This window comes from Macrotis lagotis, chromosome 1 (assembly GCF_037893015.1).
Source record: "Macrotis lagotis isolate mMagLag1 chromosome 1, bilby.v1.9.chrom.fasta, whole genome shotgun sequence".
Lineage (NCBI taxonomy): Eukaryota > Metazoa > Chordata > Mammalia > Peramelemorphia > Peramelidae > Macrotis > Macrotis lagotis.
The window spans coordinates 839,989,786-840,058,948 of NC_133658.1; the positions used below are offsets into that span (position 1 = coordinate 839,989,786).

The following is a 69,163-nucleotide window of genomic DNA, read 5'->3' on the forward strand; positions in this document are numbered from 1 at the left end:
TTCATGGTATTTTTGCATTATTATTGATATTATGTTTTATTCCCTTTTATCTCAAATGTCTTTTGCTCTGGGACAACATTTGGGTACCCAAATACACCTCTTAAAGCTTCAGCATAAGTCTGAGAAGGGGGATTTGTTAAGGGCCAGCTTCTATAGGAGTGAGGATATAGATGTTCCTGGAACTAAAGTAATCAAGGATAAGCATGTATTTTTACTCATTAATGGTCTGATTGGCTCACCAATGAACTCTGACCTAAACATCTGTGGAGCTAGAGCTACCTGGGAAGCTTTCTGATAAGGAATTCTATAGACATCAAGGATAAATATCATAAATTTAACCAGGTAAGGTATGCAGCTGGATTTCAACTGACTGGCCATGTCCAAAATAAGTTTTGTTATAGAAGTCTGGATATTCAACAATAAAGTCAAGAGACTGTTTTCGCAATCTTAAGTGTTAGTGTTTTCATGACATCCAAGTGTTTGTGAGATATCTCTTCAACCTGGCACTCAAATAAATGTTCAGATATATACCTGAGTTATCACAGATGATCCTCTCAAATGTAGGCAGCCACTGAGAAGAGGGTGAGTTTTTAAAAGGGCAGGAAGATGAATTAATCAGGGACATATAGATGAGAGAAGATAACACAAGACTTAATCCTTTCAAGGTAGGGCAGAGATTTATTGACTGGTTAATGGGGACTTTGTCTTGGGGTGGGGGGAGGTATTTTTCCTAGTCCTTGCCTTGTGGTAATCCTTCTCTGAGGTTCAATGACCTCATCAAAAGCATTAGTTCATATCACCATAGAGATGCCTAGATAAGCCCACAAAGTACAAATCTGGATAGGGTCATTAATTCAGAGTACAATAATTGACACAAGTTCTGGGGTAGAATTAGTCAAGAGTCAATACCAGTGAAAGAAATAGGAATAGTGTTCAGATAAAACTTTCCAAATAGCACAATGGCTTCTTTTATATCGATCAATTTTATAAGTAAGAAAGGAAGTTTAGTCAGTGTGAATCAGAGCATTTTTTTCTTTTTCTTCTCATTTTGTACAAAATTTTTTTAACATTAACAAAATATTCTTGTTTAAGAGTAAATATAGACTTGCTTGAGAGATAAAGTAAAGGGGAGAGAAAAAAATTAAAATTAAAAAAAAATAACAGTAATAATTGTAGGTATGGCCAGGTGGCGCAATGGACAAAGCACCAGCCCTGGAGCCACGAGCACCCAAGCCCACATCCAGCCCCATAGACCCAACAATAACTCAGCCATGTGACATGCAAGCCACCCGATCCCCCACTGCCCCTGTAAAAACCAAAAAAGAAGAAAAAAAGATGCAAAATAAAATAAAATAGTAATAATAGTAGGGGTGGCTGGGTGGCGGACAGAGCATTGGCCCTGGAGCCAGGAGCACCTGGGGCCAAATCTGGCCTCAGACAACCAATGATCACACTGCTTTGCATCTCCAGGCAGGCCACCCAGCCCCATTTTCCCTGCACCCTCCCGAAAATAATAATAAAAAATGTGCTTCAGTCTTTGTTCCAACACCAACAACTCTGTCATGTGTGGATCACATTCTTTATGATAAATCCATCACAAAAGTTACTTCCATATTTTTCTACCATTGCCATTGCTGATCACAACTCCCTCCTTTCATATTTCTCCACTACCATGTACTATATTTTCTCTCTCCTTTCACTCTGGCTCTGCTGTAGGGTCACTGAGTGGTGCAGCAGACAGATCCCTGGTCCTGGGGCCAAGAGGCCCTGAGCCCCCATACCACCCCCTTAGGCCCAGAATCCACCTGGCCCTATGGTCCTAGATAGGCCTTCCAACCCCATCCCCTTGAAAGAAGTAAAAAAGAAAATGTGTTTCATCTGACCACTGTCCCCCCATGGTCCCATCCTCTCCTCCTTTATTCACATCCCCACTCCTTCCCCCCTGCTCCCAGTCTTTCTTATTCCAGATGTCTATACCCCATTGAGTATATTTGCTGTTTCTTCTCCTAGCCACCTCTGATGAGAGCAAAGGTTCCCCTCATTCCCCCTTGCCTCCCCCCCTTCCATATCATTGCCATAGCTCATTGTAATAAAGAAAAATCTGATTATATGAAATATCTTGGCCTATTCCCCCTCTCCTTTTTCTTTCTCCCATTTCATTTCCCTTTTTTTTCTATTGACTCCATTTTTACACCATATTTTATCTTCAAATTCAGCTTTCTCCTGTGCTTCAACTATAAAAGCTCCCTCTACCTGCTCTATTAACTGAGAAGGCTCATATGAGTATTATCAGTGCCATTTTTCTATCCAGGAATGCATGCAGTTCATCATCATTAAGTCCCTCATATTTTCCCCCTCTCCTCCACTCTCTATGCTTCACCTGAGTCCTGTATCTGAAGATAAAACCTTCTGTTCAGCTCTGGCCATTCCAAAAGGAACATTTGAAATTCCCCTGGTTCATTGAAAGTCCATCATTTTCCCTGGAAGGGGACATTCAGCCTTGCTGGATAGTTGATTCTTGGTTGCATTCTAAGCTCTTTTTTCTTCTGGTATATTATATTCCAAGCCCTATGAGCTTCCAATGTAGTTGCTGCTAAGTCCTGTGTGATCCTGACTGCAGCTCCACGGTATTTGAACTATGTCCTTCTGGCTTCTTGTAATATTTTCTCTTTTACTTGGGAGTTCTGGAACTTGGCTATAATATTCCTAGGGGTTGGTTTTTTGGGATTTCTTTCTCAGGGGGATCGGTGGATTCTCTCCATTTCTATTTTGCCCTCTGGTTCTAGAATATCAGGGCAATTTTCCTGTAGTAATTCTTTGAAAATGATGTCAAGGCTGTTTTCCTGATCATGACTTTCAGGTATTCCAATAATTTTCAAATCATCTTTCCTAAGTCTGTTTTCCATATCAGGTGTTTTTTTCAATGAGATATTTCACATTTTCTTCTAATTTTTCACTTTTTTTGGTTTTGAAGTATTGATTCCTGATTTCTGGTAAATTCATCAATCTCCCTGAATTCTATTCTTTGTCTGAAGGAATTGTTCTCTTCAGAGAGTTTTCTTATCTCTTTTCCCATCTGGCCAATTTTGCTTTTTAAAGCATTCTTCTCCTAAATAAATTTTTGAACTGTTTTCTCCATTTGACCTAAGCTGGTTTTTAGCATCCTATTTTCTTCAGAATTTTTTTGGATTGCCTTGACTAAGCTGCTGACTTCATTTTCATGTTTTTCCTGCATCTCTCTCATTTCTTTTCCCAGTGTTTCATCCAATTCCCTCATTTGATTTTTAAAGTCTTTTTAAAGCTGTCATAGCCTGAGCCCAATTTTTATTTTTCTTGAAGTCTTTAGATGCAGGAGCTTGTGCTTCCTCATCTTCACACTGAGTGTTTTGATCCTCCTTGTGCTCATTTGCAAAATATTTCTCAATGGTGTTCCTCTTATTTCTCTGCTTGCTCATTTTCCCAGCCTGGGCCTGGTTTTGGGGTGCTTCCTGAGCTTTTGGGACACTCCCACAAGGGTCTCACTGTGGGAGGCTCTGTCCTCCCTCCTGGTCTATGAATGACCATATGCACCCCCCTCTGCCACGGGGCTGAGGTGGAGGGGGCTCTGCTGTTCTATGGGGGTGCCTAGACTGCGGTCAGGATCTGATGTGAATCAGAGCTTTTAAAAAATGTTTTCTGTCAATATAAGACAGTATATACAATATATAACTGTAGGTGTTTTCTCTCATAAATTTATTTTCTTGTACTTTCATTCATTTATTTTTTTTCTTGTTATCCTGTTATCTGCTCATGTACCATTAAATTCATTCGAAAATTGAACTTTTGCTTTATTTGGGGATTTTTTTGACTGGAGATGTTTCAGGATGCAAGGCAATCAGGATTAAGTGACTTGCCCTAGGTCACACACCTCGCTAGTGTGTGAGGGCAAATTTGAACTCAGGATTTCAGGGGTGGACTCTACCCACTGTGCCTTCTAACTGTTCGAGTGAGGTAATAAGTGAAGGAGTACAAAAAGCCTCTCTTAATAGTCTTATTAAGTGATAAGTGAAAGCAACATGGTATCATTACAAAGGATCTGGATTTGGATCAGAAATATTCGGTTGATTTAGTATACTATCTATTTGACCTTGGAAAAGTCACTTCAGCTCCATGGACCTTACTTTCTTCATATTTCTTCATCCATGACCACTTTAAGTCACTTTTAGCTCTTTTTTCTAGAAACCTATCATCAAATGATGAAGACCTCACAGTTTCAGGGGAAACCTATTTTGATTTTGAATTTTCTTGTTTCTTAAGATAGTTTTTGTTATACTTAGTTGAAATCTAGCTTTATGTCCCTTCTAAGTACCTTTTCCAATCTTTAAGAACTTGATTTACAAATTTCTTCCCTTTTCTTTTTTGACAATCTTTTAAATACCTCAAAACAGGAATTCTTTTTAAGCTCTGTTTCATTTTATCAAATTTTTTCTGCTTCAGGGAAAAAAATCCACTTAGGTCCTTCATTACCAATGTAATAACACATGTGAAAACTCTTAAAAAAAACTAAAATGCTCAGTAAAGGTATGATATGATGATTACTATTTTTCAGGGATTTTCTTTAATTTATATTCCAGTTACAATCATTCTTTTGCAAGCTTTTGAATTCTACATTTTTCTGTCATCATCTCTTTCCTCCTCCCTCCCCAGAGCAGTGAACAATCTGACAGGTATAGATGTACTATCATGTTTAACATATTCCCATATTAGTCATGTTGTAAAGCGGATTTAGAACTAAGAGGGGAAAAACATGAGAATAAAAGAAAAACATGAAAGAAGTTTCAAAAATTGAACATAATATGTTTTGTTCTTTATTCAGACTTCATAGTTATTTTTACCCCCTCTGGATAGGAATATAATTTTTGATAACAGGTTTGTAATCATTATTATTAAGAACAAAATAGAGGGGAAGGAGATTACTTTTAAAAGGGTGATGAGAAAAAAGAGGACAGATTTAGGGAGGGGGAAGTCAGAAACAAAATGCTTTTGAGTAGGGACAAGGTGAAAGGAGAGAGAATGGATAAACAGGTGGAGAAATAGGATAGTGAAGAAATAGTATTGTTAACTGCATTTATACTAATTGAAAAACATTTTGAAGTAAGTTTCTTTTATAAAGGCTTCATTTTTCAAATATAGAGAACTGAATCGAATTTGTAAAAATAAAAACCATTTCCCAAATGAAAAATGATCAAAAGATATGAAGTTTTCCCATGAAATTATCCATAGTTATCCACAATAATATGAAAAAACTTCTCCAACTTACAAATGATGGGAGAAATGAAAATTAAAACAATACTGAGGTGCTACTTCATACTAATTAGATTTAACAATAGGCCAGAAAACAAAAAGTGACAAATGCTGGAGAGGAGGATGGAAAAATGAGATATTATTGCATTGTTGGTGGAGTTGTGAACTGATTAAACCATTCAGTAGACCATTTTGGAACTATGCTTAAAAGACCACAAAATCATACCTTTTTGCCCCAAAATATCACTAATATCCTAAAGACATAAAAATAAAAAATGCAAATGACCTATATGTATAAAAATATTTATAGCAGTTTTTTTTTGTAGTGACAAAAGATTAGAAATTGAAGGGTTGCCCATCAGTTGGGGAATGGTTGAACAAATTGTGGTATGATTATGATGAAATACTCTTTTGCTATGAAAAGTGATGGTCAAGATGCTTTCAGAAAAACCTGGAACAACTTCAATGAGCTGATACATAGTGAAATGAGCTGAGTACAAAATAACAGCAATATGATAAAATGATCAGCTGTGAATGACTTAGCTATCTCAGCAATACAATGATCCAAGACAACTCTGAAGGATTTATGATGAAAAATGCTATCTATCTCCAGGGAAATAATTGATGATGTCTTAATACAGATTGAAGCATACTGTTTTACTTTTTTTTCTTCATGATTTTTTCCTATATTTTCTTTCACAATATGACAATAATGGAAACATTTTGCATAACTACACATGAATAAGCCATATTGAATTGTTTGCTTCCTCAATGAGGGAGGGGGTAAGCTTTACAGGATCTGGGGTTGAGAGGGAAGAAGAGAGAGAATTTGAAAGCTAAAACTTTAAAAATGAATATTAAATTTTTTTTACATGTATTTGGAGGAAAATAAAATACTATATCAAAAAAGAAAAGTGATGTTGAGGTCATTATCCTTTTTGCATCTTGAATTTCTTGAGGATACGCAGACGAATCTGCTTGGTCTTGACACTATACACTATAGGATTCATAAGTGGTGGGACAAGCAAGTACACATCAGCCATCAACACATGGACCATTGGGGAGGCATTTTGACCATAGCGACGGATCATTGACAACCCAATCATGGGTGTATAGAAAGTAAGTACAGCACAAATATGGGAGATACAGGTGTTGAGAGCTTTGAGACGCTCTGCTTTGGAGGCAACACTCAGTACTGTGACTAGGATGAGTATATAGGACAGCAGAAGCAATACTGAGTCTAGTCCCATGGAGGAAATGACCACCATAAGGCCATAGATACTGCTGATCCTCCGACTAGACACTGTGAGTTTGATGAGATCCTGGTGCAGACAGAAAGGGTAGGAGAGAGTATTGAAAGTATGAAATTGCAACCTTTTCAAGAGGAAAGGAACTGGGAAGACCAGTATAAGGGCTCTTCCGGCACTGGCTAGTCCAATCCTAATAATTACATTGTTAGTGAGGATGGCAGAATAGCGTAATGGCTCCCGAATAGCCACAACACGGTCAAATGCCATAGCCAGCAACACAGCTGACTCAATGATGGAAAACACATGGATGAAGTACATTTGGACTGAACAGGCAATGAAGGAGATGTTCCGGGCATGGAACCAAAAGACACTAAACATAGTGGGCAGGGTCACAATAGACAGACCCAGGTCTGTCAGGGCCAACATGGATAGAAAGTAGTACATGGGCTGGTGAAGTGAAGGCTCTGTCCGAATGATGAAGAGGATGGTGATGTTTCCTGCAATGGAAATGATGTATATCAGGCAGATGGGGAGGGAGATCAAACCATACTTGGCCTCCAATCCTTGGAAGCCTGTTAAAAGGAACTGAGGATAAAGGGCAGAGTTATTGAAGACAGACATCGTACTGGTTGAATAGATTTCTTTCCTAGAAAGAAAGAGGAAGAGTCACTAGGTCCCACTGTTCTGATCCACAAATGAGTATGATAGAAAAATACCATAATTTATCATATCAATATCATAACCAATATTTTCATTGTCATTAATTTATCATGTCTATAGGGAGGAATATGAATCCTATTTCCCTAATACTGAACTGCAGACATTAAAGAAGGAAATATTTTGAAAGACATTTTGGTATAGAATATGTTACAGGATTTCTAATCAGATAGCATCAAAGGTAATTTTTATTGAGAGTTTAATTGATGCAGGTTCTGATAGACTAGACTCTCAGTCCCTGAACAGATATATCTATTAAATATAGCTGCATTAGACAGTGGAAAGAGCAGTCAATTTGCAGTACAAACCTGGATCTTCAATTGTATTCCTATATACCTCAGACAAGTCACTCTATCTGAAATTTAGTTTTGTTATTTGTAAAATGCAGTAATTAATGTAGATGTATTTCTTGTTTATTATATGAATCTTCCTAAAAATATCTCCTATAGAATAATACTCATAGTCATTGCACACTGTGGTGTGTATCTGATAGGAAGAAGCCTTATTTAATCATGCAAAATGATAAAAGAGCCAAGGAAGACAAATAAGTTTAATAACTGTATGGATGAAAAATCTCTGACTTTAGGATGTAGTCTTAATTTGTTTTCTGTGATTTGTCCTTTAAACATGCTCCATTGATTTCTGAGTATACCAGGACACTACAATTAAATAAATACCAGCATCAGTGGAACTTAAAACATTCTTCGCTGATCTCCTTCCACATATTTGGTAACTACCTTGAGTCTATAAGAGCAGTCAATTGAAAAGCAAGATGAATTAGTCATTTAGAACAATCTAAGTTCAAATGTTATCTCAGACGCTGGGCATCTCAAACTCTCATACCTTCAGTTATCTCATTTATAAAATGGGATTATTAATAAAAAAATCCCTCAGAGTTGTGAGGATCAAACGAGATAAAATTTATAAAGTAATTTGTAAAATGTAAAATGAAATATAAATGATGAATATTATTATCTTGGTGCAAAGTGGATAGAGTCCTGGACCTGGAGTAATAAAGAACTGGCTTGTGTGCTATAGGGCAAGTCACTTATACCATGCCTTCTTCAATTTTCTCATCTATAAAATGGGGATGATAATAGAATTTGCATCCTAGCGTGTTTATGAATATAAAAAAGAGATATTATTACTAAAGTTCTTTGCTTTAATATTATTTTTTCATAGACTCACAACTCTGGTTAATCTGACATTTGCAACTTGAAATTCCCTGATGTCCACAACCTGAATTTCCCTGACATAGAATAGTAGAGGTTCCTATTTAAGAAAAAAAATCATAAAATCTTCAAATTGGATGTTTTATGTTGTTGATCTTTTCAGTTGCATTTGATCCTTCATGACAACTATGGAATTTTCTTATTAAAGGTACAGGGATGGTTTGCCATTTCAGAGCTGAGGAAACAAAAGCAAACAGCGGTTAAGTGTCTTGCTCATAGTCACAACTAGTGGCTAGTGGTCATATTCACAACTAAAGAGTCAACAGATATAAGTAAACTAGTAAGAGCATGTGAGGTCACATTTGAACTCAGGTCTTCCTGATTTCAGATCCAGTATTCTATCCACTGCATCACCTAGCTGCTTCAAATTGGATAGACCTAAAAAAAGATGTTTAGTTCAACTTGTTTATGAATAGGAATCTACTCTACAGTAATCTTAAATTAGATTCTATCTGAAGTATTCCTTTTGCTTCTGAGATGAAATAGAAATTCTTATCTGAACTTTACAGACATGTGTCTTCAAACTAGCCTTTCAAACAGGCTTCATGCTAATCCCCTTCATTTACTACATTGTAGTCAAACTGGACAATTGCTCTTCTTCATATAAGACACTATTATCCTTCCTTGATGCCTTTGCACAAGCTGTCCTCCATGTTTGAAATGTCACTTTTTATTACACTTGTCTTTTGGAGGGCTCCTCTGGATTAGAGAGAAAGAGAGACAGGTGTCCAAGGTTGTAAACTTGAGTGATTGAAAGGATGGAGAAAGAATCTCTTGGTCAGTAATAGGGAAGTGAAGGTAAGTAGGGAATTTGAAAAGGATAGAGTTTAGACATGTTGAGTCTGAGATGCCTGTGAGTGCATTTAGTTTGATATGTTCAATAAATAGTTTATGATGATAGAATGGAAGTCAGGAAAGATATTAGGACTGAAAAAATAGATCTGAAGATCATCTATAGGAGTCTATTATCTATTATCTATTATCATCTATTATCTAGATACTCACCAAACCTCCCCTCATCTCCCTGATTGGAAAAACCCAGATTACAGGGTATATTGATCACAAATATCTCCTCAAAATAATTTTTGGCCAAATTGTCTTCAGGCATTCAGTCCTCCCCTGTTACCCTCCTAAAAATGACCCAAGCAACCTGTCTATCCCTCTGCCTCCAGGTGTAATAATCTCTCCCAAAACTCAAAGTTCATCCTGAGGACCTCACACTTAATAAAACCTTCAAAAATTATCCTTGTCATTCAGTTAACAAGAATTTATTAAAGTATCTACCATGTGCCAGACATTGTGCTAAGCCCTGGGGTTACAGAGAAAGATTTAAAAAAAAATAAGAAAACATGATCCTGATCACAAAGAGCTCACATTCTAATGGGGAAGACAATATTCAAGTGGTTATGTACATATAACACACATCCAGTGTATCCAGTGTAGATGCAGGTAATCTTAATCACAAGAAACTAGCAGTGAGGGTGTCATGGGGCTAGGAAGACCATCCTGCAGATGTTGAGGTTTGAACTGAGTCTTTTAGCTAGGAGGCAGAGATGAGAAGAGAGTCATCTGAACATGAAGGAAAACCAATGAACAGACGCAAATCAGGGGACTAGCAAAGAGTTCTTCCTAAAATAGCTGGAGGCTCACTGATAAAGAATAGGGTCAAGAGTGAGAAAGATCTGAGTTCAAATTGAACCTCAGTTCTTTACTAGCTATGTGGCCCCAGGCAAGTGACAACCATTTTTCCCCCACTCAGCTTCCTCAAGAGAAATATAATCTGGAGGAAAAAGTAAGTCTGGTGATTTTAGCACACCACCCCCTCACTCATATCTAATTCATATGCATGTTTATGGCATCACCTCCCTGATGTCATGATCATCTTTGAGAACAAAGGAAAAACATCATGAGGATAATTATAGCATAAACCTTGCAGGATTGTTGTGAATATCAATTGAGATTAATATTTCTTAAAAGTTCTCAGCACAGTATCTGTTATTTAGTAAGTACTAAATCCCTCTTCAAAATATAACTCTTATTTCCTCCTCTAAATAAAAAGTGCTCTCCCTATGTGGACCCAATGGTTATATCAAGATAATAAATAAATTTCTGTAGGCATAGTTTAAGATTTGAGCCTTGCTCAGCTCACCTTCTTCCCTCAGACTTTTCTTCCTCTGTCAGTAATAGACCAATTGGACTGGCAGGTCTCCAGCTTCTCACTTTTATAAACATTGGTCCTGATGGGAAAAAGCAGCATGGGCAATGAATGACCTCCCTGAGTGGTAAATTGCTTTTAAAAGAAAAAGACCTTCCAAGAAGAACAAGAAAGAGAAAGAAATAGAATCTTGGATTTCTGAATATTTATACAACTTACCAGCTCGGTAAATCTCTATCCCTTTGCTGACTAGGAGACTGAGAAAGAGCTATATGTGACTTTGGTTAGTAACAAAGCCTGCAGTTGGGAGAATGGTATCTTCCCCTCCAGGGACTGTGCTCTCCCTTCTGGCAAGTCCTTGTTCTCCAGACCAGTCCCCCAGGAAGAAAGGAAATCTATATCTTCTTCTTATGTCCTTAAGGGACCTAGATTTATCCCTTGGAAAAGAGCCAATTACCTATTTTCAGAAGATTTGGAAACTTCTGTGTTTCTAGATGCTAGAAAGAAAAAAGGAAAGAAACTAGGAGAAAAGAAACAGCTCTGCATCAATATAGATGAATCAAAAACAAAATAACTCAAGACTTTATAAAGAGCCACTGAGGACAACCAACCTTTGTGGAAAAAAAAAGAAAGATATTTAATGAAACATAAAATATAGACAGTTAAGTAGTATAGTGGAGAGAATGCCAGGCCTGGAATCAGGAAGATTAATTTTCCTGATTTCAAATCTGATCTCAGACGCTTACTAGCTATGTGACTCTTGGCAAATCACTTAATCTTTTTTACCTCAGTTTCTTCATCTGTAAAATGAGCTGGAGAAAAAAAATGACAAATTGCTCTAGTATCTTTGTCAATGGAATCATAAAACGTCAAGCATGAACAAAAAATGACCAAACCACAACAATTATATTGTTATAAATTTGATGCCCTCTAAAATGTAGAGTAATCTCATTGAATTTCTTTGTGAAGAATAAGAGCATTAATCAATTGGTTGCCCCTTTGTCTTCATCTTTCTTTCATTTGTCTTGGAAAGATCCATGTATATGCAAGTGGAAAATAGAAAGAATCATCCTTGTGAAAATTCTGTGAACTCAAGGAGCAAAAAATTTCAGGAGTAGAAAGAATTTAGGAAGGTAGGTGCTTCAGATCAGGAACTCTGAAGCTTTCATTTTGTTATAGACCTGTGTTACTGTCTGGTATAGGAGGCTTTCTCAGGTTACCTAACATTCATTCTTTTTTTTTTTTTTTTTTTTTTTTAGGTTTTTTCCCAAGGCAATGGGATTAAGTGGCTTGCACAAGGTCACACAGCTACTTGATTATTAAGTGTCTGAGGTCAGATTTGAACTCAGATACTCTTGAATCCAGGGCTGGTGCTCTATCCACTGCACTACCTAGCCACTCCTCTAACATTCATTCTTGAAAGAAATGCTGAATTTCAATTAGATGTATGAAATTAAGATTTTAATAGTTCCCCCGTCTAATTTCATATACCTCCTGAATTTTATGCATGAATCCCTTGGGGATCCCTTAAACTCAAGTTCAGATCCTTGAAATATGGATTAGATACTCTTTCAAAATAAGAACAACAAATTTCCCCATACCCTATCTCAAGGAGCTCTGTTCTTCCATGTAATATAAAGAGCCTCTCTTTGAAGAAATTATATTGAAATGTTAAATGTTAAGTTTCTTTTATCCCCAGCATTTATCACAAGGTGCCTGACCCATTATAGACCTTTTATGATTGACTGACTAACTCTGGGCAAGTTATTTAGATTTTATCTGCCCCATTTTCCTATTCTGTAAAAATTTATTATAAAAAAATTTATTATAAAATAGTATGACCTGTGTTGAACTGGTTCTTAGCCTAAGACAAACATTACTTTTCACCTCTGGCAAAATTTTATAACTATTCTCTATGCTTCTTTCCCATTGTACAACCACCACCACCACCTCCCCACCCCACCCCACCCCCATCTTATCTTATTCCTTATTCCTGGTTATCTGAATTTGTTTTCTTATTGTAAATTAATCCAGTCTCTCTATTCACTCCTTTTGATCTTTTTTGGCAGGAGCATGCTAATTCATTTCCCTGCCCTCATACCAGTCATGCCCTCTCCCTCTGGTGTTGTAACTGGATGTTGATGTCTGCTAAATCTTGGCTCTTAATCCTTAACTCATATTTATAGGACAGACACAGAGGTTCAGTCATAAAAATGTCTTTTAAAGGTCATTGTTTCCATGTCATTGACTCTGATCAGAGTAATCAGTTCAGCAACCAAGAAAGAGGGAGAGGTGTTGTCTTCTTAAGAAGAGATTGCACAATAACATCTAATTGTGAGGAACTTTTGATTTCTTTCCCTTGAACCAACATGTTCCTGCAACTTCCATCCTTTTACTCTTCTGCCTTTTGTAATCAAGCAGGTTAAAAAAAAGGCTAATATTTCTTCACATAACAATGCTTCAGAAACTTGAAGATAATGGTCAACATGTTCATCATACCCCTAACATTTTTTTCTTTCTGAAAACCATATTAATATCCATTGAGATTTGTCTCTGTATTTATCTTCTGTACATTTTTAAAATTGCAAATGTAATATTTCCAGTGATACATGTTTTCCTGGTTAAATAGCCTTCTTTTTTGAATTTTCAACAGAATAATTTATTTTGTAATTTATTTCTTTAAAATTTCCTATTCCTTACATATCATTTTCTGAATTCTTTGAAATTGATGTGCCAAGCTATTCATTCTCTGATGATTTTCTCACTTTTTCCCAGATTCTCCATCATTATATATCAAGATTAAGTTCCTCATTTTAAGAAGAATTGATTCCAGAACAGCAGTTTTATTATTGTTGCCTTGATCATTCAGTATTTGCATTTATTAAAAGAAGCCAGAAATAGATAGCTGTTCTGTTTCTGGCATATAAAAAGACCAAATATTCAAATAATTGAAAGGCCCCATTACTTAAGTATCATTTCACTATGCCAATTTGGGGATTTATTTATTTTTATTCATTTGTTTGTTTATTTATTAATTCATTTAGTCATTTATTTAGTCATTTATTTATTTATCTATTTATTTATTTATTTCCTCTTGCTTTTATTCAATAAAATACTGCAAAGAAAAAAATTACCTCTTATTTCTTCCTACACTGTTCTTCACCCAAATAACCTCCCTACTTCCATTCCTAGATTTCCTCACATGAATATATTTTCTTAATGTCCTATGCCAATCTATGCCTCTTTTTGTGTATCCTTTTCCTTTGGAATAAGATAATATCTTTCATAATTGTTTTATTGAATCTATTATCAGAAAATATCAATGATGATTATGATGTCAAATTTGCCTCTTGGTTATGGGATCTATTATAGTTCACTTTAGTTGCAATTTGTAGTTTGTATTTTGGCTATTATAATTATGCATTCAATGCAGCCTCTGGGGCTGAGATGCAACAAAAACGGATCAAGTCTCTTCTGTTTGTGCTAATTTTGGTCGAACAATTAACATCAAGAAAACACAGGTTCTCCACCAGTCAACACCATGAATGTTGTGAATAAGTTCACTTACCTTGCATAAACCTTCCAGGGTTGAACATATAGATGATGATGTTTACGCACACACATTGCCAGAGCTAACCCAATGTTTGGGAGACTCCAGAATAAAGTGTTGGAGAGAAATATTAGATTGTCTATCAAAACTGAAGATCTGCAGAGCCATTGTGCTGACCTTATTTTTGCATGACTGTGAAATAGGAACAGTAAACCAGTGACAAACTGGGAAACTGAATGTTTCCATTTGAATTGCCTTAGGGAGATTCTGAAGATCAACTGGCAAGATAATGTATCAAACACTGAGGTACTTTCCTGAGCTGAATTGCCAAATATTCAAATGCTACCATAGAGAGTTAGATTGGGTTAGCTAAGTGGTTTAAATGCTAAAATATGTTTGTTTATGAGGAACTTACAAATTAAGTGATCACATGGAGTTCAGAAGATGAGATACAAGGACATTCTCACTATCTTTAAAGTTGGAATCTATTGTGAGACATGGGAGACACTGGCACAGGACCACTCAACATGTTATGACCTCATCAGAAAGAGTATTATGCTCTATGAGCAAAGTAGAATTGAAGTAGCTCAAAGGAAATGCAAGATGCTCAAATTTAGAAATATCTCCACTTCAAATGGTCATATGAACTATTTGTGCACAACCTGGGGTAGAGCCTTTCAAACTCATACTGATCTGATCAGCCACAGTTGAACACACTGTACTTTGGCCCCAATATAATGATGTCATTTTGGGCCTCTTTGAGAATGAAAGGCAACTATCAGTCAACTATTTGTTTACTGACACACGAAATCAACAATTTTATTGTTGGCTCCTCTTCTGGGAAATAATGGGCAATTCCATCCCTAATATTGTTCCTAAGCATAAAAAATCTTTGTGATAACTAGATTAGTAGATAGTCATTTAAGCATTTTTCTTCTCTTTTGCTTTTTTATTGTTTCTTTCTTTTTTTTAATAAATCTGCAAGTTACCAGGCAAGCAGTTTTATTAACTTTTGTTAGGTCTAGAGGTGTAATCCATTCCTGACAAAGAGTTCTAAATTCTTATGCTTGAGGTTATTTCCAAAAATCCAAATCCCTTTCTGAGTTAGTAAAGTAAGGTTATTTGGGTATTGATCGAATGAAGCAAAATAAAATTTCTAAGCAAGTTATCCTACTTATTATTTCTTATAAACTTAGCAGTAGATGTTCACAAAATATTATTTTTAATAAACAATTTGCCATAGGGAAGCTAGGTGGCAAAGTGGATAGAGCACCAGCCCTGGAGTCAGGAGACCCTGAGTCCAAATCTGATCTCAGACACTTAATAATTACCTAGCTGTGTGACCCTGGGCAAGTTACTTAACCCCACTGCCTTGAAAAAACCAAAAAGAAAATAAAAAAATAAACAAACTGCCACAACAGAAAAAAAGAATAGTACAGAATGTACATATCCTATTGTAATCTAATGTGTATATACTTATATATCTATTACATGTATGAATATATATATATATATGTGTGTGTGTTTGTGTGTATCATTTTCTAAGATGGCAACATTTAATTCCATCAAAAGAAAAGTCCAAGCAAAGCATAAAAAGACACAGGACTCTTGGCTCAGGAAGAAGGCAGATGAAATTCAATTTTATGCAGACAGTAACAAACCAAAATGCTTTATGTTGCATCTCAACTATTCAGTGCTGAAGGATCCACATTGATTAACAATAGGAACTTGATCCTTGAGAGATGGGCTAAACACTTCCATAGTGTTCCTAACAGATCATCATCAATTGATGCAGAAGTCACTGACAGCTTACTTCAAGTTGAAGTCACACAGTCCCTAGCTGAAGTTCCAATGGAAGAAGTTTTTGAATGTCATTAGGCTCCTTTCAAGTGGCAAAGCACCTGCTGCTAATTCTATTCCAGCTGAGATCTACTGGGAGGGGGGGCATTACTCATTCAAAAAGTGACTGAAATTTTCCAGGTCATATGGCTTGAAGAGGTTGTCCCCCAAGAATTCAGGGATGCCTCCATCATCCATCTCTACAAAGGTAAAGGGAATAGATTGTCCCATGAAAATCACAGGGGTATTTCTCTTTTGGTCATTGCTGGTAAGATTCTTTTCAGAGTCCTTCTCCATAGGCTGATCTTTCACCTGGAAGATAGTCACCTCCCTGAGAGCCAGTGTGGCTTTAGAAAGGGTTGAAGAATAGTCAATATGGTGTTTGCTGCCCAACAACTCCAGGTAAAATGCCAGGAACAGAACAGAGGTCTGTATAAAATATTTATAGATAAAACCAAGGTTTTTATATTATCAGTCATGAGGGTTTATGGAAAATTATGTCAAACTTTGGTTGCCCAGAGAAGTTCATCAGTGTTGTACGTCAGTTCCATGATGACATGTATGACCGGGTTCTGGATAGTGGATGATACTCTCAATATTTTCCAGTTACCAATAGGGTAAAAGAAGTATGTGTCCTTGCTCCCATACTTTTTAGCACAGTGTTTTCAGCTATGTTATCAAACACCTTCACTAAGGATGAACATGGCCTCAAAGTCAACTAGCACACTGATGACAAATTCTTTAACTTGAAAAGGCTACAAGTCAAAATTAAAGTGGAGGGAGTGCTGATGTGTGATCTTCTGTTTGCAGATGATTGTGTGCTCAATGCAGCCTCTGAAATTGAGATGCAACAAAGTATGCATCAATTCTCTGCTGCTTGTGCTAATTTTGATCTAACAATTAAAACCAAAAAACACTTGTGCTCCATCAGCCATCACCACACCATCCATTGATGGAACCATTGATTACAGCAAATGAAGAAGTTTTGAGTACTATGGACAAGTTCACTTACCTTGGCAGTGTCCTTTCCAAGGAGTTGCACATTGACAATGAGGTTGCCTGAGCTAGCTCAGTATTTCAGAGGCTCAGGAGAAAAGTATGGGAGAAAAGAGGTATTAGACTGACTACCACACTGAAGGTCTACAGAACTGTTGTGCTGACCTCATTACTATATGCCTATGAAACATGGGCAGTCTACCAGCATCATGACAAGAAACTGAATCACTTCTATTTAGATTGTCTTAGGAAGATTCTGAAGATCTCCTGGCAGGAGAAAGATACCACACTGAATTTCTTTCTTGAGCTAAACTGCCTAGCATTCCAACATTGCTGTAGAGTGCAACTGTGATGGACTGGGCATGTTGTTAGAATGTCAGAGGTATGCTTGCCAAAAAAGCTATTTTATGGAGAACACACACAGAACAAGTGCTCATGTGTGTGGGGGGGGGTCAGAAGAAGTGATACTGAGAACCCTGAAAATCTCATGGAAGACACTGGCACAGGACCACCAAGCATGGTGTGCCCTCATCAATGAGGGTGCTGTATACTACAAGGAAGTCAGAATTGAAGAAGCTCAAAGGAAACATGACATAGGTAAGTTTAGAGTATCCACTCCAAGTGTCCTCAACTATTTGTCTAATCTTTGATAGAGCATTCAGAGCTAGTATTAACCTGATCAGGCACATAAGGACACACTATAATTTGTCTCAAACATAGTGATGTCATTTTGACCTTCTTCAATAAAGGACAAGAACCAACCAAATAAGCACATATACACCTGTGTTTTCCTTTGTCTGCATATGGGTACCTATATTTATCTAACTTTATCTTTTTCTACAAACATATTTATTAATTAATTCATTTATTTATTATCTGTTTGACTATTCATTTAACTATTTGTTTATTTCTTTAGGTGCAGTTGAGTGGTGCAGTAGAAGGAGCACCAGTTCTGGAATTAGGAGGTCCTGGGTTCAAATCCACCTCAGGTGCTTAACAATAGCTATGTGAGCTTCCCTTAAATCAAATTTAGCAGCTAACTCAAAACTTCACTTTGTGATGTCATTGGTCCTATTTGAAAAAAACAAAGGATGGAGGGAAAGGAGGGGAAGGGAAACTAGATTGCATAGCATATAAAGGACAGGTTCTGGAGTCAGGAAGATCTGAGTTCAATTTCAGTCTCAGACACTTACTAACAGTGTAACCTTGGGTAAGTCACAACTCCAGGTGACTCAAAAAAAAAGAAAGAAAGAAAAAGAAAAGAAAAGAAAAGAAAAGAAAAGAAAAGAAAAGAAAAGAAAAGAAAAGAAAAGAAAAGAAAAGAAAAGAAAAGAAAAAGAAAAGATGAATAACAACCTTTCTTAATTCATTTAATCTTAATGATATTAATTTTGTATCTAGGACTTGAGGGCATTGATTAGATAAGTTGTAGTATAACTTTCAGTCCTAAATGTATGATACTTTTAAATTTCATTGCTTCTGCTTTAGACTTCATTGTCTCACATCCAGGGTCATATCCAGATATCCAGACATCCTGATTCCTATCTGGTCACTGGACCCAGATGGCTCTGTAGAAAAATGTGAGACTAGTGACTTAGTACAAAGCCCCCGCCAACACACACATATTTAAATCCATGTGCTTTTTATGGCATCACCTTCCTGAGTTATGGTCTTCTTCAAGAATGAAGGATCAACAATAATAATTTGCTTATTTACTCATTTATCTCTTTATTTATTTGTTTATATATTTGTATGCATACACACAGCCATCTGAGATCTCAGAAGCAAGGAGACAAAGATGTTATGATTCCTTAATTCTGCTTCTCCGGTTCAGTCTCCAAAAACTTAATGGAAAGTACAGAAACTTTATGGTCTTATATCAAGTTATGAAGGTGGCAGCTCCTAAAATGTTTAACAGAGATTACTTCACCAACAAAATGACTTGTGAAGACAGCAACATTGAAATCATTCAATCAGTAAGTATCTATTTAAGCATTCACTATTTGACTGACACTGTGCTAAACCCTGAGAACACAAAAAGGACCAAAACAAAACAAAATGACAAAAAAAAAAAATCTCTGTCCTCAAAGAATTTACAACCTAATGAGGAAACATGCAAACCATACATGGAGTGATCAAGGAGGACTAGCATGTCTGGCATGGGGGCTTGCTGAGCTCTTTTTAGGTCTGCTAATCCACCTGGTGTCTACTTGTCTCTCAATTTTCACCTGATTTAAAGAAGCTGTAGCATGTGCAGTGGCCATGCCCTAGTAAAACCATCTTGACAGACTGCCTTTCACCAGTTTGAGGATAAACATAAGACTTCAAACCTATCTGTGAGTTAGGGTGATCTCTATCCCAAATAGGAAGACTACTTTTTGGAGAATAGACTAAAACAATTTGTTCCAATGTCCACAAAGGCAGCAGTATCCGGTACTGGAGAGCACTTAAAACTTCATCAAAGGTTGAAGACCCTGTGGTCATCCCTTACTTCCTGAGCCATATTCAGTCATCTTGACTTTTGTCTTGTCACTGGATATCAATGACTGTGGAACTTTGAATGAGGCTGACAACTTTGCCTCACATCAAATTCAACAGCTTATCAAGAGTTCACTTTGTGATATCATTGATCCTATTTGAAAAACAAAGGTTGGAGAGGGTAGGGGAGTGGAGCTAAGTTGCAGAGTGGATGGAGCACAAGCCTGGAGTCAGGAAGACCTGAGTGCAATTTCAGCCTCAGGGCAAGTCACTTAACTCCAGTTGACTCAAAAAAAAAAGAAAAATAAATAAAATGCTTATTAACTTGACTCCTTAACTAGAAAATAGAGATAGGTAGATCCTGAAAATACCAACAAAATGGGGAAATTTGCAAAGCAATAATTTCTTATTAAACAAAATATGACTAGAATATAATCTTTGCTTAAATGAAAGTTGAAGTTAGGACTACAATCATGTTCCCTTTAAATCCAGGCCTATTTTCAGTTCCAACTTCATGTATCTAGAGTCAGGAAAATCAATTTACATCACTCACTATCCATGATATTGAACTTTTTCAACTTTGGAGTTAAAAAATATTATATGCTATAGAAAGATAAGGCTATTTGTACTATTGAATAAGGAATCTGCGGATCCCTCTATCCCTTCTGCTTTTTGAATTTCTTGAGGATGCGCAGGCGAATCTGCTTGGTCTTGACACTATATACAATAGGGTTCATGAGCGGAGGAACAAGAAGGTAAACATTGGCCATTAGCACATGGACTATTGGGGAGGCATTTTGCCCATAGCGGCGAATCATGGATAACCCAATCATGGGTGTGTAGAAGGTAAGCACAGCACAAATATGGGAGATGCAGGTGTTGAGTGCTTTGACACGCTCTGACTTAGAAGCAATGCTCAGTACTGTGACCAGAATGAGTATATAGGACAGAAGAAGCAATAACGAGTCTAGTCCCATGGAGAAGATGACCACCATGAGGCCATAGATGCTGCTTATTCTCCGACTAGATACTGTCATCTTAATGAGGTCCTGATGTAAGCAAAAAGTATAGGAGAGGGCATTGATGGGTTGGTATTGTAGCCTTTTCAAGAGGAAGGAAGCTGGGAAGACCAAAGTCAGGGCCCTTCCAGCAATGCCCAGTCCAATCCCAATAATTACCCCATTGGTGAGGATGGTTGAATAGCGCAGGGGTTCACGGATGGCTACAAAACGGTCAAATGCCATGGCTAACAGCACAGCAGACTCAATGATAGAGAACATATGAATGAAGTACATCTGAATCAAGCAGGCATTAAAAGGGATTTCCCGGGCATGGAACCAGAAGACACTGAGCATAGTAGGCAATGTAGTAGTTGATAGACCCAAGTCTGTAAGAGCCAACATTGACAGAAAATAGTACATGGGTTGGTGAAGTGACGGCTCTGTCCGAATGATGAAGAGGATTGTGCTATTTCCTGCAATGGAAATAATGTAGACCAGGCAGATAGGGATGGAGATTAAACCATACATGGCCTCCAACCCTGGGAAACCTGTCAAAAGAAACCTAGGATAGAGGATGGAGGAATTGAAGACAGACATGGTGTTCACTGGGATGGATTTCTTCCCTGGAATGAAAGAAGAACAAATATTACTAGTTCTCTACTCACTGATCCCTGGTAAGTATGATGGATAATCATTATCATGATTTATAATCATCATACTTATCATCATCATCATCAATACCACTAAATATCTCTATATCTATTTCCATGTATATATAATGTGCAATAGCATATATGCATGTATAATTTCTAAGTTTTTCAGTATATAAGTGGATCACGCCAACTAATCAAGTGATTGAAGGCATGAGTTGCACTATTACATATATTATAGTGAGGTGTATGCATCCTTCTCACTTGCCTTTATTGGAATCATTCCATCCCAGAGCCTAATTGATAGAAAACATGAGTATTGGAGGTAGTCTGATTGCTGCTAGACTCTCTTGACCTTAAATTGGTTTTGATTTCTTCTGTATCAGTGCAGCACCACGATGGTTCAAAATGGAAAAGAACTGGTATGTGCTATACTGTGACAAAATATGACTACCAGGTTATTCTTAAACTTTCTCTCCATGTACTAATCATCAGTTTGGCCTTTCCTCAAAAATCTTCATTATTCACTTTTCTTCCTGTAGCAATAAGGAGCCACACTGTACCACCAACACTGGACAACCTGTTGTTTGAAACAGATATCTTTCTGTTATTTAAAGCAGGGACTGCCAATCAGAGAAAAATGTTTATAAACAAATTTCATGTATAAACATTGATTTAAAAATTTTACAAATTCTGAAAGATGATTATAGTAGCATATTCCTAAGATAACAAGATGATCAAATTGGATTTTTCACAGAAACTTAAGGCTTATTCAGTTAGAAAAATAATTTGAGATCAAGCTCCAGGGAGTGTACTAACAACAGAGCAGTAAAGTCTTATGAACAGCAAGCTGATATTGACAGTCTTAAAGCTACTGCCAATATCATAATACTGATGAATTATTGACAGGTCAAAGTGGAAGGTTGGAGAGGAAATACTGTATATGTAGTTATATATATATATATATATATATATAATATTTATATATGTATCTATATGCATGAATATACATATACAGTATCTGGTAATCTATTTATATTTGGTTTGCTGTCATTTTCAGTCACATTTAACTCTTCCTGATTCCATTTGGAGTTTTCTTAGCAAAGATAATGGAGTGGCTTGTCATTTATTTATTCAGCTCATTTTATAGATGAGGAACTGAGGCAAACTGAGGGTAAGAGACCCAGGGTCACAGAGATATAACTATTTGAGGCCATATTTGAACTCAGAAAGATGAATCTTCCTGATTCTGGTAGAGCCCTCTATCCACATGCCACCTAGCTACTGTCTATCTATATGCATAATATACATATATCTATATCTATCTTTCTCTCTCTTTCTCTCTCTCTCTCTCTCTCTCTCTCTCTATATATATATATATATATATATATATATATATATATAAATTGATAAAGAAACAAAGGAAAGAAAATAAGAAAGAAAGAAAGAAAGAAAGAAAGAAAGAAAGAAAGAAAGAAAGAAAGAAAGAAAGATCGGTTAACTAGGTATACCGTCTCATGATAACATAGCACAATGATAGGTGCTGTGTAATATAGAAGATACAGTGATTGTAAGAACTACTTGAGGAGATAAGACATTAAGTAATGAAATGTTTAGAAGAAATTCATCAGCTCATCTTCCCCTTCTTGCCATTGCTTTATAGAGAGGATTAAATAAAATACCCTAGCAAAACATTTGTAGATGGAATAGGCAAAAAACCCCAACAACTCTGGGTTAGACAACAGCATAAAAAATTCCATAGAAATTTAAATTCACTTATGTTGTGATCACTTCTCACTCCCACAGTCCATAGTTAGACAAGATAGTGGGTAAAGTATTAGGATAATGGGACTGAGTACTCATTCGATGTTAAAAATGTTGTGTCCTATCTTGTGTACCCTTGAATAAATCATTTCATTTCTCTGGAACTCACTTCTTTATCAATGAAAAGAAGGGAATGAATTATTAGATATTCCAACTCTTGGCATTGAATTGATTTTCCTAAGATTTCTATTCTCACAGATTACATTCTGACAGAACGACCAAGAGACCAAATACGTCCATAAGAGCAAAATCTCCTTGAAGTTTATGATCTAGCCCTAATTATTTTTCACTTTTTTCATTCAGCCACCAAAATATAGGTGGTCTTGAGAAATTATCTGGCTCAAACTCCACCTCTAATTTATCCTGGCTTTGTGGGTCTGGGAAAGTTGCTTAATATTTTATTGATTCCCAACAACTCTCTAAAATTATAAGTAGCATATCAGTAGCAAATACATATTAATAGAGGGAATTTTTTAAAATTTTGTTTATTTAAGGCAATGGGGTTAAGCAACTTGGCTAAGGTCACACAGCTAGGTAATTTTTAAGTGTCTGAGGCCAGACTTGAACTCAGGTCCTCCTGACTCCAGGACCATTGATCTATTCACAGAATCACCTAGCTGCACCTGGAATTTTCTTATTGGGATTTCACTACACCAGTGAAATTGCTTGCCTGATCCCATGCACAAAAATTCATTTCTTCTTATCTATCCATTCCAAGAAACTATCACCAACATCAGATAAATTCTAAGGTTTCTTCTGTATACTAACTTCCCATTTCTATCCTGAAATTAGGGGTGTGCTTATAAATGTTTTACAACTGACACTCCAAAAAACAAAAATCATAAAAGTACATATGAAACACTTCTGCATCATTAACTTTTTCTGTTTTTCTTTGTTAAATCTAAACAAACAACAAAACAAAAAATAACAATCTGATTCTTACAGTGCTTACCAAAATTCAAATTCTAAATGCTTTGGCTGAAAATTCAACAAGAGCCTATAGGTGTTGGCTCTAGCACACTTATTATTGAAGCCATAAATAAAGGCAATTCAGACTTTAGATTAGGCTTCCCATTTATGTTTGCATATTCACTTCTCTTTTTCTGTGTGTTATTGGAAGTGAGGATCTCCTCTATCTCCAGAAAGTCTGATGTAACTCAATTCTAGACAATAACCTTTGTATAGTATGCTTTTTAGTTCTCAGATAACCGCACCAATTCAGGTAGAAAGGACTTCAAAAAGTATTCAATCCAGAGTACATCTAAACAAAAAACTGTGTATAGTATTTGTGTGTGTGTGTGTGTGTGTGTGTGTGTGTGTGTGTGTGTGTGTGTGTATGAAACAAAAAGTGAAGCACTAACTTGAAGATGTTTAGTGATCTCTGGACAGTTTATTCTAACTTCAGGCATCTTGTTCCTTGGACAAAAAAAATTGCAGAATAAATAGAACTGATATGGTATTCATAACCAAGTTAGGTAAGCCAATGATCATAAGAGAGAACTCCCTCTCTCTCCTTAATGAGTTCAAGTCACTTGACCTGAAACCACATGCTTTAGTGGAAGGAAAAACAAATGAACAAACAAAATAAATGAATAAATATGATTTCCAAAGTTATTGTCACTAATTTTTTTAAAAATTTTATTTATAGTATTGGGGCTAAGTGACTTGCCCAAGGTCACCCAGCTAGGCAATTACTAAGTGTCTGAGGTCCTATTTGAACTCAGGTTCTCCTGACTCTCGGGCCAGTGCTCTATCCACTGCACCACGAAGCTGCGCCTATTGTCAATGATTTTTTAAATCTATTGCAAAGAATAAAATATTTCAAGCCTAGAGAAGGGGGAATGTCCACATTTTCAAAAGAAGAAGATAATGGAGTCTATAAACTTCAGTCAGTGAGACTTATTTTAAATCCTGGTCAGATTCTAGAACTCTTTAAAACAAATGATTAAAGGAATAAGGTAAAAATGGTTATACCAACATAAAATGATATCAAACCTTTCCTCAACACTTCTCTGACCTAATTATCCTATAGAATACAAGACTCAGATCTAGATTCTGTATTAGGAGATTCTAAAGATTAGAAAATGGACATAGATAAAGATAGACTCTACAGACATTTTCTGCATAGATGAATAAATTTAGAACTTGAGAAAATGTATAAACAGACACTACAAAATCTGACTGTAATAGCCATGGCTATGAAATCTTCAGGAATTAAAAATTATAGCCTGCCTCCCCCAGGATCCATTTATTTGCATTCTGTAAGTCAATCTCAAACAGGAAACTTTCCATATGATTAAAAAAATACATCTTTTCCTTCATCACAGTTTCCCTTTATCCAGAATTTGATTATTCCTTCCTAGGCTAAGACTTCACTCACTTCCTTCAAATCTCAGTTAAAGCCTCACCTTCTAAAGAACACTCCTAGGTCCTCCTTAATATCTTAATACCATCCTTTCTATTGATCATCTCCAATTTATTCTATCTTCATCTTGATTGAGCATGCTTTTTTCAAGTTGTCTCTCTCATTAGACTATGAGTTTCTTGAGAATAGAACTATTTTTTCCTTCTATATCTTCAGTGCTTGACTCATAGTAAGTGGTTAAAAAATGCTTGTAGATGACTTCTGATGACAAGTTTTGCTAAGCATATTAGTAAGGATCTTTGAAAATATGGGAGAAATTCTGAAATTGGGTGAACAGTATAGTGCAAAGGAATAATTATTTGATGGCATCTCTAAACATGTGGTTATTCCAGTTCCATAAGTAATTAAATTACATCATCTTGACCAAATCACTTTTCATCTCTGTATCTTGTTCATTCTTCAGTAAAACTGAATGGTTTCGGGGCAGATAGGTGGTTGATAGAGGCTCTGACCCTGAAGTCAAGAGAGCCTGAGTTCAAATTTGACCTTGGATATATGCTAGCTATGTGACCCTTGGGCAGTCATTTAATCTTGATTACTTTAGAAAAACAAAAAAAAAATGGGTTGTTTTCCTAAATTTTCTCTGAAGTCCTTTTCAGTTTGGATATTCTAAACTGCTACATAGTTCCAAATATGATCTCCTCTTCTTTCAAAACTAATCTCTCTACTCTTTCCAATGACCATATTGCTATACTTATTCTCAACAACCTGACTTTGCTCAGCCAACTCAGAATGACTTTCCCCTCCTAAGATTTCTATGAAATCTAACTGATCCTTTAAAATCAACTGATCCTTTAAAGGCTTCACTGTTCCACAAAGTTTTACTTTTGGAATACTACTGTACACAATAATCTCTTCTTTTATCTGATCTCCTATTTATTCTCCCCTACCACTACCATCCCAAATCTGATAATAACTAATGGTTTTTAATTCTTCATTCATTTATTCATTCATTTATACTATAGTGTCACTCATCATTTCCCCTATAAGAGGATGTGCTATGTATAATGGGGGGGGTAAAATGAACTTAATCCTAGTATAAAAGTTATAATCATACCATTGGTCATAGTCACTCAGCCCAAGACTTAAGATGAAAAAAAGGAAAGAATAACTTAACTGGACCTGTTTATTCCAAGAGAAAGTAAAGGGAAATCTCTTTTGAACTAGAAGGATTGTTGAAAATGAGAGTCTAGACTGTTCCCATCTCCTTCCTGGAAGTTACAGACTTCAAGTTTCCTCTCCTCCCCTGGACCACAAACCCCGATTTCTACCATTGCCAGAGGGAACCCAGAATCCCCTCTTCACTGTGACCTATAGGCCCACTCTCTGCTTTCCCATGGTAGCAAGCTACTCTATGAGGACAAACATTGTTTTACTTCCTTATAACTTCTAGACTTATCCCTTCACTTTATTTTGAACTTTCCTATATGCATTGCCTACTCCAATTAGAAGGTAAGATCCTTGAGAACAGAGCATACTTTCTTTTTAGCACAGTTCCTGGAACCTACTATTTAATAACATTAAAGATGCTTAGTAACATACAACATGCTTAATGGTACACAACACATTTTTAATTAATTCATAGCCCTTATCATTCTACATCTACTAATCCGTGTTGTTAACTGAACTATTGAAAGGACATTGGTACTTCATTTAATTTTTTACTTATCTCCTCAGTGTTAGCTGATTCACTGACAAGGAAACTTGAACTTGTTCAAAGTTGATTGATTCTTATTCTGGGAAATAAAGGACAAAAGAATCATATCACTCTTCCCTACACACACATTCTGACACACAAGTGCAACCACGCTAAGATTGCTTCAAAAATAGATTAAAATCATTTTGATTGATTTATCTGACCTAAACTCCTTATAATGAGACAAATACTAGCTTCTCCTCCACTACTTGAAGCAAAACAATAACATCAGCAACAAAAACCTAACAATCTTCAGAAAATAAGAAAACCATTACTCAGACTCCCTTCCAACCCATTTTCTTCCCAAGGCGAAACTCAGCTCACAGGATCTGTTCACTAAAAGATTTTTCCCAACACATTGTGTTTAGTCAATAGATTTCATGGATACATCCAATCTCTCCTGCTCTTTTTTCAATATATATATATATATATATATATATATATATATATATATATATATATCCATCAGGCAATTCTCATTCCAGTTACCTGCCTAGACAGAATGAACCCTCCCCCAAAACAATGAGTTCTCAGGCTAAGAATTTGGGAAACATTTTCTCTCCACTCACCCCTCTTTTTAAAGTCTCAATTCCTCTCAGGAACACTCAAGAAACTTTTGGGTGGATCTCCCCTGCAAATGTCCACTAGATTTTCACCCTGTGTGCACTTTGCACATGGAATGGTTACCGTGACAAGCCGTGGATGTTTATCCATGTGGTCCATGGGTTCTTCAATCTACTTTCACTTAGAGTCCTCTCTTAGATTTGTCTTCTTTCCTTAGCTTTAAAGCCTGGTACTACATTTGTACAATTACCAGCCCTTTAGTCAGTAACTATTTCTGGGCATAAGCATGATAAGGGGGTGATTGTAAGAATACTGATCTGAAAGAAAAAAAAATCCTAATAAAATAAGATATTACAGATAGTATGAATAGGGTTCATTAGATGTTTTGACCGCTTATCAGCACAAATAAATTCCTATCCATCATCTACCATGGAGCCGGGGGACAACAATATTTATGCCTTGAACATCACTATCTCCTATCCAATCAGCTCTAAGGAAGGACTCATCTGACACTCAAGGGACTCTGCTCTCCCTCAGGCCAGAACCTGGCCCAGGACCTAACCTTTCTCTATGTCAGCGTTGAGAGAAGAAGGAATATCAGCCGGTCCCTAGAAAATGACTTCAAGTCCCTAAGAACTTTGATTATCACACTTTAAAAAAAAAAGGTTTTTTGACAGAGATACTGGAGGAATTGCCATTTCCTTCTCTAGCTCATTTTACAGAAGCAAACAGGTTTAGGTGACTTTGGCCAAGGTCACATAGATAGTAAGTATCTAAGGTCATAGTTGAATTCAGAAAGATGCATTTTATCTATCTTTACAACAACTACAAGATGGTAGGTACTATCATTACCCACATTTTCAGATGAGTAAATTGAAGAAAATAAAAATTTAAGTGACTTTTCCAAGGTCACATAGATAGAAAGAATTCAAACTTAGTTCTTCCTGATTCCTATGAATTAATAAGTAAATTAGCAAGATGGACATGCATATTTATTCAAGAAAAGAAATAAAAAATGAAAGGGAAAGAAGATTGAGAAGAAATATCTGATACAGTGAGATTATCATATACATCATATATATTTCATAAGAATTGTAGTGGAGGAGTTGAGAGCAAATAATTTCAAAATCTTCCTCATTTAGAAATGGATTAAAGGTCAGAGAGGCATGGGAAGAAGATAAAAATAAACAGAAAATCTTTCAAGGATTAATAGAAGTAATATTGGGTGTTGTGCTTAGATCTGTGGTTGTTAAGAGTGTCTACTTCAAAAAGATTGACATATATACGGTTCATAAAGATTGGCATATGGACAATGTTTAGAATTGTGTGTCCATATGTTTGGGTGTTGGTTGATAAGGCCAGAATTCAATTTTGGTTTAACTCTAGGCAGGGTAGATAATTTGTTTTATTGCTAAATATAATATAACTGAAATTGATTGGAAAAACATAAACATTGTATTCTTGACCTTTACTCCAAAACCCCATGATCCTATTCCTGTGAACATGAACTCAGATTTCTGCCTCTCCATGTCCATCTTGTAGGACCTTTTCCCACATCCTCTAAAATGTTCACTGCAGGGTACTCATGCAATGTGTTCAGGGTCTTCTTTTTATTCTCTAGAACTTTCAAAGAAACTAGGAGAGCATGATGGTTCTTCAGCTATCATTATTCTCTCCAATAACCCTAGCATGATATTCTGTTATACTTATGATTTTTTGACATCTTTTATACCACTTGGATGAAATCATAAATGAGAAATCAGTTACAGAATTGATAAAATAGCTTGCTCACTAAAATGCTGGGCTAAAGCAAACATATCTAGGGCATAAATAAAATTTGTGTAGAAATATATGTGAAATAGAATAATTGTAGTATTAAAAACATTTCTTTCCTCAACATAATAGATATTGTTTAATTACATCAGAACCTAATATTGCCTATGACAGTTCCAATTTAGACAATTCATAACCTTCTCTCTATTTAATGAAATCTTAGAACTCTTACCACTAGAATGAGAGGTAAAGCAAGTTTGTCTACTCTAACCCGGACAGTACAAAATAATTCATTAAATAGTGCTTAAAGAATTGCAAAATACTTTCCTCACAACCACTCAGTGAGGTAGTTAGTGAAAGCATTTATTGAATTTCACAAGAGGTACCTGAAACTTTGAAAAGTTAATTGTAGTTTTTTCCTTAATTCCACAACTAGGAAATATCTAAAGTAAGATTCAAACTCATTAGATAAACTAGGGATAGCAAAGATGATGATGATAGAAATATGCTTTTTCAGTGTGTGTATTGAAATTTATTTGTGTGGATAATATGCAAAAAAAAGAAAAAAGTGTGATTTTCCCAGTTCAAAGACTGTTTATTGTGGGAACTCTATTCATTAAAGGAAATCAGGTATATTTAACAAAGGAGAAAATATGGTGTAGTTGTTATGAAATGGACTTGGAGTCAAGAAGATTTGGGTTTATATTTCACCTCTGGCTGACTGAGTGACTAAAAAAATCCAAAATTGTATTGCCTTGGACAGTCAACTAAGGAAAGGATCAATTAAGGGGTCATTGAATTTTTCAAGACTATCTCAAATCTCTTTTTAATAAGGAAGTCATAGGTCCATAGCTTTAGGACTGGAAGGCAATTGAGGGGAAATCTAATCTAGTTCAACCCCTCATTTAAAAGAGAGAGAAGTTGAGACACGCTGAAAACAAGAGCAACAATAATAGCAATAATACACTTGTTTTAAGCCAAATAAGGGGCCAAGCATGAATTCATACCTGGGTTCTCAAATTCTAAATCCATTATTACCAAACCTTAGCTTGGTTTTAAAATTAATCTCCAGTTCAATAATCTCTTGTCTTGTAAAACAACTTTGATTCAGGAGAGATAAAATAAAGATAATTTCTGCAAATACATCCTACTTTGTAGTTGACATATGTTGCAGTCTTATGATATTAGGAATGTGCTCCTGGGGCAGCTAGGTGTTGTAGTGGTTAGAGCATCAAACCTGGAGTGAGCCAGCCAAGAGTTCAAATCAGACCTCAGACATGTGACCTTGGGTAGGCCTAATACCTCACAACCCCCCCCCAAAAAAAAAAAAGAAAAAAAAAAGAAATGTGCTCTTTTCCATAAATTCTCATAGGAAAAATAAAACAAAACAGTGAGTAACTGCACTTTATTCCCAAAAGGGGAAGACTATTCTTACCTAAGGAGACCATTTGAGAAGAGAAATATTAACTCAGACTTCAGATGGGTTTCTCTTTATAATATTATGAAGGGGAATCTAATCTAGTTCAACCCTTACCCTAGCTGATGGAAATTTATTACACAACTTCTTCCCCCACTGAATCTTTGTACTTTCTATGACTCTTTTGTAAACAGGTCACATTTTAAATGATTAAACTAAATATAAATGATGCATGTGGTCATTAGCAATGAGGAAACAAGAGACCAGGAAATACAATAAAACAAAGGGAAGGTTGAATCATTGTCGGAGAGTTGGTGGCCACTTGGGTACCTGGGTTTGTGATCCCATATGACTAAAGAGTCTATGAAAACAGTCCTCTCTGCTCTCAACAATGGACAGGCAACATGATTCAAGTGGAAAAATATTGAACTTCAGTTTGGACTTTTTTGACCTTGGACAAGTCATTTAACCTCTGTAGTCTCATTTTATTCATTTATAAAATGAAGCAGTTGAACTTGATAACTCTAAGGTCATTTTCAGCTTTAAAGCTAGGAGCCTATGAAGACTATGATGTTCTCTTCCCCTTCTCTGTGGCCCCTTGGTAATGCTCCTTCTTTGATTTTGACAAAAAAGACAGGGAAGTTGTCTTCTAGAAGGTCCTTGTGAAAATAGTTGTAGATTATTTGGGAGGGGATGTTTTGGTGAAGGAAGGAAGTCTAGGCCCCTTTTGTTAGCATATAGACAAGGTCTGATTTATCATAGGTACAAACTGACATCCTATAATTGAGAGAACATCCCTATGAGAGATCCTGAACAGCAATAAAAGGGTAAGTCAGGAGGAGGATGGTGATCACGGCAGTGAGAAGCTGAGAAAAGAGTATTTGATACCCCAAATTTCAACTGTGTTAATTATTTTCAAGTACATGAGTGTATAGCAAGAAATGTTTAAACACACAAACAATAATTATATATATGTAGATCACTGAATCATAGAAATCAAAATTGAAATTGATATTAAAGAAAATCAGACAAAGAATTCTTAATCTAGGTTCCACAGATCTCTGAGGTGGTTTATGGAGAGAATGCATGAGGTCAGTTAAGTTAAAAAAAGGAAAATAATTCCCACTTTATTTTCATTGAACTCCAAATAAAACTGAATATTTCAGTCAATTATGAATGTAGGAAGCAAAATATCATTCTATGAACTTCTCCAGACTGCCAAAGGCTTCTCTGAAATAACAGCAAAAAGTTTAAGGAACCTGATCAAAAACCATCCCCAATTCCATTTTACCAGTGATGAAGCTGAAACATAGACAAATTAAGTGATACCCTAAATTACAAACTAATATCTTAGTCAAGCTGAGAGCTAAGTCACATCTCTTAACTTCCAGGCCAGACCCAGCACTGAATAGACTGAGTATATGGTGCTTGCAGGTGTTATCTCTCCTGAGTATGTTTGAGAATGTATTATTTTGTGCATATGTTCACTTAATTCAATTCAAGTGAAGAAATTTTTATTGCAAGCTGACTGAAAGCCAGTTACTCCACTGCTTCCTGACTATTCAAAGATAAAAATGAAATACCCCCTCTCCTCAAGTGGCTTGCTTTCTTTTGGAGGGGAAATGATATGAATATGAAAGGTCTCCTGGTGGAGTGACATTTGAATTGATTCTAGAAAAAATAATGCTTTTCTAAGGGGTGGAGATATTAATAGGGAGAATATTCCAAGGATTTTACAATGAATATGGAAATGGAATATTTTGTCCATCACTTTGACTAGACAAAAAGTGAATAAGGAGAAAGATAGACTGGCAATGTAAGACTTTATTTTGTTTTATGTTATGCATTAGTAGCAGGGGTTTTGTTTTCCCAATAGGGGTTGTGTGAGAAAGAGGGGGGGGGAGATTTTTTAAGAATAAAATAAAATTTGATTTGAGAAATAAATGAAAAATGAAAAATAAAACAGACTGATGATCATATTATTAAAAGCTTTAACTTCTAATTAAGTAGTTTTGCATTTTATCCCATTTGAAAAAATAGGGGAATGAGCACAGTTATGTCTGTATACATTAGATATAGTAATAGAAACACAAATGACAACAACTACAATAATAATATATTTTTATAGAGGGAGGAAATGAGAGCCTCTATGTTTCAGATATTCTACTAAATTTCTACAGACATTTCCTCATTTGATCATCACGGATGAAAATAAGTATTAATTTTATCTTCATTTTACAGTTGTGGAAAATGAGAACATCAAAGATTAAATGACTTCATTGGGATCAAGCTATGTTTGAACTCAAGTTTTCTTGACTCCTGGTCCAGATATTTGTCCATTCCACCACCTAGTGGTCACTTTGAGATTTAGAAAACACTTTAAAAATAATTGATTTGATCTTTACAATAATGTTATAAGAGGCTCCCAGCTTTAGCCTCCATTTTATTGAGGAGAAAACTTGGATTGAGAGATTAAGTGGCCTGAGTCGAATAGTAAATGTCTGAGGCAGGATTTGAATTAAGCTATTCCCTCCTCCAAGTACAAGGATCTATTTGTTAAGTATTCTAAGTAGGTATGCTCATACATATGTGAATGTGTATACAAAAGTTTGTGATGCTATGTCATAATTTGTCGTTCTGTTTAGCCTGTATTTCAAGTGTACATACTTGTATTTCTTTTCTTTAGTTATTTTTGTTCTCTGGGCAAAAGTTGTGAGTTATCCCAAGAGGATATGGGGGCCTCAGAGGCAAGGAAGTAGATAGTTTTTAAGATAGCTTTATTTTAACAGCCTCTGGGGAAACTGAGGGCTGTTATAAAAACCTCCTTTCCTTGCCTGGGGACACATGACTGTATAGAACCATTCTATGCTGTGGGGGCTCCCAGGCCTCATCTAGGCTCTGAACTCAATTATCTAATGAGTAGTTTAAATTTCCTATAAAGTTCCTTTCAATACTAAACCTATGATTCAATTTCTTTAATATTTAGAGATTTGAGATCTTCCTGAAAAATGCAATAGTACCTTGAGAAGTTGTTGATCGGCAATTGGTTTGAGTGAGTTCAGATCTGCCCTCCTGTCTTAGGACAAAGTCATTCTCTAACCTCCTGGAAAATAACAATTTTCAGGTGAAAGTCTCTGATTATTTAGGGTATTAAATTAAGTTCTTGAAAAAGTTAGATTAACCAACAATCCAATTTCCCCATGGAAGGCAGGGAAAAGAGCCAAAACTGATGTGGAAGGGATTGATATTAGGAACCGTGATCATTGAAAACAAAACTCCCCATATTCACCAGACCACTTTAAGAACCTATCAAGGCTTCAAGAAGGCAGATTTCTGACCATTATAATTCTAAGGCAGTGATATCTTTAGTAACTAGGTTTCAGGTTTCAGGTTCCAGTTTCCAATTTCGAGATTCCAGTCTCCAGAAAGATGGCACATCTGATGAACTGGATGTTTTCTTCATGGTGAAGTATCTGTAAGGGATACTAATCTTCCTGATCTCCTTCATTTTACTATGAACTACTAGAGTCTGCATTATTGTTTCTCTGACCGAACATCTTTCGGAATTTATGGTCTTTCTCCCTTTCATCTCTCTGCCTCTCTCTTCTACTGTCTTTTTAAAGAGTCTAAGTTTTTATGCTAAATAAAGGAGGACAGTGAAGTATATGAACATCTGTGTCAGCATGTCTGAATGATGGCTAGCACTTGTATATCATTTCAAATTTTTGCAAAGTTCTTTGCAAATATTATCTCACTGAATCCTCAAAACAATCCTTGGAGGTAGATGTTATCCTCAATCTTTAGAGGAAGAAAATTATAACAAGAAAGATTAAATAGCTTACTATGGGACACACTAATAGTTGTAGAATCTAGTGGAATTTGAACTCAGTTCTTCCATGATGCTAAGATCAAGACTCTTACCCACCTAGTTGAATGTCTGATTACCTACAATAATACATTTTAAATAAATGCTTATTGACTTAATATATTTAATAATATTTTCATATTGCTAATCTAATAATATTAACAATTGTAGTGCTTCAACACTTGCAATATATATATATATATTATATAATCTCATTTGATCATCATTATTCCATTATTCCCATTTTATAGATGAGTAAACAGGTGGAAGGATGTTGAGTGACTTGGTCAAGGTCATATAATGAACAAGAGTCTGAGGCAGAATAAAACTTAGGTTTTCCTTTTTCTTATCCAATATATCATCCATCTATTTGTATCTATGTCCATGTCTAGGAGATCAATCGTATTTTGATGTCTATCATGAATAGATGAATAGATCTTGTGGTGAACTTGTAATCACTTTTGTGAATGTAAGGCTATAGTGAAAAGTATCTCAATTAGCATGTACACATGTAGATATGTGAGTCTGTATCTAAACAACTGTGTTCATCTTTGAACACTGGTGTTTGATGGGTAGTGTTTGTATAAACTTAGAGCCCTTTAATGAGCTTCCTCAATGAGAAACACTTTTCTGGGAACTCTAGACTCAGAATATAGGTCTGCTACCAAAGAGAAAACTCTGTAGCCCCTGTTGAAGATATAGATTGTAGTTGACCTTGGGGGGAGGGGAAAGCTCCAGGGCTCAAAGTGATTGTTGTTATGCCTGAATTTAGCACAGTCCTTCCTGATACCAGGGACTGGAGGATTAGGATTGCCTGCTTAGAATCAGTGCACTTAGATTCATATCCAAAATCTATTCCTGACTATTTGACTGGTTGGTTAAATCATTCCCTCTCTGTTTTCCTTGACTCCAAAATGATAGGATTGAACAAATTTATCTGTAAAGTCCTTACCTGGGATTCAAATCTTTCTATTTCAGGATAAATTCCTCTCTTCTCTGTATAAAAATAAAACAAAGTCTCTTCTTGAAGGAGGAAAGTTTAGCATTTACTCTCCAGAGATTACCCAGGATCAGAGGAAGATATTCAGTTTAGCTGTGTTTGTCTTGTAAGAACCTTGAGGTCTTCTTTATAGAAACCTAAGGCTTGGATCCTTCTCTTTCCTAAATCCATACTCCTTTTTTCCTTCTAGGTCCTCAAGATGATGATGATGATCATCATCATAACAATAATTCACATTTCCATACTTTTTGAAATGTTCTTAAACTTTTTTTTCCAACAAAATCCTTCAGTTAGGGGATTTCAAATATTGGAATTCCCATTTCTAAATAAGGTTGAAAGGGCTAAATAAATTATTCAGTCATACAACTAAAATATATAAAGAACCAAGATTCAAATATTAATCTTCCAATTCCAAGACCAGGATTTTTTCACTCTGCCACAGTGCCTTCCTAACACATCTATATTCTACTTCCGATCCGCAAATGCCCACTTTCAACTAAGATTCAACTTCTGTTCCATTCTAAATTGAATTTCATTAAATTTCTGTTCAGGGTTTCTCTCAAAAATACCCTTTTTTGCTCTAGTAGAGTATTATCCTCTATCAATAATTCTTTATCAAATGCCCATATCCCCATCACTGTTTAAGCATTTACAGACACACCTACCTAGAGCATAGATAACTCCATTCCTGTTGATAGGATTTTGAGGGATAATTGGTATGAGGGACAGAAGGTCAGCTTTAAGGCCAGGAAGATCAGAGTTTAACACTTTCTCTAATACACCTGTCTCTTTGTAAAGATGATCTAGTTATTTGGTGTCTCAAGTATTCCAATTAATTCACTGTTTGAAGTTTGGAAAGCAGGTTCTCTTATGGACATTTTTGTGAATTAGATCCTACGAATATCTATTTTATATAAAGGAAAGTAAGGTTAAGAGAGACAAAAGATTGTCATTATTCTGGTAGCTAGGAAGCATTGTGACTAGATTTTTTGAACTCAGGGTTATTATCTCAAGAAAAAGCTCATTCCAATAGAACTAGCATTTATAAAGCATTTTAAGATATACAAATCTTTATGTGTCCTCTTATGATTGAGGTACTATTATTATCCTTATATCATAAATGAGAAATCTGAGACTGAGATGAATGAATTAACAATGTTCATTTTAGAGAAGAAGAAATTATTGCAAAAAGACAGTTAAGGGTCTTGCCCAGGGGAAAAAATCTATTACATGTATAAAACTGAATTTGAACTCAGGTTTTCCTGATGCTTAGCACTTGAATCTACTGTGCCTCCTGATTGGAATCTCCTATTCCTATATCCTATGTGCAATCTTTTGTCTCCATTTTCAGGATGCTTGATTCAAGGCCCTAAGCACTTGCAGTTTGAATGTAGAAACTACGTGTGTTTTTTAAACACCCTCTCTCTTCTCCTTCCTCACTCATCGATTTGGTCACTACATCCCTCAGTATGTTCATATTCTTGTTGCCTTTATGTGGTCATCCCACCATCCCTAAATCCTGTTATCCTGTGTGAGGACCAAAGAATTCAGAGAGAAAGTGCTCTGGACTTTGACTGGAAAATAGACTTCACTACCTTCCTAATATTTAGGGAATAGGATGCTGCCAAGTGAGTGTTCAGTGTGCTCCAGTTCCTTAAAGAGTTGGTATTCCTTACCAGCTTATGGTACCAGTATACATTTTATCAAGAACAAACAGTTCTAAGCATAACTAAAACCCAAAGACCAAATAGGCCTAATTTGCCTTTATTTTTTTTGGGGGGGGGTTGAAGGCTGGGATTTACCTACTTAGGGAATATTTGAGAAATCATGACTACTATTTCCATTTAATTATGTCTTATGCTCTGATAGGTACAGAATATGGTGCTCTCTGGTCAGCAGGAAGAGGGAATGAGGTAGATAGAGATTGGTTAATGAAGTCATATCAGACTGAGCTGGTCCCAGAGGACAGAATGCATGGAAGATATATAGAGGCAGATTTCAACTTGCTTTCATGGAAATAATTTCCTAAGATTTAGATCTACTAAAAAAAGTAATGGATTTTTTCATTAGGTAAAATGAATTTTCCATCCATTGAGGACTTCAGTCAGAGTTCAGAACTTTTGGGAAGTCTTTGGAGGGAGTCCTGCTCAAGTAAAAGATTAAATCACATAGTCTCTGAGATTCCAGAACCATAGGATTTCATGTTCTATAAAACCCTACCTCTATGCAGGTTTAAAATGTGATATATGGAACAGGTATCTTCTCCATGTCCATAATGTGGGACTTTTTAAAATATTTTTCAATTTTTTCTAAAATATAGTCCCCAGAGTACTCACTCAATGTGCACATGGCCTTCCTTTTATTCTCTTGACTTTGTAAGGTTACTAGATGAGCATGATGGTTCTTCTTCAGTAATTATTGTTCTTTTTCATTCATCTATTTCTTGAACATCATCTTTTATACCAATTGGATTGAATTCCTTCATAAACAAGAAACAGGTTAGAGTGCAAGAAGTAAAATATTCTCATGAGAAAGGGTCTTCCCCAAATGTTTCTCTGAAGCAAAGTATATGTGTGCTTTTATACACCCTCTCTCTTCTTCCTCACTCACTGATTTGACTAGTTCTGGACTAATTCCCTCATTTTACCACAGAAAAAGCTGAAACATAGACAAGCTAAGTGACACCCCAAATTACAAAATGTCAGGAAAATTCTCTTTTTGGAATAATATTTGAGCTGAGTATAGAAAGGAGTTAAGCAGTTCTAAAGGATAGAGATTATGAGGGAACACTCTAATCAAGGGGGCAGAGGCTGACCAAAAGCATTTAGGGGGAAAATGGATTGTCTTGTCCATTGTTTTGGCTGGAGAGAAAGTTAATGAGAATAAGGACTGGCTATATGGGAATTTATTTTGTTCTATGATACATGTTTGTAAGTGGAGTTGCTTTTTTTTTTTCTTATTTTCTCAATGGGAGATATATGAGAAGGAGAAAAGGACAGATTTTTGTTAAAGTAAAAATACAATTTAATTTAAGAATGTAATAAAAAATAAAATGAGTTGGTATCAGATTATTAAAGGCTTTATTTTCCAAATAAATGATTTTGTGTTTTATTCCAGAAGAAATAAGGGCAGTGAAGAATTATTCCTGAGTACAATAATATAGTAATAGCAATAGTTATAATAGTAATAATAACAATATTAATAGTAATAATAATATCAGATCTGAAAATAAATTAGCAAAGAGTTACAGAAATTATACAATCATTGCTAATTCCAAAAAATATCAAAGAGCTTACAGAAGTTATTTCAACCACACAGGTTTTGAAAAATATCAAAAAGCTTACATAGGTTATAATTGTCACCATTAACTCTAATAGCAACAATGAGACAAGTTTGATTTAAAACAGGGCCTCATTACAAGAACATGGCTCCTGCAAATGTTTGTTAGAGCTCAGGGACCCTCTGGGTTGTTGAAGAAGCAACTCGGGGATTTTGCTATAGCAAAGTTCATCCAAAGTGTGAGCACAAAGGGATTGTTATTATAACAACCTTGGGACACAATTTGGTTGTTGGACACAAGTTCTGGAAAACAGGGTGTCTCCTAATAGTAAAAAAGAGAGAGGTGGTCTTGGCATCCAGATCCAGATAAAAAGAGAAACTCACATTTAGGGGAGAGCGGGTGGGATGATAAATGACCTCTATGTTCTAAGCACTAAGGTTTTACAAATATTATCTCATTTCATCTGCATGAATGAAGATAAGTATGAATATCCCCATTTAACTACTGAAGATACTGAGGCAGATAGAGGGTAAGTCACTTGATTAAGGTCATACAACTACCAAGTTATTGAAACTATATTTTAATTCATGTCTTTCTGTTTCCACTATGTCACCTTACTATCATTTTTGAGGTTCAGAAAACAGTTTAAAAATATTTCATTAGATCTTTACAATCCACATAAGGGAAGTTCCACTATTAGCCCCATTTTACAGAAGGGGGAAGATTAAGTAATATCTTTGTGCCAACATAGCTAATAAATGTCTAAGGGAGGATTTACACACACACACACACACACACACCACTCACACACTCTCACATATTTAAATACAGGATTTACACATATTTGTCTATCTGTCTGTCTATATCTATCATCTCTCTATCCTTTGACTATAGAAATCTATTTGTTAAACAACCTATGGGGGCATCCTCATATATATTCATATATGTATATTCAAGTGTGTGATATGTTCTTTTTTCTGATTTTCTCTGAGACTATATTTCATATGCACCTACAAGGGACAGAGAGCATAGATGTGGGAGGAGATAAGTGAGACAAAGAAAAGTTAGATGACTTGTCCAATCTTTTTATTACTAATTGTAGTGACTGAAATTGATTCAGGGGAAAGATGAAGAGAATTATGAATGCAGAAATTGGGTGGAGATGCAAATTGACTTAGAAGTAAGAGAATTATGATGTAACAAAAACTTGTAATCTCCTCAAACTGGGTAAATCCCCATTACCACTGATTCATTGTTTAATGTATATATATACTGATCTCCTTCAGCTTTACCCTCTACCTAATTCCAGGTCCAGTAGAGGGGAAGGGAGTTCACCTTTTTGCCTTCTGGATGGCAGGCAAGACTTAAAAACTTGAAAACTTGAGTTGGACTCAGCTCTGGGCCACAGTATTCTCTACCAACCTGTGGCCCAGTCAACACTGCTTGGCTGTTCTCTCTCTCTCTCTCTCTCTCTCTCTCTCTCTCTCTTTCTCCCCCCCAATTCCTTTAATGTATTGTAACTTCTTTTAATAAATTTTTGTTTTATTTCCACCTTTGCTTTCCGGAGTCTGAATAATGATTCCTCATAGGCAGAACTGAATTCAAGTAGCCAGTGGCTACAAAATGAGTCTTGAACTCAAATCTTCCAAGACCCTTATTCAACTAGCTGAATGTCCTATTGTCCACAATAGTGAGGTGTTGGCTTTAGTTTGTTTCTTTGTTTTTAAATAAATCTAAGGATTTATTGATTTACTGAGCAATATTCATATATAAATATATATATATATATATATATATATATAGATGTATATCTTGAAGGTTTGTCACATGCTTTACATATATTATTTCATTTGATCCTTACAGCAATCTTGTGATATTGATGTCATTATTGTCCCCATTTTATAGATAAGTAAACTGGGATGGATAGATTTTAAATAACTTTGTCAGGTTCATATAACTAGCAAGTGTCTGAGGTAGAATAAAACTCAAGTCTTCCAGGGGTGGCTAGGTGGCAGTGGATAAAGCACCGGCCCTGGAGTCAGGAGTACCTGGGTTCAAATCCAGTCTCAGACACTTAATAATTACCTAGCTGTGTGGCCTTGGGCAAGTCACTTAACCCCATTTGCCTTGCAAAAAACCTAAACAAAAACAAAAAAAAACCCCTCAAGTCTTCCTTCATTTTATCCAGTATATTGCCTATCTGTCTGTCTGTAGGTGTGTTTGCATGTATCTATGTCCACGTCTAGAAGGTCATTTGCCAACCTGCTGAAAAAGAGAAAACTAGCAAACCCTGTTGAGGATATAGACTTTTAAGTTGTTCCTGAGGAAAGGGAAGATTCCAGAGCTCCTAGACAACTGTTGCTATGTCTGAAACCTGCAGAGTCTTTCCTGTTACCAGTGACTAGAGAATTAGAAATGACCTTCTTTGAATAAATAGATCTAGTTTCAAATCCAAAATTTCTTCCTGACTAATTGAGTGAGCTTGCTATTATCACTTAATGTCTACTTTTCTTGACTTTAAAATGAGGAGATGGAACTAATTAATTTTTCAAACCCTGTAGGGATTTATTTACTGTTAGTTTAGGACATATTCCTCTCTTTACATAATCACATACTTTTAAACTCTGTGTAAAGATGAAATGTATATCTCTACTGGAAGTAGGAAAGTTTAACATTCTCTAGAGACTTCTCAAGATCAGAGGAAGGCATTAGATTTAACTGTTTTTATCTTGCAAGAACCTGAAGAGCCCTTTACACTTCAAGCCTAGATCTTGCTCTTATAAATAGCCCTTTTATATCCTAGATCTTTATCTTTCTCATATATACAGATATATATATATATATATATATATATATATATGAGAGAGAGAGAAATCTCTCTCTCTATATATATATCCCTTTTGTATCCTAGATCCTCATTATAATGATCATAATAGCAATAACAATAAAAAACCCATAGTTCTTTAAGGATTATGAAAAATTTTCCTCAGAATTAGGGGATTTTAAGCATTATAACCCTATGTTTTATAAATAAAGAAACTAAGATTGAAAAGGTCTAACTAAATGGGCCAAAGTCACACAACTATGATATAGAAAGAACCAGGACATAAATATTGTTTGTTGGAGTCTAAGATCAAGGTCTTTCCACTCTGAGATACTTGTAGTATACACTTACTCCTCTCATTATCAACTAGGATTAATTTGGAGGTTCTGTTATCCTTTTTGCTTGTTTGTTTTTTATAAATGATAGACCTTAATCTGAAACGATTTAAGCAGCTATCACAGGACGAAGGAAACAGGCCTTATTAAGTACCTACTATGTCCTAGATACTGTTAAATGTTTTACAAATGTTATCTCATTAGATTTTCAAAACAACCCTGAAAAATTGATGCTACTATTCCCATTTTACAGATTTTAGAAAATTAGCACAGAAAGCAATTAATTATCTTGCCCAAGTTAATATTGACTTATTGAGGAATCAGCAAACCTTTAAGTATATGAGATGAATTTGAACTCAAGTCTTTTTTACTCCAAGACCAGCACTTTATCCACTGTGCCATCTAGAACACATAAACAAGAGGTACCATTTGACCCAAAAGAGGTGTTAGAAGTGGTACTTTTTTGTTAGTTTAGTCTATACCAAGTACATTATACAAAATTTTTTTTCTCAGCAACTAAGATTTCTAAGGTAGCTTCCAAATGTTGAGGTTTTCTTTGTGACTAGGATTATAGGATTTTTTTCAGGTTGGAGTCAATTTGTATCTCAGTCATTTATGAGGACAAACACTAAATCAGTTAAAAAAACAACCTGTTCCATCTTTTTGCACTGTTTAGGAATCAGCTTATGGCTAATGTTAAAATGTTGCATCTAAAACCAGAGATTAGGAATGACTCAGTAAGTGATGGATGTCTGTTTCCCCAGAAAGAGGGTTAGTTTGATATTAAAGTCTAATAGTCATTGAGGTACCATACTTACTAAGTTGATCTCAATAGCTTCATGGGTTAACTACATGAGCAAACCATTTTTACAGCCACTTATTTCTTCCAAGGAGGGTAAGATTCTCTTGGTCTTTCATCATATGGTAGCAAGTAATAACATAATGCAACTGTCTTCTACCCAGTTACTTCTATCCTTTGGGCCATCCAAAGACTGGAGCATATCCATGTCTAGCTCTCCCTGACTTTCTGCTCTGACTACATTGTGGCTCTGTTAGGTAATATCACCATCTTATTGGTGATTTGGTGAATGAACACTCCATGATCCCATGTTCTACATCCTGATCATTCTATCAGGCATCGACCTGGCCTTGTCTATATATTCTGTGCCATGAATGCTGGATATTTTGGTTTGAAGCCCATGAGATTAACTTTGGGGCCTGTTTGACCTAGATGTTTCTTATTCCTACCTTCATAGTTTTGGAGTTACCTGTCCTGTTTGCCAACACCTTTGATATGTAGCCACCTGGCCCCACTTTACTGTATAACCATTCTTACAACCATTGTATTGACAGATATTGGGATGGCCATTGTTCTATGCCCCATCATCCCCATACTGCCTATTATATACCTAACCTATTATCTGCTCTTCTGCCTGACTCATGTCAGTGCTCATGTCTTCTGTTTAGAGTAGTATAATAGTATAGCATAATAGGCATTAACAAGTTAACTTGTGCCAACATTCATAACAATGCCATCTAAGAACTTTTTGTTGCCTCTTTCCTGGTCTTTGGTCTGATCATGATTGGAATCTCCTATAACTGCATCCTATGTGCAGTCATTTGCCTCCCTTCTTATGATGCTTCACTAAAGGCCCTTAGTATTGAAGTTCACATAAGAGTTAGTATATGTGTCTTTTATATATCCTATCCTTTTTTCCTTGCTCTCTCACAGATTTGGCCACCATATTCCTTGATCCATTCATATTCTTGTTGCTAATCTATATGACATCATCCCACCATCCCTAAATCCTATCATCTATGGTATGAGGTTCAAGAAAATCAAAAAGTGTAGACTTAAGATGTTCACTGGTAATAGGTATATTTTCCCTAATGTAGAGGGAATAGGGCATTGCCAAATAAGTTTTCAGTGTGATGCAATTCCTTGAAAGTGTGGATGTTTCTTATCAACTTAGGGCACAGGCCTTAGAGTCAGGAGGACAAGAGTTTGAATCTGACCTCAGACCCTTGACTATTACCAGCATTGTGAAATTGGGCAAGTCATTTAATCCTGATTGCCTCACATCCAGGGTCATCTCCAGTTGTCCAGATCCATATCTGGCCATTGGATCCACATGACTCTGGAGGAGAAAGTTAGTCTGGTAACTTAGCACAGCCCCTCTTCACTCAAATCCAATTCATTTGCTTGTCATGGTATCACCTCCCTGATGTCATGGTCTTATTCAAAAATGAAGGACAAACATGATTATTATAAAATATCAGTGGGTAGCTTGCTAATGACAAAGGGAACACATATAACTAAAATCTAAAAACCACATAAGCCTGATTTGCCTTTCTTGGGCACATCTTTTGATTTCTGTTTCCAGTGTATTGTATCTTGTACTTTGACAGTAACAGAATATGGTGCTCTGGTTAACAGGAAGAGTGAATGGGATAGAGCTTAGCTAACGGAAGTCATTTCAGACTGAGCTAGTCCCAGAGGACATAATGTATGAATGTAACATAGAAGTAGATTCTAACTTGCTTTCATTGACTAACTTCCTAAGAATTAGGGTTTTCACAAAATGGAATGAATTATTTCATTAAGTAAATTAGTTTTCCATCCATAAAGGATTCCATTCAGAGCTTAGAACCTTTGGGAACTCTGTGAGAATACATATTCCAGTACATATTAAATCACACAGTCTCCCAGATTCTATGAATCTTGAATTTGATGATCTATGAAGTGTTTCAAGTCATCATAGTTACTGATTAAGAGTTATGCCTCACTTATATAACAGGTCTGAAATCTGTCACAGGTAATACCTCAGACTTCCCTTTCAATATCTCTTGTCCTCTCTTCTCTGCCCCACACTAAGGGGAATGTGCAATAGGAAAGTTATTTTGATAGTCATTATCTCTTGATGTGTGACCTGTCTAAGAGTGAAGAAATCTAAAAAAGGGAGTCTGGATTTCAAAGTAAGAAGCAGATAATGATGGAATTTCAATAAGTGCAAAATGTTAAAAAAAAACTGTAAAGCTGTAGAGGGAGGAAGTCTACTTATGGTGCCCCAAATTACATTCCATAGTCAATCTACAATTACATCAACAAATGAACATAGATTTATAGAAAAAAATTATTAAAAGTAATATATTCAAACCTCCTTATTTTTACAAGAAAATAAGGTTTCGAGAAATATCTTTCCTCAGATTACATAGATATGTGGGAGACATGAGATTTGAACCCCATTTCTAATTCAAAATATACCTCTCTTTTCACTGCAATTCCCTCCATATAAAAAACAAATACAAACTCATTGAGACTTCATATAATGAGAATCAGTGATTTTTGAGGATAAATCCTTATGCAAGGATTAGTAAAAGAGAAGGCTAGAATAATGGTTTTTAAGAAGCATTTCACTCTAAAACAGTTTTCCTTTTTTTGTTTTGTTTTGTTTTACTTGTGATCCCTAAACTTTTGTGTGCGTAGGTTTTTAACCTTTTGATAATTCTGTTTCAATAATTTCCCTTGTTATCTTGTATATTTTCTTGCATGTACTTAAGAACATTATTCTGAGAAAAGGTCCATAAACTTCACCATGCTAACTGACAAAGAGGAGTGTATACATTGACTCCTGCTGTAGAATAAAACTCTAGGTCCAGATGCTGGATCTTTTCTTAATTCTATTCATCTACTGTAGGATTTGGGAACAAGTGGGAGGAATTATTCTATCCTCCACCCAAGGTAAAGAAAACTAAGAGAGAGAGAGAGAGAGAGAGAGACAGAGAGAGACACACACAGACAGACAGAGACAGAGGCAGAGACAGAGAGAGAGAGACAGAGACAGAGACAGAGACAGAGACAGAGACAGAGAGAGACAGAGAGAGACAGAGAGACAGAGAGAGACAGAGAGAGACAGAGAGAGACAGAGAGAGACAGAGAGAGACAGAGACAGAGAGAGAGAGAGAGAGAGAGAGAGAGAGAGAGAATGAGAACTATCCTATTGGAATAAGAGGTGCCTATAGGTTTACAATTGTGACCTTCCCTAGATTTTTTTTCAACTCAGTTCATCACATTGACCAATTTTCCATTATGTTACTTTGGAGGGGAAATCAGTATTCATTGACTGATCCTGTAGCAGAGTCAGATTTAGACATAGAGAGAATTTCAAAACAATATCAAGGTAAGGCAAGAGGAAAGATGGATGAGGGAACCTTTAAGAATAGGAGGGATCTATCTCTGGTTGATGAGAATCAATATAATGAATATTCATGCGATCTGCAGACCTATTAATTCATGACAATGACTTTTCCTTTATTTACCAAAGTATTATTAGGAACAAATTAGTAATTTTTCAGAGATAGACTTTATTTGAAAAAAAACTATATAAACCTTTGTGTAACACATACATTAAGAAATATTATTAGATTGCAAAAGGATTCTCATAATATATTATTTAATTCTACTTCCAATAAGATCATTGATGATACCAAAAATCCAATCTTCATTCAACTTTTCAAGAAGACTTCATTATTTGAAGAGAAATTCAAATGTGTTAAAATAATTTACCTATATTCTCTTTCTTAGTAGGAATTATCTTATGATTCTTAACTGCTTGCCCTAACACTATTTGGAAACAACCTTTCCCCTCCAACAACTCCATAATAATAACCAACAATAACTACCTTTCACCTATTCCAGAAATTCTATTCCAGATTAGATGACCTCTTGTCAGCAGTATTGTTTAGTATGGTCACATTTCTGCTTAACCCCTGAGATCCCTACTAATTCTGAGATTCTTTGTTTCTCTTTTGTCTCCAAGTTTTATCTCAGGCAAATCTACCACTCATCCCCCAAAGCAAATTATGAACTTTTTTCCATCCCTATCTTCTTATGTCTTCATGGGTTTAACTCACCAGTATCTAATTGGCATCTGAGTTACAGTGAGTATTGAAGGGATAAAATAGATATGTAGACTTAAAAAATGGCAAGACTGGGGTTCTTTGCCTTCTTATATTAGCAATGAGGGTCTTAGTCTCTCACAAATGGGACTGGAACATTTCTACCACAGGGGAAATTCCTGCTGCCATTACAGAGAATCAAAACATATTTTCCTAGAGACAATAAACCTTTAGGCCATGTTCCTTGCCCTCTCCTGGCCTTCTCCATTCTTTTCATTCCTCTGCCTTCCCCAATTCTCCCCTCCCTGTGTCCACTTAGAGAAACACATCCCCTACCTCCTCATTTCCTTCTCTTGTGAACCTAAGTTCTTTTAAGACACTATTCAAATCTCACATTTTCTTGTTTTAACTACCCCTCAGTGCCTTCCCTTTGAGATTGCCTCCCATTTGAACTAAATGTACATAGTTTTGTTAGTTGTCTACTCCATTAGAATATGAGTTCTTTGAGAGAAAAAACTGCTTTTTGTTTCATTGCAGTTTTTTATTTTTATTTTTATCTTCAATTCTTAGTACTGTGTTTGACTCTCAGTAAAGTCCTTAGTGAAAATTTGTGTATTGAATAAATACTCTTTTTTAATGTTCTTTTATTTTTTCAATTGCATACAAAGATAGTTTTCATCTTTCATCTTTTTGTAAGCTTTTGAGTTTCACATTTTTCTACCTTCCTCCTTTTCCTCTCCTTTCCCCATGTTAGCAAGTAATCTAGCATAGGTTATTCATGTTCAATTTTGTTTAGCATATTTCCATATTATGTTATGAAAGAAGAATTTGAACTAAAGGGGAAAAAACATGATAAAAAAGTTTTAAAAAGTGAAAATGTATGCTTTGATTTGCATTCAGACTCCATAGTTTTTGTTTGTTTGCTTAGCAATTTCTATCACAAATCTTTTAGAATTGTGCTTGATCAAGGAACTACTGAGAGGAGCTTTGACTATCTCTTGTAAGGTGAACAAGTTCACTCAGTGTACTCACTATTACCAAATGTGTCCAGATGAAGACATTAGTGGGACATACACACAATTTTCCAATAGTTTGTTTTTACTTGACTGGAGTTAATGCTATCCACATATCAATCCCAAGCCACTGAATGACTTCTTTGATTTATTCTGATTCTCCTTATGAACTATTCTCCCCCCCCTCCACCAAGGAAAAAGGAAAAGGAATTCCAAGGAAAAGCTCTTTCTTTTTGCATTTTGTTTCAAAACATTTTAATTTCAATTTTATCAGAATTGTCCTCATCTCCCCTCCACTGTTGTACATTTCATTTAATATTTGTTTGATCACTCAATAGTCTGGGTATTATTCCAGGTCATGGAAGACTGAGTTTTCTCCAAAATGTGTGTTATGTGCAAAATGACTTGTTTAAATAATTAAAGCTGTCCCTGTTCTCTTGGAATTTATATCACTTTCCAGGTCCACAGGTCTCTTCAGGTTCCAAGCTCCTTCACAACTATGTGTCCTAACTTTTCAATTTGCTATGAATATTAATAAAGCTTTTGCATTATTGGGAACTAAATGAGTCTGGAGAATGAACCTTGGTGACAAATAGATGGACTGAAAACAGATCTACATCAATGGGACCAGTGAGTATAACAAATCTTCATTATTTTCACTTTGAATCTAAAATTTCATGCTGCTGAAGCCATTTCATTCATTCATTCATTCATATATTCAAATTGACAAGCATCTATTTAGCGTCTAATATAAGGCAGACAGCTTGGTGGATAAAGTTCCTAGGGAAACTAAGTAGTGTGGTATATAGATCAGGCAGCTGAAAAGTGTGGATTAAAATCTGATCTCAGATACTACTGTTTGTGTCAAATAAAGTCATTTAATCCTATTTGCCTCAGTTTCCTAATCTTTAAAATGAACTGGAGAAGGAATGGCAAACCATTCTAGTACCTTTGCAAAAAAAAAACCCTCAAATGTTCAAAAAGAGTCAAAACCAATTGAAAAATGACTAAATAACAACAAAAATTAAATGGCTGAGGTAAATGATCTATTTTTTCTTTTTTTGAAAAATATTGATCTCTATCAAGGAATAGTTTACTTGTCAGTTCTATGGAAAGGAAAGCAGTTTATGACCATTGAAGAGATGGAAAACATTTTTTTTAATTTTTTAAATTTCATTTAAGGTTTAAATGACTTGCCCAAGGTCACACAGCTAGGCAATTATTAAGTGTCTGAGGTCAGATTTGAAGGCCAGTGCTCTATTCACTGTGCCATCTAGCTGCCCTGATGGAGAATAACATTAAAAACAAACTAGATAGTTTTGATTACATTAAATTAAAAAGCTTTTGCACAAACAAAACCATCATACCCAAGATCAAAAAAAAATGTAGTAAATTGGGAAACAATTTTTATAGCCAGTATTTCAGAAAAAAGGACTCAGTTCTAAATTGAGTTACAGAGTTACAGAAAAGTGATTTAAATTTATAAAAAAATAGCCATTCTCCAATTGACAAATGATCAAAGAATATGCAGAGACAATTTACAGATGGGGAAATCAAAGCAGTACATAGTCATATGAAAAGTTTCTCTAAATCATTACTGATTCGAGAAGTACAACTTAAAGCATTTATGAGGTACCACCTCATACCTCTTAGATTGGCCAATATGACCAGAAAGGACAATAATCGGTGTTGGAAAGGATATGGGAAATCTGGGACACTAATGCATTGTTGATGGAGCTGGAAACTCATCCAACCTTTCTGGAAGAGCAATCTGGAATTATGCCCAGAGGGCAATAAAAATGTGCATTCCCTTTGATCCAGAAATACCACAACTGGGTCTGTACCCTGAAGAGATTATGAAAAAGGATAACATCACTTGTACAAAAATATTCTTAGCAGCCCTGTGTGTGGTGGCAAAGAATTGGAAATTAAGTGAATGTTCTTCAATTGAGGAATGACTTAACAAACTGTGGTATATGTATGTGATGGAACACTATTGTTCTATTAGAAACCAGGAGGGATGAAAATTCATGGAAGCCTGGAAGGAATTGCATGAACTGATGCTGAGTGAGATGAGCAGAACAAGAAAAACATTGTACACCCTAACAGCAACATGGGCAATGATCAATTTTGATGGACTTGCTCATTTCACCAGTGCAACAGTCAGGGACGATTTTAGGGTATCTATGATGGAGAATACCATCTGTATCCAGGAAAAGAACTGTGGAGTTTAACCAAAGATAAAAGACTGTTACCTTTAATTTTAAAAAAGTTATCTTTTTATGTAATTTTGCTATCATTTTCTTATATTTTATATTTTTCCCTTAAGAATATGATTTCTCTCTCAACACATTCTGTTTTGATCAATGTATAGTATGGAAACATTGTAAAGATTATCCAACTGCCTTCTGTGGGAAGTGAAATGGCGGGGGGGAATTGTAAAATTCAGAAAAAAAGAAAAGAGAAAAAATAAAGAAAATATGAATTGGGAATTGTTGGGGAAAATTTTTGATTTCTAATGTTAAGAATATTGGTTCATTTAAAATACATTCTGGAGTGTTGAATAAGGTATTGTTCTAATCTGTTCCTTTGATCTACCCTTGTATTTTTAACAAAAACAAAATGATTTTGAAAAATTCAATAAACATTTAAGCATCTACTAGGTTTCAGACATTGCACTTAGCCCTAGAAATATAAATAATAAAAAGGAAGTTATTTATTGTTCATGAAATAGACTTAAGTGAGGCAGAATTAGACAAAATCATCAACCTCATTTCTTTTCCAGGATCATCAGAGTCCAGTGGCAAAACAAAAGTCAGGGTGATTATTGATTGTCTGAGAAGCAATGGATGACTTTGGCTTCTCTAATGTGTGACCAAGTTTAAGCACTCCAGAGACCTGCTTCAGTTGCCTTCAGTGTCATTAGAACAAACTCTTCTCATTTGCGTTTTTTTTTTTGGACAAGTCACTTAACCCTGTTTGCCTCAGTTTCTCATCTATAAAATGAGTTGGAGGCTAGGTAGCACAGTGGATAGAATACTGACTCTGGAATCAGGAAGACTTGAGTTCAAATTTGACCTCAGACACTTAATAATTACCTGTGTGACATTGGGCAAGTCACAACCTCATTACCTTGCAAAACAGAAATAAAACAATGAGCTAAAGAAAGAAATAGCAAATGATTTTCTTTTCTTTTCCAAGAAAAACCCAAATGAGTTCACAAAAAGTCTGAGACAATTGAACAACATTTCCCAATTTTGAACCATGTCTAAATCCTTGATCTAAATTCAACTTGGTCAAAATGAATGATTTGGACATGAAAATTATGTTGCAAACATGAAAAGAAAAGTAGCAAATTTTTTTGACCTCTGATGATAGAACTCTTTCCTTTTAGGGGTTCTACTTAAGTAAAAACTTTGCTGATTGCATGATAGCTACCCTGACAGGTAGATGAAACTATGTCTCATGACTGTCCTCAACTATCATATCAATCTTTTTTCCCCAGGAATTTCCTTAAGATAACTATGATCTTAGATAGCATGGTGATCAAAAGGAAGCTAAATTTGTGGTTAGAAGACCTGGAATGGCAATACTGCTTCTACTATTTATTATTATTTGCCTCTTGTCTTAATTTTCTTAGTTGTAAAATAAAAGGGTTGGGCTATCTAATCTTCAAAAAGTTCTCCAAATTCTAAATGTATGATTTACATAATTTATCTAAATTAGAGTCTGGACTTGCTCTTTCTTCTTCTTTCCAAACACATACAGAATTAATTATTCTCAATAAATTCAGTCTTTCAGTAAAAACATTGGAAGTTAAAATAAAATGCATCACTTTCAGAGCATGATGCAATAAAAAACCCATGCAATAAAGAGTCATGGAGAGATAGACTTAAAATTAATCAGAAACTAAAATAACCTAATTTTAAAGAATGAGTGGATCAAATAACAATCCCATTAATACTAGTTCTTTTTGTAGAGGCAAAGAATTGAGGCCCAGAAATTGGTCAATGACTGAATAAATTGTAGTTTATGAATGTGATAGAGAACTATTGTTCTATAAGAAATCATTACGAAAAAAAAAAGAAATCATTACGGATGGGACTTCAGAAAAACCTGGAAAGACTTGCATGAATTGATGCTGAGTGAAATGAGCAGAACAAGAACATTATATACACAAGCAACAACACTGGGTGATAATCAAATATGATGGAATTGTTTATTTCATCAGTACAATAATCAAAGACAATTCTAAAAGACTTGTGATGGAAGATACCATCCATTTCCAGAAAAAGAATTATGGAGTTTAAATGAAGACCAAAGTTTACTTTCTTCAATTTTTTTGAAAAAAAAGTTGAATGTGTTATGTTGTTTTGTCTTTCAAATGCTGTTTTTCCCTTCCTTTTGAATTTGATTCTTCTTTCACAACATGATTAAAATGGATCTATGTTTATCATTGTTGTACATATAGAACCTATATTAAATTGCTTTCTTCAGGGGGAGGGGGGGAGGGAATAGAAAGAGGGATAAAAATATAAAACTCAAAACCTTACAAAAAAAAGATTGGTGAAATCCACCATTGTATGTAGATGAAAAACAAACAAATAAATTATATTAATTTTTTAAAAAGAAGTTAAATTACACATTCCTTAAAATGGAAACAAATAGTCTTCAGTTTGCTATTTACAAATTTTTTCTACCTTTTCTCAGTGTTATTCCATGCTATTTCCCATCAGAAACTTTCTGTTCCAACACAATTGACTTGTTAACTCCTCCCCAAAGTCAACATGTTTCCTTCTGTTTCCATGCTTTAGGAGAGAATGTCCCCCATGGATGAAAAAAAAAATACCACCTTTTTTCAGGTGTAATATTTCAGAATATTTATCTTCATTCAAGACTCAGCTTCATTCTGATACTACCTCCTTTGATTTAAATCCAATTTTATGTGAATTTCTCAGATTGTGGGGGTGCTATCCTGTATCCTCCATGCTATGAAAGGGAAAAATTGTATATTCAGGATGAATTAGAAATAATTAATAGAAGGTAAGAACTGAAATTCTTATATGAGGAAGGCCTTCTTGTAGAAGAAGGGATTTTAGCTAGGATCTACAGGAAACCAGGGAAGCCAGGAGGCTGAGACAAGGAGGAAGAACATTCCAGCCATGGGAGGACAATCAGTGAAAATGCATGGAGTTCAGAGACAGAACACCATTTATATGAAACAGCAAGGAGGCCAGTGTCAGTGTAGTATAAAGAATGTGATGGATATAATATAAGAGGAATAGAAAAGTAGAAAAAGAATTGAAAACATAGCAAGTATCTTCTTTGTATTCTAATCATGTTATCCTACCCAAGGATTATCCAAGGCAACCTTTTTATTATAAATATTATTATTATTAATTATTGATTTTGGTCTTTTTTTTTTCCAAGGAGGGAAAATTTCTTCTGGCCTTTCAGTCTATGGCAGGATTCCACAACCTAATGCCATTATTTTCCACCTAAAGACTTTCATTCTGCTGGTCATTCCTGGGCTGTAGAATTTCTTTGCCTGGTTAACTCCACCCTTCTGCTTCAACTACTTTATGGATATTTTGGGCAATGTCATCATCTTGCTAGTGATATAGACTGAATGGACACTCCTGGATCCTATGTTCTATTTCCTGGTCCTCCTGTCTGCAATTGACTTGGCACTCTCAACGACCTCTGTGCCCCACATACTTGGCATCTTCTGATTTGGGGCCTATGAGATAAACTTTAGAGCTTGTAAGCTCTAAATGTTCCTCTCCACAACTTTACTGGAATGGGAGTCAGGTGTTCTACTTGGATTGTAAGGAAAGGCCTGCTGTGGAATGGCATTTCAAGTGAGTCTAGGAAAGAGTTAGGGGTTCAAGAGGCAGGGATCATTAGAAGCAAGAACATTTCAAGAACGGGAACATATCCTATATGAAAACAGAACAGAGTAATGGAATATTTTGTCCTTCACTTTGATTGTAACAGAGAGTGAATGAGAAGAAAGAAAGACTGGCAACATGGGAATTTATTTTGTTTTACGATGCATTTTAGCAGGAGTTTTGTTTTCTTTTGTTTTCTCAATGGGGGATATGTGAGGAGACGAAGGTAGATTTTTGTTAAAATAAAATTCAATTTAATAAATACATGAAAAATAAAATAGACTGATGTCATATTATTAAATTTTTTAATTTGCAAATAAGAGATTCTGTGTTTTATCCAAGATTACAAAGGTGGCACTAGGCATAGTAATAATTTCAATAGCAACAATAATAATAAATAACCTGCATTTATAGAGTGAGGGGGTAAGGATCTTTATTTTTCAAGTACTGTATAAAGACTCTACAAATATTACCTGAGTTGATCCTGTCAGATGAGAAAAGGCACTATTCTTATACCTGTTTTATAGTATAGGAAAATGAAACAAAGATTATGTGTCTTAATTAGGGTTAAATAACTAGAAAGTGTCTGAGGCTATGTTTGAACATAGGTCTTTCTGACTCCAGGATCAGTGCTTTGCTCCCTCTACATTCTAGAACTCACTTTTAGTTTTACAAAGAACTTCAAAAATATTTTATTTGTTCTTTACAATAAGCTATAGGGGAGGTTTCAGGATTACATCCATTTTATTGAAGAAGATACTGAGTTTGAGAGGTTGATTTGCCTGGGCCATATAACTGGTAAATATCTGAGGGAAGAATTGAATTTAGTTATTCCCTTTTCCAAGTGCAGAGCTCTATTTTCTTTATTTTTCCCAAGTTTAATGGATATTTTTTCAATTATATGTTATGAAAGTTTTTACCATTCATTCACATGTATATGCATATTTTTGAATTACATAATTTCCTTCCACCCTCCTTCCCACCTCCCTCCCCTCAAAAACCAAACAGTCAGGTGCATATTCTATGTACATATCTGAGTTTACCATGTTTACATATTAGACAGTTTCAGTATGAGAAATTAGGATTAAGGGAAAAGAAGGAAAACCATGAGATAGGAAAGAAATACATAAGAGAAATTTTTAAAAAGTGAATGTAGTGTTTATGCAGATTCTGTAGGTGTTTTTGTTAGCTTTGTTTTGTTCTGTTTTGTTTTTATTTCTCTGGATGAGAAAAGCATTGTCCATAGTTGGTCTACCAGGGTGGTCGTAGCTCTCTGAACTGTTGAGAGGAGCTGCATCCATCAAAGATGATCAACTCACAATATTGTTAGTGTGTACATTGTTCTCTTGGTTCTACTCCCTTTGCTCAGTCTCAGTTCCTGTAATTCATTCCTTGCTTCTCTAGAGTCTGGTCTTTCATGGTTTCTTATAGAACAGTAGTATTCCATTACATTTATTTACTATAACTTCAGTCATTCCCAAACTGATGGGCATCTCCTCAATTTCTAATTCTTTGCCACTGCAAAAAGAACTGCTATGAATATTTTGGAACTTGTGGGATTTTTCTCATTTTTTACATTTTCTTCTGGATAGTCTTAGTATTGGTATTGCTGGGTCAAAGGGTTTGATGAGTTTTATTGCCTAGTTCTATTTTCTAAACAACCTTTGGGATATGCTCATACATATGTGTCGCTATTTGTACACAAATATTTGGTGCTATGATTCTCTTTAAGACTCCTTCTAAGACTAGGCTTCATGTGTTTTTCTTACTTTTACTTTTCCCCAAGGCAAAAGTCATGAATAGTCTCAGAAGTGTTTTGGAGATGGAGACAAGGAAGTTTTTCAGATATTTTTATTTTAATAGTTGGTCTTTTAGGGAGGCCAAGGTCTAACTTGGAAAATCTCTTTTTGGGTCAGCCAGGTGGTGCAGGGGATAGAGCATCAGCCCTGGAATGAGGAGGACCTGCGTTCAAATCTGACCTCAGGCACTTAATAATTACTTAGCTGTGTGACCCTGGGCAGGTCACTTAACCCAATTGCCTTGCAAAAAACAAATAAAATAAAGCTAAAAATATTTTTCTTTGACTGGGCAGGCAAGGCTATATAGAGCCATTCTAGACTGTGAGAGGCTCTTGGATATTATCTGCACTGCAGGCTTCTAATTCTCTGGGGGAAAGTATTCAATTTCCTCTAAGTTTCCTTATAATTCTAAACCTATCATCCACTTTCTTTATTGTACAGTGATTTGATTTGTCATTGAGAAATGAAATAACACGCTAACAATTATAGATTGGACATAAGTTTAAGTAGGATCAGATGATCTACCATCCTATTTTGGGACAAAGTCAATTTTCAATCTCCTGGGAAACAAATATTTTCAAATGGACATTTAGGATGATCAAAGATATTTACTCTTCAAAAATCAGAGCTCATAGTTATTCAGCAATGTGTGTTCCCATGGAAGACAGAGGGGAGGAAAAGTACAAACTGATAAAGAAGGCATTGATGTTAGGAGTACTACTAGGCTGTCCTGAGATCCCATCTAAAGCAAAAAGAAGGCAGAATTTTAATGAAATTAGCATTCTAAATTGTAAATTCAGCCTCCAAGATCTAGGATCTAGGGTCCATTTTCCAGCTTTTCTACCTCTGTTTCTTCATCTGTCAACTAAATGTCATACTACTGTATTTGTACATAATTGTTGTGAGGATCAAATGAAATAATGTGTGTAAACCATTTTGTAAATTTTAAAGAACTTGTTAGAATTAATATTATTATCATTCTGTCCCTACTGAGCATGAGACTCAGTTACATGAACAGATATGAGCTAAAACAGTGCTCCCCAGCTTTAATAATTGAGGACTCCTTTAAAAATATATATGCATATATGTATATAAATAAATACTATTATTAAGTAGTAGTTGTACTATTAACATCTATTCAATGAAAAGGACATAGATGGTAAAATCTATTTGATATTCAATTATGCTTTTAAATTCATTAAGATCTTATTAATTATAATACTATCTACATAGATTTGGAAAAAGTTGTACACAAGTCATGAAAAACAATGATATATTATTTATTCAGTCTATGAAAATATGAATGCATGTTATGGATTAAGAGATGATTGAACCTTTAACTTTTCCAAGGCTCAAATGATGACATAACAGAATAAAAAAATGAGGTGACAGAGAAAATGAGGGGTTACAATTTTGCTTCTTTTAGACTAAGAACTTACAAACAGTGAATGGACCATTGTGCTTGAGATACAGAGTATTAGACATCCAGTACCTCACATCCTTAATGGATGTAGGTGACTTGTGTGGGGATTTTCAAAATTGCCCAATCAATAAGAAATCAAATTAAGAAATTTTAAAGCAGAGCTCTGACTTAAAGGTACTTTATTAAAGGGTCCATGGTCCCATCCAATAAAGTGGCCTCAGATCTTCCCTATAATCTGAGATACCCCTTTCCTCCAGGGCCTTCATTTTATAGTGCTTAATACCTGAACAATCTAGATGAAGTAGGCCAAAAATGCAGGATCACATTAGTTCATAGACTTTGATCTTAACCTTCTCAGAAGGTATACACAAAATACAGAATCCCATTGGTTGAAAAGTAGATAAGTGAACAGATCTTATGAGATTTGTCTTGACCTTTCAGAAGGTCCTACCAAGTTGATAAATATGCCCATGAGCTTCTAGAAAGGCAGTCTGCAAGCTGGCAACCAAAGTCAATTATTGGTCAAGTTCTCATGGTCATCTCTTCATTTTGGACAATAGAAGAATGGCAAAGGGATGGAGGGTCAAAAAATAGCTGGTGCTTATTACAAGTAATGAGTCATCTCTGGCACACCAGAAGATAAAAATTTCCAAGAGACATAGGTTTGGTATAATTTAATCATTTTTTAATAAGATAACCACATTTATTAATTAAAGAAAATCATTTGACTTTCTATCTTGGACCAAAGACCCCATTATGGTGGTGAGTTCACAATTTATATTACCTTTTAAGATTATGTGATCCTGCAGAGTGATGATAAACTTTGATTGGTTAACAATGGAAAAAATGAATATTACATCGAGAGACTGAGCTATATTAAAATTAAGGTCTTTGACTTTACCTTGATCTTGGTAAGTGAGATATTGATTTCTATATCACCTAACAAAAAAGATAAATCAACACTCCCAGACCTGAGTGAGCAAACACAATGAGCAGGAAGGCACCCATCAGAAGAAACAGAATTCCTTTTACAGTCTGATTAGATCTTGACCTGGGTATATCTTCTTTAGAGATTTCCCATATTGATTGGTTTCTGGTTCAGGAAGTAGGAAAGGGGGGGGGGAATTGCTCTTAACACAATAATTAGTTATTAAATTCAAGAAAGAAATACTCATCTCTAGTTTTGTCACCATACCAAGATAAAACAAAGGTAGAGGTCCTCTGGTTAGCTTCCTTGCTATGATTATGCAGTTTACACTTCTGAGACCTGTTTCAGTTTGTTGCTTCCTTAAGAATTATGAATAAGTTTCTTCATCAGTTTGGTGAAATCATAGGACAGATAGCTATTTTCTAGTTGGAAGGATAACCATACTCCTAGTATTCTTAAAAATTTCTCTGGAAAAGATAAAAGAGAAGACTGGGGGAAAATAAAGTTGATGAAATCCTGAATTAGAGTGATTTTCCCTATGAGTAAAGATAAGTGAACCACACAAGAAAACATGTAAAGTTTGATTATACAAAAATTGACTCCTGATTAGATCTAGTTATATAATGAAGGAGACTCTAGAATGACTCAAAAGTTGACTGCAAAATGGATGACTGCAAAAATAGCATTTCCCTCAACAGAAAAAGAATTTGAGAATTGAATTTGAGAATTTTAGAAGAGAAGTATGTATATGGGAATTCTTCCACTTGGATTTAGCATATACTCTAATGAGATCAGTGAATGATATAGTATCTATACATAGATTCCAAATATAGTATCTACATATAGTATCTACACATAGATTCCAAATTTTGTCATAGTCGTGCCCTTGCTTCTCTTCAAAAGTAACTAATCAGCTAGGATTTATTAAGCACCTATTATTAAGCACTGTACTAGGTTTGATTCTCTAAAGACAAAATGAAAAACTTCCTGCTCTGAATGTAAGGAGCTTACATTCTACTGAAAAAAATGAACTGGAACTAGTTGGTATATAACCAGCTTATCCTTGAGCTGATAGCTTCTTACAGCTCATAGGTACAATGCAGTTAGCCCTTTTAAACTGGCATGGTATGTTAGAAAGCATGTTGATTGTAGAGTAAGAATTCTTCATTTCAAATTCTTTCTAATAATTATTGTCTCGAGGAAATTAGACAAGTTCCTAAATTATAGACCTCACTACCTTATTGAGAGCATTCTTATATACCCCACAATTTCCAGTTTCTGAAGATTATACTCATAGATGAGATAATAGCAATTTCTCCAATAAATATGAAGAACATCTAGAACTTTGGCTTCCTTTATTTCCAAACCCTAGGTTTCTTAGTATTCATCTATGAGAGTGTGAGAGTGTGTGTGTGTGTGTGTATTTGTGTGTTTGTGTGTGTCTATGTGTGTGTGTGTGTATGTATTTGTGTGTTTGTGTCTATGTGTGTGTGCACATGTGTGTGCATCTGTGAGTGTGTTTGCGTGTCTTGTATATAAGACCAGAAACACTAACAAGCACTATCATCAGTCATTGCATCTCTTACTTGATCATTCATATTTTTTGAGCTCTCATATGGATCAATTATAGACAGAAAGGACCTACAAAGTGTCCATTATTCACAGAAAATCACAATATATACATCATTCTTTATTTACTTTCTACTTAAATTGTAATAATGTAGTAGTCAAAAGAGGTAGAAAGTGTTAAGAATTATATCCTTTTAGTTTATGAATGTTTATGCTAAAAAGAGGAATGTCACTGATTCTTCTTAGAGAGATGAATATAGAAATTTAGAACACAGGATTACTGAAGCAAATCTAGAAGATATCAAATCCAACTTCTTTATTTTACACATGTCCAGAGAGGTAAGTTTCTTGATCAGACTGACAAAGGAAATAGTTATATGTAAATGAGCTAAAGTCTTACCAATAGATTGTGCTGAGCTAGATGAGCTACATTTTGAAGAAATGACTAGTTTTGAGGGTACTGGCTCCTGCGTATCTTTTGCTATTTGTTGTAAAAAATTTGACTCTTGTGACTGAAAATTTTCTCCAGTAAAGATGAAAGGAATTAGATCTAAGACTCTAAGGACAAAAGAAATAGAGAGAAGGGTTTTTGGCCATCTTGTTGTTTGTTTATTTGTTTGTTGTTGTTGGCTATATTCCAAGAGAATTTTTCTGCCCTTTTCTAAAAGAGCTAGAAAAAGCTTAAAAATTTTACCTGGCAGAACATGATGGAAGGAATCCACACCTGCCTTGAGGAAGAGATAGACAAGGTTTTCAGTCAATTCAAAAGCTCAGAACCACATCTTGTGGGAGGGTATGCATCAAGCTGAACAGCATTAGACAAGCAATGTCCAGAAGACCAGTATCTATTTCAGATACTCGACATCCAGTCAAGTATCACCAATAGACACTACCAAGGTAAGTCCAATGTTTGTCACTGATCACTGGGAACATCTGAAACACTATTGCACTTGAGGTTTGAATTTTACCCTTCATGCACATGCTCTGAACATAGCCATTCTCCCTTTTTTTCTTGTGCCCTGGAAACACATACTTCCTATACATATGAATCTTCATGTTTGTCCCTTGACGTTTTCTACTTTTTTGTCAACACTAATGCTGTGTATAGATTTGGGAGAAAAGATTCTTGGTTGTGATTGCTGTTTTTCCTTTTTTTTGAAATAGTATTTTTCTTTTAGTTGATTCTTGGTGACAATCATGGGCTTGTTTATTAGGGGATGGAGACCAAAGAATATCTTGATTCTAAGGAAGCTGTTCCATAGGAGATCAGGCCTGGCAAACAGGATATTCCCTATGTATTAAGCTGTGCGGGGATCATTTAGAATCACCATTTGGATGCTTTGCAATTTGTAGACCCATTTGAGAAATTGGTTTCAATCTAGGGATAAATAGATCTCATTGCATAGACTGATAGCTTTCGTATTTACAAAATTTACCAAGATTGACTCACCAAAGATAAATCATTGCAATGATCTCTCCCTTTTCAGAGCAGGAATCAAACTTCCAGTGAACAGCCAGAAAAACAAATAGATGGACAGACAGTGATCTTCCAGTAGATACAACCTCTTTGTTGTTGATATATTATAATATTATAGAACTTAATAATAGCTAAAAAGAAAAGGCTTCTGATGAGTATAGAATTAATTACTGGTGCCCACTTGCAGGATCATCAATTTCAGTGAGGAAAAACAGTGAGGGAGAGGTAAAGGCAGAGACAGATTTTATAAAGCTAAATTCTCAGATATTAAATGAGGACAACTATGTAACACAATTGCATCCAGTCAGGTCATATGCAAATATGGGATTAGGCAATCATTTTGAAAACTTTTTTGATGTTAGTTTATTCACATATCTTCTCCCACTTCCCCATTCCCATTTGTTTATTGTTCTAACTTATTTAAATTGTTTATTCCCAACCCCTCTTTTTTACTATATTGTCCTTCTCTTATTCTTACCTTTATGTTCCTCTTCATCTTTATATTTTCCCTTCTATCTTCCCACCTTTCTTGCCTCTATCCTCTCTTGCTTTTTTCCTATTTCCCTTGTCCTCACCTGCTTTTTTGGTAGCTCATCTTTTCCACACCCAGCCCCATCTCTTCCTGCCTTCCCTATCTCTAAATTGCCATTTAAATGCTTTGGTTGTTTCATATCTTAAGAAATACTTTTTCTATCCCATATATCATTCCTTTTTGCATATTAAAATTTATAAACATGAAAGAATTTATTTCACCACTGTCATTTTCTTGATTCTTTTACTCAATTATGTGGTTTGTGTGTGTGTGTGTGATTCTTTCTGTTGTTTACATATTCTTCAAGAAGAATTTTTAAAAATTACCCTATTTCACCACACAATTTACTACTAATTTCACAATCCAGTAAGGGATCAATTCACTTTAAGTGTGGTGGTATAAGAGATCTTTACTAAAATCCTATTATTCATCAAATTAGAGTAGATGAAATTTATTTCAGACAGTATTGGAAACATATCACCTTTATCATCTAAAATCTAAACAAACAAACAAGAATTCTATATTATTGTACTATTCTGTATTGTTATAGTCAGGGAATCTTTTGTAATCCTTGAAAGAAAAAAGCATAACTAGTTGTGGAAATAAGGTGTTGTTAATCTACAAATACTTATTAAGGACTTATAATGTGCCAGACACCCTGCTAATCTTGTAGATGAAAGGACAAAAGTGAAATGCTACATTCATACACATACATGCACTATTGTATAAGTATATATGTATATATCTGTGTATATATATATATATGCCAGAATATATATATATATATATATATATATATGCATACACAAAATGAAATAGTTATTTGTTTATATGAGGGAGGGAATGAATATCTCTACCTTGTATGAATCAAGAAAGACTTTTTGTAGAAAGTTTTTCATGAACTGACTTGCTTAATTCTTATATTTGGTACATTCACATTCAATTTTATTTTTTTCTACATAATTGCTCTTTTCATTTACATTGTTGAAGTCATTGTTCATACTGTTTTATTGACTCTAATTATGCTGGATTAGCTCATATAAATCTTTCTACACTTCCCTGCATTCATCATTTCTTTTATTTTATTAAGGCATTCCTTACTCAATAGGTATCTATTTTGTTTCTAATATTTTGCTTTCCCCAAAAATGTAATACTCTAAATGTTTTAAATAAATGTAATAATATGAATGCAATCCTATAAATCATTGAGATTTTTTTAAACAATGATTTCTTTGGGATATAGAAAGAATTGCAAAATATAATATGATTTAAAAAGCATAGAAATTTTAGTTGCTTTATTAGCCTAAATCCACATTGATTTCCAAAAATGGTGGTACCAATTTATTGTTCTAAAAACAATGCTTTAGGTGTGTCTATCATTTCTCACAATAATCTCAGGAGGTAAAATTGTATTACTATCTCCAATATGGGGTGTAGGCTGTATTCAGGAAAGACTAGTACCTTGGCAGGAGAAGAGATCAGACACTGAGGTCCTTTCTCAAGCTAAACTGCCTAGCATTCCAACATTACTACAGAGAATGCAACTTCAATGGCCTGGACAAGTTAGAATATCCGAGTACACTTGATTTAAAAAAAACATTTTATGGAGAGCTCACACAAGGCAAGTTCTCACAAGGGGGTCAGAAGAAGTGATACTGAGACACCCTGAAGGTCTCATTGAAGAATTGATTGTACAGCATGGGAGACACTAGCACAGGACCACCCATCATGACCTGTCCTCATCAGTGAGGGTGCTGCAGTCATGAGGAAGGCAGAATTAAAGCAGCTCAAAGGAAACATGACATAAGTAAGTTTAGAGTACCCAACCGAGGTGTTCACATTGGAGTATTTGTGCCCAACCTGTCATAGAGCTTTTCAAGTTCATATTGGTCTGATCAGCCACAGTTGGACAAACTGCAATTTGTTCCAAGTATAATGATGTCATTTTGGTCTTCTTCCATAACAAAGGACAAGAACCAACCATCTCCAATTTACTGAAGCAAAGGAAATTGAAGCAAAGAGATCAAGTGAGACTTGCTCAAACTCACTAAGTATGTTGGAGGCTGACTTGAACTCAAGTCTTCTTGACAGGTCTGGCACTCCATTCAATATATCACATAGTTATCCCATTATGTATCATTTGCATATATGTTGCAACTTGTGGTGTCCTAACAGTAGTATACACATTTAAGTTTCATTTGTATTATTAACATTTTCTCAATGATTTTTTTTAAAGTCTAGGCAAACAATAGTCAATATTAAAGGTTTAAATGTTCAACTGGGGGTGGCTAGGTTGCACAGTGGATAGAACACCCACCCTGGAGTCAGGAGTACCTGGGTTCAAATCCGACCTCAGACACTTAATAATTACCTAGCTGTGTGGCCTTGAGCAATCCACTTAACCCCATTTGCCTTGCAAAAAACAAAAAAAAATGTTCAACTGAAAATTTAATACTTGATTCCAGTAAGTCAATAAGCGCTGACTCTTGGATCCCCAACTACTTACCTTCAGTAGAGTGTAAGTTCTGTGAAGGCAGTCACCATACCATTTTTTCATCTTTCTATGACTTGCTTGAAAGATGGTATTTCACATATCATGAGTTCTAAATAAATGCTAGTTTAGTTAAATTGAATTGGAAAATAAATAAAATAGACTATATTATTGCCTACTCAAAGTTTGATTGAGGGAGTGATTTGATTAGACTCTTCAAGATGTATTGAGTTACCTTTTTCCCTCCTAGAGCTAAATCCTAGTCAACAAGCAGTACTCTTAGCTTGTTAGAGCAATAATCCTTTGTGCTCACCCTCTGAAAGAATACTACTGCAACTAAATCACAGAACTGATGATGTTGAGCTTAGGCAAGTACCACTTGGTCTAGACATGAAGCCCTTCTATAAATGGACTTTTTTTTCACTAGGCAATCTTGCCTCACTATTACTGCTTTGCATCACCATTGTTGCTACAATGTTTGATTCTGTCTCTAGCCAGAAATAAATAAATCAAAATTTAATCCCACTGCCTCCAGTCTCCTATTAGAGGAAGCTCTTACACATGTGACTTAATTTCTCTCCCTGTTGGATAAAGAAAGCCTTTTGCTTTCAACCTGTGTGAATTCTTTGGTGTTTTTGGAGTTCACAGTGGTTGCAAAACATCTCTGACTCCTTGGTCATTTGTTATCAGAATTGACAGAGGTTATCTTTTGAGATGAAACCTTGTGGCAGATAATATTCCTGTCCTGTCATGCCAGGGAGGCAGAGCCAAGATGGCAGAGTAAAGGCAAGTATTCACCTGACCTCTCTCCCAAACCTCTCCAAATACTTTAAAATAATGGCTCCAAAAATTCTAGGTAGGCAGAACTTACAAAAAGATGAATTGAAACAATTTTCCAACCCCAAACAAATTAGAAGGCCAGCAAGTAATGTCTGTTGCATCTGGGTGAGAGTGAAGCATAGTCCAGCACAGGCAGTGGCAATACAGAATGGACCTCCAACAAACCTGGAACAAGCCTATGCAGACACAATCTCCAACAGCAGTAGCAGCTGCTTCCTGAGCTCTTAGTCACAGACTATAAGAGTAAAACATATAATTAGAAGGAAATTACAGAGGTCTCTTAGCCAACACTGAGGAAAGACTGTTGTTTTGACCCATATTCAGATATGGGGTGCAGTCCTGTATGGCAATCCCAGGGCAAAGTGAAGCACTAGCACACCATAACTTGTAGTCTCAGCAGAGAAGAGACTTTCCTCACAGTTCCAGAGCAAAACAAAGCTTGTGCTCACCCAGATTAGAGCGCAGCAAAGGAGAGTAATAAACACCTCTGTTTTGATCTTACCTTCTTGGAGGAACTGAAAACTGACAGATCTCTAGAGATATCTCTGGAAAAAAAAGTTACACAAAGACCCTTAAACTTGGTACAATTCATCTTCCACCCTGAAAGTAGAGCTCTTTAACAAAGTTAAAAGTCAAGTAATTAATAGACTGGAGAAACAGACAAAGCAGAAATTTACTCTGATAACAGAGATGAAAACATACTCAGAAGATAACAAAGTCAAAGTTCCTACTTCCAAAGCCACTAAGAAAAATCTGGATTGGTCTCAGTCCATGGAGGAGCTCAAAAAAGATTTTGAAAATCAAGAGAGATAGTGAAAAAAATTGGAATAGAAATGAAAATTATGCAAGAAAATTCTGAAAAATGAGCCAATAAATTGGTAAAGGAAAACAAAAAAAAAATACTGAAGGAAAAAACCACCTTAATACACAAGCTAGACCAAATAATAAAAGAGGTAAAAAGTTAATGATGAGAGGCCTTAAAAAAGTAGAACTGTCAAATGGAAAATGAAGTTCAAAACTTCACTGAAGAAAATAATTCTTTAAAAGTGAGAATTAAGTGATTAGAAGTTAATGACTTTATGAGAAATCAAAAACTTACAAAACAAAGCCAAAAGAATGAAAAAAGGAGACAATATGAAATAAGAAAAATAATTGATCTAATATATATATACATATATATGTATATATACATATATATGTATATATATATACAGCAGAGATAATTTTAAAATTATTGAATTACCTGAAAAGCATGATCAAAAAAAGAACCTAGATATCAATATCATCTTTCAAGAAATTGTGAAGAAAAACTGCCTTGATCCTCTAGAACCAGAATGGAAAATAGAAATTGAAAGAGAGCACAAAGTGAAAAGTTCCAGGAATATTATGGTAAAATTCTAGAACTCCTAGGTCAAGGACAAAATATTACAGGCAGGCAAAAAAGAAACAATTCAAATTTTGTGGAATAACAGGCATACACAAGAATAACAGCTTCCACATTAAAGGATCATATAACTTGGAATAATAATGTTTGTTCTTCATTCTCAAAGACCATGACATGAGGGAAGTGATGCCACGACAAACACATGAATTGGATTTGACTGTGGGGGTGTTGTGCTAAGTCACCAGTGTCACTGTTTCTCTCTCTCTCTCTCTCTCTCTCTCTCTCTCTCTCTCTCTCTCTCTCTCTCTCTCTCTCTCTCTTTCTCCCCTGGGTTCAGTAGTCAGATATGAATGAGGACAGCTGGAAATGATGATTCTGGATTTGAGGCAGTTAGAGTTAAATGAATTGTCCAGGTTCACACAGCTAGTTAGTGTCAGTTGTCAGAGGCTGGACTGGAACTCTGATCCTCCTGACTCCAAAGCCAGTGCTCTATCTACTGCACCACCTATCTGCCCACATATAATTTGGAATATGATATTCTGGAAGACAAATCAAAATGCAAAGAGGTTATAGAAGGGATGGCAGATAGGGGGAAGGGGTGGTCAAATGCAAAACATTTTTGAGGGAGTCAACAATAAAGTAGAAAGAAAAGAATCAATGTGTCAGGGAAGGAGGGATTTGGGGATTGGAGGGAAATATTTTTAGCATGAAAACAATTTTGAAGCAAATTTCTCTTACAAAGATCTCATTTTTGAAACACAGAGGGGCAGTTAGGTGGTGCAGTAGATAGAGCACCGACCCTGGATTCAAAAGGACCTGAGTTTCAATCCGACCCCAGACACTTAATAGTTGCTTAGCTGTGTGACCTTGGGCAAGTCACAACCCCAATGCCTTGCAAAAATAAAAAAAACAAAAACATAAAAAGAAACATATAGAGAACTGAGACCCATTCCCCTATTAATAAATAACCAAAAGATAAGAAAAAGTGTTCTAACCCACTATTGATTGGAGATATGAAAATTAAAATAATCCTGAGGTACTACCTCATATCTATATTGATCATACCTATATTGACTAATAGGAAAGAAAAGGGCATGCAGAGAAAATTAATATACTGTTGATGAAGTTTGAACTTATTAAAACTTTTGAGCAATTTGAAACTATTCCCTAAGGGCTATAAAATTATATGCATCTTTTGATCTAGCAATACTACCACTAGGTCAATCCCCAAAAAAGATAAAAACAAATATATATATATATATATATATATATATATATATATATACAAAAAAACACATGCACACACATACACACATATTAGATCTTTTCTGGTAGCAAAGAATTAGAAATGAGGGGATGATCATCATTTGATTGATTGATGTTTCTCCCTCATTTTCAAAGTAAACCATGACATCATGACATCAGTGAAGTGATGAAATGAGATGCATTGAATTAAATTTCAGTGAATGGGTGCTGTGTTAAGTCACCAGCCTCACTTTCTACTCCAGAGCCATCTGGATCCAGTGGCCAGACATGCATCAGAATGACTGGAGATGACTCTGGGTAGATATAAGTCAATCAGAGGTAAGTGACTTGCCCAAAGTCACACAGCTAGTGTCAAGTGTCTGAAACCACATTTGAACTCAGGTTCTCCTGTTTTCAGGGCTAATAATCTATCCACTGTGACACCTAGCTGCTCCATTTCCTAGAATCTTGATATTCTAAGGAATTTCAGGAACCATATAGCTTGATCCATTCTTGAACATGATAGCTCTACAGTAAATCTGACTGGTAATTATCCAAAATTTGCTTCAAATCCTCCAAAGAGTGAAATTGACAATGCTATTTTATCTTAGATCCAGTTGTTAGGAAATTATTCTTTATATCATTGAAGCATTTATAGCTAGGTGACAGAGTGAATAGAGCACTAGCCTTGGAATCAGGAAGATAGGAGTTCAAATTCAACTTCAGACACTTGACACTAGTTGCTTGACCTTAGACAAGTCACTGAATCCTGATTGTCTTTCATCCAGGGCCACTTCCAGTTATTCTGATTCATATCTGTCTTCTGGACCCAGATGGCTCCGGAGTAGAAAGTGAAGCTGGTGACTTAGCACAGCCCCCCTCACTCAAATTTAATTCATGTGTTTGTCATGGCATTAGCTCCCTTGTCATAGTCTTCTTCCAGAATGAAGGACAAACATCATCATCACTCTTTATTTCAAACCTCATATTTCCTTTTTATAAATTTCTCACTCAAAGTTTATAGTGGGACCAGGCACGACTAGTTGAATCTCTCTTCTCTTTGGACTCACAGTCCAGCCATTTTCCTTCAGGCATACTCCTTACATTAACTCCACTATCCTTGTGGAACCAAGTCAGGCACTCCACCCACTTTCCATCCTTCTTTTTATGTGTTGTCCCCAAATAAATTGTAAGTTCTTTGAGGGAAAAATTGTCTTCCTTTTTATTATTTTACTATTTCACTATCTATTTATTTAATTAATTAATTAACTTATATTTTATTTATTATTTTATTTTATTTATTTTTATTTATGTTTATTTTTATTATTATTTTATTATTTAAATGTCTACTGCTTAGACCAGTGGCACTTAAATGTTTAATGAATTGAAAACTGAATCAAATTTTATGTGAGCAAAAAGAATTGTCATTAATTGTCAATTTTTAAGGTTTTAAATTTCAACACTTTTAGCAATGACAAGAGAAAAGCTAAGGAAGTTAATTTAGAAAAATCCTATATG

At 35.3% G+C, this 69,163-nt stretch overlaps 2 protein-coding genes and 1 pseudogene across 2 annotated transcripts; 1 reads left to right on the forward strand and 2 right to left on the reverse strand.

The window, feature by feature from the left end:
- Positions 1-6,212: 6,212 nt before the first annotated feature.
- On the reverse strand, positions 6,213-7,154 carry LOC141489374 (olfactory receptor 51G2-like). The gene has a single exon (XM_074190039.1). The coding sequence runs from the start codon at positions 7,152-7,154 to the stop codon at positions 6,213-6,215; it is 942 nt and encodes a 313-aa protein (XP_074046140.1).
- Positions 7,155-20,156: 13,002 nt separating this feature from the next.
- LOC141489385 (olfactory receptor 51G2-like) lies at positions 20,157-21,098 on the reverse strand. The gene has a single exon (XM_074190041.1). The coding sequence runs from the start codon at positions 21,096-21,098 to the stop codon at positions 20,157-20,159; it is 942 nt and encodes a 313-aa protein (XP_074046142.1).
- Positions 21,099-43,095: 21,997 nt separating this feature from the next.
- Positions 43,096-44,100, forward strand: LOC141507639 (olfactory receptor 52J3-like; annotated as a pseudogene).
- The last annotated feature ends 25,063 nt before the right edge of the window (positions 44,101-69,163 follow it).

Bases quoted from the DNA above. Each gene is read 5' to 3' on its own strand.
- LOC141489374 (XM_074190039.1), bottom strand. From the start codon at position 7,154: ATGTCTGTCTTCAATAACTCTGCCCTTTATCCTCAGTTCCTTTTAACA.
- LOC141489385 (XM_074190041.1), bottom strand. From the start codon at position 21,098: ATGTCTGTCTTCAATTCCTCCATCCTCTATCCTAGGTTTCTTTTGACA.